The 70286-nt window shown below is 33.4% G+C and overlaps 9 protein-coding genes across 14 annotated transcripts in view; 6 read left to right on the top strand and 3 right to left on the bottom strand.

The window, feature by feature from the left end:
* The window catches only part of LOC122593449, a 3882-nt gene extending 2508 nt beyond the window's left edge, over window positions 1-1374 (top strand). For 2 of the 3 annotated variants that reach the window (XM_043765861.1, XM_043765862.1), the window contains exon 4: window positions 848-1374. In XM_043765861.1, the coding sequence (XP_043621796.1) occupies window positions 848-1171 (324 nt within the window). In that variant the 3' untranslated portion in view covers window positions 1172-1374. Of the gene's footprint in view, window positions 1-317; window positions 492-847 lie in introns of those variants that run through there. The other variant, XR_006322834.1, reaches the window with a different exon arrangement.
* An 11592-nt stretch (window positions 1375-12966) lies between these two features.
* LOC122591293 (probable receptor-like serine/threonine-protein kinase At4g34500) lies at window positions 12967-18144 on the top strand. The gene is made up of 8 exons (XM_043763535.1): window positions 12967-13274; window positions 13574-13987; window positions 15583-15687; window positions 15937-16059; window positions 16380-16550; window positions 16634-16763; window positions 17176-17385; window positions 17840-18144. Exons 1-8 carry the CDS (start codon window positions 13096-13098, stop codon window positions 17915-17917), a joined length of 1410 nt encoding a protein of 469 aa, XP_043619470.1. The 5' UTR covers window positions 12967-13095; the 3' UTR covers window positions 17918-18144.
* A 488-nt stretch (window positions 18145-18632) lies between these two features.
* LOC122593680 (cyclase-associated protein 1-like) lies at window positions 18633-22951 on the top strand. Of its 2 annotated transcripts, none has more exons than XM_043766121.1 (11): window positions 18633-18962; window positions 19355-19523; window positions 19616-19680; window positions 19771-20074; window positions 20613-20760; window positions 20849-20958; window positions 21083-21138; window positions 21578-21634; window positions 21747-21890; window positions 22256-22338; window positions 22596-22951. In XM_043766121.1, exons 1-11 carry the CDS (start codon window positions 18690-18692, stop codon window positions 22867-22869), a joined length of 1683 nt encoding a protein of 560 aa, XP_043622056.1. In that variant the 5' UTR covers window positions 18633-18689; the 3' UTR covers window positions 22870-22951. The 2 variants fall into 2 exon arrangements, with proteins under 2 accessions (XP_043622056.1, XP_043622057.1); XM_043766122.1 differs by having other exon boundaries at window positions 22256-22352; window positions 22596-22687.
* Window positions 22952-27601: 4650 nt separating this feature from the next.
* On the top strand, window positions 27602-32700 carry LOC122593306 (guanine nucleotide-binding protein subunit beta-2). The gene is made up of 6 exons (XM_043765698.1): window positions 27602-27793; window positions 28039-28133; window positions 29090-29514; window positions 31138-31501; window positions 31611-31724; window positions 32447-32700. The coding sequence occupies exons 1-6, from the start codon at window positions 27673-27675 to the stop codon at window positions 32480-32482; spliced, it is 1155 nt and encodes a 384-aa protein (XP_043621633.1). The 5' UTR covers window positions 27602-27672; the 3' UTR covers window positions 32483-32700.
* Window positions 32701-34533: 1833 nt separating this feature from the next.
* LOC122593844 (transcription termination factor MTEF1, chloroplastic) lies at window positions 34534-35478 on the top strand. Its single transcript, XM_043766292.1, has one exon. The coding sequence runs from the start codon at window positions 34568-34570 to the stop codon at window positions 35384-35386; it is 819 nt and encodes a 272-aa protein (XP_043622227.1). The 5' UTR covers window positions 34534-34567; the 3' UTR covers window positions 35387-35478.
* A 117-nt stretch (window positions 35479-35595) lies between these two features.
* Window positions 35596-44682, bottom strand: LOC122590922 (coatomer subunit gamma). Of its 2 annotated transcripts, none has more exons than XM_043763103.1 (18): window positions 44498-44682; window positions 44007-44104; window positions 43866-43916; window positions 43307-43420; window positions 43011-43211; window positions 42804-42905; window positions 42207-42314; window positions 41882-42109; window positions 39884-40134; window positions 39625-39796; window positions 38548-38703; window positions 38409-38459; window positions 37706-37846; window positions 37423-37620; window positions 36847-36978; window positions 36577-36750; window positions 36212-36451; window positions 35596-35985 (listed from the first exon to the last, which is right to left on the bottom strand). In XM_043763103.1, exons 1-18 carry the CDS (start codon window positions 44538-44540, stop codon window positions 35794-35796), a joined length of 2652 nt encoding a protein of 883 aa, XP_043619038.1. In that variant the 5' UTR covers window positions 44541-44682; the 3' UTR covers window positions 35596-35793. The 2 variants fall into 2 exon arrangements, with proteins under 2 accessions (XP_043619038.1, XP_043619039.1); XM_043763104.1 differs by having other exon boundaries at window positions 44007-44101.
* A 3434-nt stretch (window positions 44683-48116) lies between these two features.
* LOC122591876 (putative proline-rich receptor-like protein kinase PERK6) lies at window positions 48117-50499 on the bottom strand. The gene is made up of 8 exons (XM_043764105.1): window positions 50418-50499; window positions 49790-50329; window positions 49447-49533; window positions 49304-49374; window positions 49142-49218; window positions 48880-49021; window positions 48544-48705; window positions 48117-48233 (listed from the first exon to the last, which is right to left on the bottom strand). The coding sequence occupies exons 1-8, from the start codon at window positions 50497-50499 to the stop codon at window positions 48117-48119; spliced, it is 1278 nt and encodes a 425-aa protein (XP_043620040.1).
* A 3953-nt stretch (window positions 50500-54452) lies between these two features.
* LOC122593545 (ras-related protein Rab7-like) lies at window positions 54453-60897 on the top strand. The gene is made up of 8 exons (XM_043765967.1): window positions 54453-54553; window positions 54702-54778; window positions 54936-54962; window positions 55354-55453; window positions 58501-58647; window positions 59397-59477; window positions 59586-59731; window positions 60559-60897. Exons 2-8 carry the CDS (start codon window positions 54726-54728, stop codon window positions 60623-60625), a joined length of 621 nt encoding a protein of 206 aa, XP_043621902.1. The 5' UTR covers window positions 54453-54553; window positions 54702-54725; the 3' UTR covers window positions 60626-60897.
* A 453-nt stretch (window positions 60898-61350) lies between these two features.
* LOC122592419 (SWI/SNF complex subunit SWI3D) lies at window positions 61351-68667 on the bottom strand. 2 transcript variants are annotated; one of them, XR_006322710.1, is made up of 8 exons: window positions 68088-68667; window positions 66276-66799; window positions 64379-65161; window positions 63924-64183; window positions 63189-63625; window positions 62624-62814; window positions 61836-62266; window positions 61351-61754 (listed from the first exon to the last, which is right to left on the bottom strand). XR_006322710.1 is itself a non-coding variant. In XM_043764637.1 (7 exons), exons 1-7 carry the CDS (start codon window positions 68575-68577, stop codon window positions 61901-61903), a joined length of 3051 nt encoding a protein of 1016 aa, XP_043620572.1. In that variant the 5' UTR covers window positions 68578-68666; the 3' UTR covers window positions 61351-61900. The 2 variants fall into 2 exon arrangements, 1 of the variants encoding a protein (XP_043620572.1); XM_043764637.1 differs by having other exon boundaries at window positions 61351-62266; window positions 68088-68666.
* Between the last annotated feature and the right edge of the window lie 1619 nt (window positions 68668-70286).

The raw sequence follows: 70286 nt of genomic DNA, 5'->3' as shown, positions 1-70286 counted from the left end.
AAGCAGAAGGATTAGGATCCTCTCAAGTTAGAAAAACTTGAGGGGTCAAGTTAGAATAATCTCAATCCTTAGATTAAAATCAAGGGTTATGATTTAAAGTTTGATTCTTGACCCTTGAATTAGTCAATTTTGAGGAACTTGAGGGGATCCTAATCCCAATAGGAAGAATGCAATTGGTATAAAAATTTAGACCCTCATTTTACATATTCAAAAGAGGTTAAGAAGCCCTTCACGCTAAAATTTTGATTTTTATTATTTCTCTGATTCCTAAACATTTGTGGACCAAAATTATCGGTTCATGGCTTTATCTTTTGTAGGAATGCAGATGAAGTGAGGGTGAATACCTTGGTTTGTAAATGGAATCAAGACTATGTTCAATGTACTGCATACATCGTGACCTTATATCATTATCTTACAATGCAATGTACTTACTGGTGTACGTAAAACTTAGTAACTACTTCAGATAGATACACACTATTTGAGTGGCTAAATTGCATCCCTACTTCCCTATATAAATTTGTAACAGCGTGCTGATCCGAGGGGCAGACTTACATGTAAATGAGGGAATGCAATTCTAGAGTAAAGTTTTTGGTTTCGTAAGAAAATATAGTGTAATACAGAGAGTGCGTACCATATATTCGTATTAAAAAGGATATTGCATACCTTAAAAGACTTTCTAAATCCGCCACTGGCTGATCCGTATGCTATATATGTCCTAATATGAACCACCACGGCAACTTAATTACGTATTAGGCATTCATTTTGGGAGCTTTTTGATAATGAATGGAGAATTGATGTTCTAATGTTTCCTATAATTAGTAAAATAAAGTCTATTATGATATCATAGATGCAGGAGACTGTAGCACAAAGCCTCGTGGTCGAATTACAGGTTCTTCTCGAGGAAGAAAAAGCTAATGCCAAGACCAATATGTCTCAAATGGAGCGAGGGGAAGTCCTAGAGGAGAAACATTATGCAAAGATGCTTGGACAAGGGAAGTCACAAGAAGAGACACAATTACTTAAAGTGAAAAAAATGAGAGAAAAGATTGAGAGATGTTTGGAACATAAAATTAAAGAAAGGGAATCAAAGTATCGTCTCATTGTTTCAAAGTTGCAGTGGATTGAAAAGGTCATGGAAAAGCTGCCTGCATCGAAGAGGGATTTGCTTTAGATAATCTGTCGATCTGCAATGGATAATTTTGAAACATGCACAAAAATACTCAATGAGCGAGGATTTAAGTTTTCATATCAACTAAATAGAATCTCCAAAGCAAGAGATTTTGAAACATCCACAATTTAGAATTTTCATATTGTAGTAATGAAGTCTTTGTGATAGATATTTTCAATAAAAAGTGTCCGAATTTTGGTGACAAATAGCCATTCCAAAAAAAAATACCTCTGGAAACAGAGGTCATGGGTTCGATCCTCATCCCATGCAAAGGTTGGAGGGTCTTTTCTACCATTTAGATAGAAACTTGAAGCAGCCTCTCTACTTAGGTAGAGGTAAGGTCTGCCTACATCTTAACCTCCCTCATACACCGTCGAGGTATTGGGGCTCAAAACCCGCAGAAGGCGGCACTGAGCAGTTACTTACTTACTTACTTTTGCTCTCTTTGATTTACTATTAGTGGTCACTGACTCAATGACTATCGGTTGGGCCGTTGGGAACTTGGGCTTGTAGTTTTGGACTAGACAAAATAGAAGCCCGTTAAAGCTTGATGTCCAAAGTCCAAACTACTTTTTTTTTTTCCGAACCTTTGACGTCCAAACTACTACAGAGTATTATCTTCTTGTGACTAATGATTGGTAATGATTAATGAATAAACAAAATAACAATCAAAATCTTTCAAAAGAAATAATTATTAATAGTTTTGGTGAGAAAAGACCTGGGATGCTCGTATTTTTTTAATAAAGAAAATGTGCATACTTATTAGATGGTAAAATGGTAAAATGAATTAGGTCTTTCAATTCTTATTGTGGTTATTTACTGAAAACTAGTCTTTGATCTAAATACGTACATATAGTTTAAATGGAGTATTCATATGACCATTTTGAACCCTTTTCCTCGCCAAATCTATAAGAGTTTACCTAAAAATATTCGAACCTTAAACATCTCATGGAGATATCAAAATAGTGAATTTACCCATCAACTATATTACTTTGGCGAGTTTGCAACTTTGCATATATTGGTGATAATTAAGCGATAGTAAATGATATTACGTTTCTGTTTCGACCGGTTCATGGGAAAACAAGCAAGAAACTTACACTTAAAAAAAATAAAATAAAAATAGTCTTAGAACCAATTTAGTCATTATTTCTCTATTTCAAAGGGAAATAAAAAAAATAATTAATCTTCCTAATAAACCTTTTAAAATTTCTCCTAATAACTTGTAAGATTTGGCAAATTAATGGATGAGATTAGAAGATATATTAGTGGAGTGCACTTGCTATGTCGTGATAGTAGGAAGATTTTTAAGAAGATATATCATTTTCCTATTTTAAAATGAACAAATTAAACAATATAAAAAAGTAACATATACTCTCAATTCCAATTTAAATGTTTTAATTTGACATTTTAAATTTTTTTTTTTTTTTTAATTTGACTATCTATATATAACATTTGGAAGTAAAATATATATGAATGGATTGCGTTTAAAATATATTTTACATAAATATAAATTTCATCAAGTAGTATAAATTAAACACAAACAAAAATATTTATGGTTAAAATTACAAAAGAAAAAACTAAAAAAAAAAATCAAACTAAAACATCTAAATTGGGACGTGAAATCTTTTTAAGTTTCATATACCTAATATATACATGTAAAAATATTAGGACTCTTGTTAAGAGTGGGACATCAGAGTGGAGCCATGGTTGATAGAAGCCTGACCTGGCGTGGAGCGACCACCATGATTCATTCATGCGAACAATGATGCTTCATTTATTGTATTACTACTACCATCCATTATATAATATCACCATCTCACCTTGATATTTATTTATATGTATTCTCTAAAACAAACAAATACTCATCAATTCTTCATAGGACAAACGTGACAACAAAAATGAACAGGATATTACATTTACATTTTTGTAACATAGTGTTAAATGACTTAAATAACCTCATTCCCTTAAAGAGTTAAGCGAATGCCATTTGGTCATGTGATCGTCCGAATTTCGTATGAGAAATGCTAGACTTATTTAAAGATTTTGCTAAACATATATATTAAAGCTATATATGGTTAATATATAGTGAAAGATTGTAATGATAATAATTTTAGCTGTCATGTATATTGTATAATATTTTACTCCATATGACTATATAGTTAGCGAAATCTTAATATAAACTATTAAATTCGCTAGCTGCAATCTTTAGTTTAAAATTAATTGAAGTTAATAATATGAAAATTAGGAAAACTAAAAATATGTATATATTATCTACAGAACAAAACAGCATACCTCACCCACTATATATTGTTTTACTTTCACGACATTCAATTGGATTTAATGTTGTTTCCATGCCAACGTCCTTATGGTATTATGACAATATAGTAGGTGGTTGCAATTGCTTGCAAGATTGGGTGTCAAAAGATAAAAGACACGAAATTATATGTGTAGATTTGCATGTAATTCTATAGGTAGATTGTGTATTAATATAACATTATTGGTCGGTAAGGAATGAAAATTCCTCAAATTTAAAGTATATATTGACATATATGTTTAAAGGAAAAGAAATGGGATAGTACAAATATTATACGAATCGTAGTGTAACAACTTATAAAAACAACAGTTAGATCCATATCACAATCTAGATATATATCATAATAATAAATATTAGAATAATATGCATTGCTATGTTATAGCGACTATTTTCACATAATGAATTAATTAAGTCATTGTTTTTGGTCATGAACAGTGGCAATATTGTAATGTAATATATATGCGGATAAAACTTATGGCGTCATGAATATATATATATATATATATGGTACCCAAGTAAACCGCAGTAGAAAGCTTATGACAGCTTCACTTATTCACGTTATCCTTTATTCTCCTTAGATCCACAACGAAGGTTTAAACAAAAAAAAAGAAGAAGAGGAAGAAAAAGATTAAGGGCCGTTTAGTTGAAAAAAATATATTTTTTTTACCAAAAAAAAAAAAGAAAATGCGATCAAATCATATTTTTCAAAATGTTTCCAAGATATATAACAGAAAATACGGTTTTAAGTTCCATTTTTCTATGGGAAATGAGAAAAAAAATTTTCTTTTTGTTTTCATTTTACATTTTTCATTTTTAAAATACAACTTCAAAATATATCAACTCTCCCCCTACATCCCCGCCCTCATCCTCCATCACCCATTTTCATTCACCTATTTTCATATCTTTTATTGTTTCCTAGACATAGAATTGAAAACTCCGTTCATTTTTTAAGAAATTAAAAATATAAACTAGAAAACATTATCTACAACTAAGTGCACCCTACAATTTCCGTTCAATGTTTTTACATCAGAAAAATGTGAGTTATCCGTACACATATACGTACGGTTGTAGTGTTGATCACCATAATTTGTCTCTCTAATGTGGGCAGGCTTGTATGGAGAACTTACATAGTTACATATCCCTATGGGAAAAGTTTGTTGCAAGCCTTAGTCTGTTATCTATACAAATGAGTACGTATAGGTGGTACAATTGTTTTGTCTTTAACTTTACATAATTGAGTGCCCATCAGATTCTTTTACTGCCTTATATGATTAATCAGTAAGAAATTACTCATTCGATGTAAACCTTTTAACCTACCTATAGTACATAGAAAAGAGTAGATTTTACGAAGTTAGCTAGTTTTGATGAATTGCCATCCTTAAAAAGCTTATACAACAAAGGACATACCATTTTGTTTGACATGAAAGTATACATCCACGTTACATATGTCAGCTTACCCATCTTTGTATAAAAGTTAGCAGTTAGCACATTATGTTGGTTATTTTGTACGTTAAAAAAAAATTAAAAAATTAAGCACATTATGTTGGTTTTTTTTATTTACATATATATGTGATTTCAAAAATGATCTGATCTAGTGGTTAATATTCTAATTTCAAAAAAACTCTTGAAAAATATAAATAATGATAGCGGCTAAAAAAGGAAAAAAAAATTATCAATTGTTCGAATACCATAGGAGATGTTCTAATAACACTCCTCCAATCTTTTGTGCTATTTTAACTTTATTTTATGATTTTTAAAATCTTTTTAGTATAAAGTTAATTTTTTAAAATCCTGTTTCTACTTCATATATAAAGTATAAATAGTGTTCAAGCCCGTCTAATTGATGGGTAGTCTCAAAATATATTAATCAAAACTAAAAATTGGAATTCAATAATAAATAGTCGATATATTAAAATAATCATAATCTTACTCATAGTAAAATTCGCTTTTTTACCTAAAAGCTTATAGAAAGATATAATCGTAATTATTAAGTATACACCATTAATGAGCTACATTTAAAACGATATCAAAATAATCAAAGTCATATTAAAGTAATCAAAAACCTACTCATAGCAAATTTAGACTTTATATCTATAAGGTTATAGAAAGATATAATCGTAGATCCTAAGAGTTAATATAGGTTACAAATGCAAAATTTAATATATAATATTTAGATTAGTTAAGTCATATATCACAACTTAATCAATACGAAAGCTAAAGAAGAAACATACAAAAATTAACTCCACATAAATATTGATTCCAGTTTAGCTTTTTTTTTCAACTTTAGTTAAATAAAAAATTTACAGTTTCTTATATTCTAAAAGTGTAAACTATATAATTTGAAAAATACATACAATTCATCAACAAAGACCATCTCGAACTTTTAATTTTCTTCGGGTTGTTCCACTCTGAAACAGTCCATACATGCACAACACGGAGTCATAAATGATGGTTAACATGTGTTGACTTAAGATCTTCAAGATGAACTAATGTGGTCATATTTTTTGTTGTTGAAAAAAAAGCCATAACGAACCTATAATGGATAACAAACTAAATTAAAAGAAATAATAATACCAACAACATAATAATTGAATGTTAAAAAATATAATAATGATTAATTATGTGCAAAGTATATAAAGAGAAAAACCCTTTTGCAGTTGATCGTAGCTTTTTTTTGTGGTCGTACGTGAGTTATATTATAGATTACCAATAAAACCGAAAAGTGTAAATTAATAATTTTTAAATTGGGTGGAATTGTAAATTGGTGATGGAACACCAAAAAGTGTAAATTAATTATTTTTAAGTGTAAATTGGTGATGGAAAACCAAAAGGTATAATTAATTATTTTTAAATTGGGTTAAAGTATAAATTGGTGATGGAAAATCAAAAAGTGTAAGTTTATTATTTTAAATTGGGTTAAAGTGTAAATTGGTGATGAGAAAACCAAAAAGTAATTAATTGTTTTAGATTGGGGTTAAAGTGTAAATTGGTGATGGAAAATCAAAAGGTGTAAATTAATTTAGGATAATATTAGAAAATTAGAGTATTAATAAGGATGGAGGATTAGGCTAAAGGAAGTAGATTAGGGGTGCCAAGTGTACCCCCAATCCTCTATTTTAGTTATATTATAGATTAGATCTTTATACATATACAAAAAAAAAAAATTTAATTTCAAAGTGGAAAATGTACATAAAAAATAACAGTTCAATTCAAATGTCAAGAATGTTATGTAATAAAAAGCAAAATAATGTAATGAATGGATATTAGAACCATATATCCTCCGTCATCTTTTGCAAGATTTCTATATAGACTCCATTTGTCTAATTTAGGATTGTTTTCATATGATTTGATAAAAATTAAGACTCCTAATTTGAGTGACAATTTTAACTATAAACATTAATATACAAAACTAATAAATAATAAAGGAAAAAATTATACCTTTTTGATTGAAAGACATAATAAATCTTGATTAAAGTTTATATTGGTTAGGATTTATGATAAGGATATAGAGTTCAATTTGTGTTATATAATTATATAACATATTAAATATTTATATTTATAATCTATAATTATCTAATATAATATAATACTGTATATATTGTGTAAAGTGTCGATTATTAGCATTAGGATATATATTTGTAGTTATCTTTTTTTATTTTACTATTTTCTAGTAAGATAATATTTATCTTAAGGTTTTCTAATTTTTATTAACCACATATTTATCATTATGAGGTCGATGTTTATATGTATATATATTTTTATTTATATAATAAAAATAATAAGTCAATATAAGTCAAAATTAAAAATTCTAAAAAATCAAAAGATGTGATTGGTTAATAAGCTATTAGGGCCACTAACGTATAAATTTAAAATATATCCGTTGAAATAACACGAGCCATGATCATGTTTTAGCTTATCGTTGACAATCACCGGAAGTACTGCACAAAAACAATGTAATTTATGCACCAAATATGTCAACAACTCGATAAAGCTTACCAAATATTCTACCTTAACTACTTTTGGTTTTTATACTTGTAGTATCTTATTATATTTATTTATTATAGTTATACTTATATTATAATTAGAATAGATAGCTAACATTTTGGTTTATTCAAATTAATTTAATGATGGGCAGTCGGTCATTTTTTTAACAACAAATATATATAGATCAAAATAAACATCAAATGATTGATAATCAGTCAATTTCTTAACAACCTATAGATCAAAATACACATCAAAAGATAGCATCATACAACGCTAGATAATTTTTTTTTAAGTAAATAACATTTTTGGTCCCTTAACCCCCCTCCCCCATGAGGGCGTTCCAGTCATTTTCACTTTTAAGATCAAAAGTGAAAAAGTAAACTTCAGGAACGAAAAATGTAAAAAAATCTTGATCTAAATAAATGAACTCTGATAACCGATGTGTTTTTCAACTCTTATCTTCTTCTTCCTTCGTCATCCTCATTCATTTCAAAACCCAAAATTTACATTTAATCTTAATAAAATTCATTTGCAACAATTATAATCCTGCAAATTCTAACAAATATCAACTATTTTAAATATCATTTGTATGACATTTATCTCATTTAATCTTACATAACATTTTTTTAGATATAATGTGGCTTGTAGGCAAAGATTTTTATATAGATGTTTGTTTATAAGCAAAGGTTATAGTTATTTAATCTTTTTATGTCTAACATTCTAATGTGTATCCATGTTATTTTCTTTTAGACATAATGACATATATGTAAGTTTATATGCAAAGATTTATATATAAAGGAAAAATATAAATATATGCATAGGTTCATAGGCAAAATTATAAAATTTATATATATACACCAGGGTTTAAATTTCACTTCTTACATTTATAGAAGTGAATTACTTTGGGGGAAGGGGGGGAGGGTTTGAGAGTCCATATTGACCAAATTGGATGTCATTGTGGTGTCTTAAATACTAACTGCTAAATAAATACTAACTCCATGTTAAAAAAAATAAAAATAAAATGTAAGTTTAGTAATATGGAACGATTATAATATGTTTAACCTAACTCCATGTTATAAAAAAACAAAACAAAAAAAATGTAAGTTTAGTAATATGCAACGATTATAATATATTTAATCTTTTGGTATGGGTTTTTTCTTAAGATATATCTATACGGAGGTTTATAGGCAAAGAGAGATTTCGTTTATATATATATATTTTTTTATTATGTGTACTTCTTAATTATAGTTGCATTGTAATGAAAATATTTGTACTTTTATACTTTTATATAATATAAAGTTTTCGTATTAGAGACAATCTCACTTCTTCATGATTTTGGGTATTTACCTCTCTGAATGTGTGCGAGCCATGTTATTGCAACATTCGTCTCCAGGGGTGCCTTCGGTTCCAACCTCTAGCATACTACTTTTTTGGATGTTACTGCTAGGGTTTAAACCATTTACTAGCTAATACGTCGTTTTAGATAAAAATATATAAAAAAAAAAAATAGATATTGATACACTATTATTACAACAATTTTTTTTTAATATGTACATCACAACGAATTTAATCTAGTTCTCTTTAATTACATAACTTGAGTAAAAATTTAATCTATTCACCGACGTTCGATTAAAACTGATGGAATGAAAATATTTTTGAAAAAAAGTAAACAATACACAAAAATGGAAAGGAAAAAGAAACGTTACACTTTGTGTAATGACCAAAGTCTACTTAACATGATGTCATGATAGCGATTTCTTTCCTTTCGCTATCAATTTATTTCACGTTCACTTTCCATGACTTGGAGAGTTGGAGTTGGAGTTGGATCACTTCTTTTTCTTTTTTTTTTTTCTTTTTGTTTTTTCCTTTAAAAAAAATAAAATAAAATTCCATTCACAATTCACTTTATAAATAAGTAAATAACCTTTCGGATTATTTGAACTTTTGGTTATTCGGGATGGGCTATTAGTTTTTTTCAAAAATATAAATTAACTTGTGTATAAAAGTTCGGGTTATTTATATTTGGAATTTTCGACAGTCTTGGGTTTCATTCAAACAAAATTTTATTTCAAATTTAATTGGAGGTTTTATCTTAAAGGGGGCCTTAGGCACATGCCATTGTATATTCAATCCGGTATGAGGTGTAGTGTGGTAAGTTGTAGTATGAGGGGAGGTTGCTAATGAAATAATGAAATGTGATATAAAGACATCTTCATTTGTGGTTGATAGAAAAGATATTTTAAGAAAAAAAAGTTTTTACAATAGGTTGATGTCATTAGGTTGAGATTGCTCGACTTTTGACAAAAAATTTATTTCCAAAATACATATGTTTTAATCAAAAAAGGCTTTATTAAAAGTTTTTTCATTCAAAGTAATGACTTTTTAATAAGTTGGAATTAATAGATAATGATGTGTCAAAATAAAAAACTTTTAAAGAGTTTTACTCATTGTGGATACTCTAAGAAAAGTAAAAGTGAATAATTTAACATAAAAGGGTTGGTTAGAGTGACAAGGAGACATCTTTTTACACTAAATGTCATATGTTAGAGTTTTACCCTAGACATATCTGAAGTGATCACAGATATTTAATTTCCATCTATAGTGGTCTTGGGTGAGTTTTCTCTTTTAGATCTATGGGTGATAGAGGGTTTAAATTGATGAGGATTCATTCGGTGAGAGAATTCTCTTGCGTGAGTTATATTAAGTTGGGTATGTTTGGTACAAAAGCTTAGAGCTGGGACTGTGGTCAGGGGCTTTGAGCTGGAGCTTAGAAATTGGTGTAACACCCCAAAATTTTTAAGGTAAAGAAATTAACCCTTTTTTTTTATAGTTTTGACATTAAATTAATTTCCTAGTATTTTATTTTTTAGATTTGGGGTTAATTTAGTTGGAACTTTAGCGGATAGCGGATAAAATACCCACTATTTGTGAGCTTAGGGCGTGGCACTCAAGAGAAGTGTCAGCCAACTTCTTTTTTCTATGACTCATACTTCCATTTGCTTTTCACCATTTCTTCATGCATCTTCTTCTTGTTTCTTCCAAATCAAAGCTTAATTCCTTCAAATTCAAGATAGAAATTCTAATAATAATCACCACCAACAAATCTTATCAAGCAAGATTAAAAACTTAGGATTTGTGGGTTTGGGGTGGTGGTGGCCGAAATTTGGAAAGGAAGAAAGGGGAGGAATTGTGATTTGAAAACCCTAATCTATTATCTCTCATTGTTGAGGTATTGATTTTCATTACTCTAGTATTGTTTGTTATTGAGAATTAGGGTTCTTGAGACTTTCAATCTGGGGTTTTTGCAAGAAAATGAGTTTTGTATAAACTTTCCCCAAATTCTTTAGATAACCTAGTTTGTCATTGAGTAATATGCTGAGTTTGATTTAGAAATTTATATATTCACTTGAAAGTGTTGGTTTATGTGAAAAGTTGATTTTTACTAGTTGATGAAATAATGATGAAAGTGGTAGATTGAGCTACCAAGTGATTTTATTGATATTGAAAGTAACTCAATGACAAATACGTTGGGTTTGAATTTAGAAAGGCTAATGAATAATGAGTATGACTGGGTTGGGCTAGTCAAGTTGGTGAATGAAAGCTTATGCATTTTATGTTATGATCATAGGTTGAAGCTTATTGTGCATTGTCATAGTATTGTGTTATTGTTCAAGAAGCGGAGGAGGTGAGTATATTTGCATACCTTTATGTATACATTGGGTCCATTGACCACATTATGTTGAACTTTGTTTATCCATGTGTGGTAATTGATTTGGCGTAGGCCCATTTTGGGGAATAGTGTTTATGAGGCCTAAGAACCTCTGGGGCCTAAGAATCCCGATAGTTGATTTGTTATGAGGCCTAAGAACCTCCGGGGCCTAAGAATCCCGATAGTAGTTATTGTTATGATTGTTTAGCTTATATGGATCCATATATAGTGTTTAGTGAGCAAAGGTGAACATGTGAATGTGGTATGACGATGTCATAGGTTACATGTAATAGCCCTAGTACGTTGCCCTCATTCGTGTTCATAAATGTATGCAAGTATATTCACTAAGTCTTTGCTTATATTTTAGTTGTTCATATTTTCTTATAGGCGGTTCCGGAATAAGGAACTAAATTGATTGATTTAAAGCTTGAAGTTAAGGTCCCTTTTGGAAGGATTGAAGGTAGATTGTCATTTTTGTGTAGATAACTAGAAGTCCCACCTCATGTATGGCTCATGATACACTTTTGTCATCTTAGAAATGCCTTGTTTTGGCTGGTTGAACATGTTTCAGCTTGTAAATGTTTTCAAGATTGAGTCGTAAGTTTTTGAAGGATAACTTGATCATTTTAGTTGATTACCCAAGTTCGACATTTGACCCATTTGGTGGGAAATGAAGTTTGAATGTTGTTTACGTGATGAAATTGAAGGTATCAATGTTTTATAAGTTTGAAGTTTTAAGCATGGTATTGAAAGATCAGTTTTGGGGGTTGAAAATCTTGCTAGTTGAGTTTTGGTGTCAAGAATTTTCTGCAGGTCTGGAGCGATAAATTCCCACTGCGGCGCAGTGGGGGCTTTCTCTTGCGCAGGTCAGGGACTTCCCACTGCGGTGCAGTGGGAGTGTTCAATCCCACTGCAGCGCAGTAGGAATATTCTGTAAAAAAAAAAATTTGTCGTGTTTTTCAGTAATCGAGTCTAGTCCTTTCAATTGAGCTAGGAGCTGGGGTTTTTATTTCAACCCGTCTTCTACCAGCTTTTATTTTAAAGACCTTTCGGCCCTTTTTGAGGTTGGGGCTTTTAATTTAAAATATATATCCAAACATGGTTGACCGTAATAAATGAACCTTCTTTTTAAAAGTTTGGAGCTTTTAAGCTCCTAAAAGCCCCCAAAGCCCTCTACCAAACAGACAAACTGTATTTGACATATTATGATATAAATAAATAAATCATACCTATAAAGGAAATAAAAATCCTTATAACTAAATAGCCTAAGTATCCTGCTAATCATGAGATGATAACAAATGTGAGGAAAAAAAAATAAGATAATGAATGAAATCAACATATCATCATTTTATGATTTTAGCCTTTTAATAAGATTTTTAAGCTAATTTTTGGAAATATAAATCATTTACCATAGAAAAAACTAAAAAATTGATTTGGAGTGTGGAAGAAAAAAATATTAGATATGAGATACCAATACTGTTACGCTATATTTGGAGAAATAAATTGTTTAGTAAAATCGGTGCTTGGGTGTTAATTGGTGGAAATAAGATAATACCCACTTTTGCCAAAACTAATACGAGTAAATCGCAATCCAAACATATCTTTTGATTGACTTTCTAAAAAACACACCGACGCAAGTGGGCAGCATATTGAGTCAAATACTAGAAAACACACACTTGTCAGTGGCTTAACGGTAATATCCTCAATAACCCAACCCCAAATTACAAACACTCATCGCTCCTCCTCCATCATCATCATTTCTACATTTCTGTTTAAAGTCTTCCACTCTCTCTCTCTCTAAAACCACACACCAAAAAAGTGGAAAACTCACTTTCTCTCTCTAAAATAAAAGCTCAAATTTTTTTTAAAAAAATGCTCTCACAATATCAGTAATTTTTTTGATCTTCGTTGACGGAGACAATGGCGGTTTCCGGCAACTCATCGTCAACTAACGGCGGAGTTAGTCTCTCTTCTAAAACAACGATTCTAGGACAGAAGCTTTACGTCGTCATCGCCGTTACTGTCGTTATTGTTACGTTAGCTCTGTTACTGATATTTGTTTGTATCCGTCGGAATCTGAACTCTAAACGACGTCGCAGGTATAATATCATATATATGTATATGTTGACTAGTTCATTTTTGTTATTAGTAACATAAACGACGTCGTATTTGAAGTTTTACATAGTTGATCTTTAGAATTCTAAATTTTTTTGAATAATCTATTTTCTATTTTTTTTTATTTTTATGTTCATTAGATATTTTATATAAAAAAAATTTATTTATTTTTTTAATGCATGATTCAGCTTAATTATTTTTCTTCTACTCCAATATTTATAATTAATTGTTTTCTGATTTTATGAATATTAATTATGTATCATTTATTCTTAAAATTGATCAGGATGAGAGTGAAGCACAGCTCAGGATTACTGCCATTGGTTCAAAATGCCGAAAAAATAGAAAAAAAGAGTAAAATAAGTGTGTTTGAAAAAGATGAAAAAAAGGAAGAAATAAAACCAATAATTAAAGTGGTTGTTAATAATGAAGAGGGTAAATTAGGGAAAGTTGTTACAAATTCAGGTAGTAATGAATCTGCATCAGGTTCGGGTTCGGGTCCGAGTGAAGGTGGGTCGTCATCTGTTTCGGGTAGTGAAGGTATGGGATGGGGGAGATGGCATGGATTGAGTGAACTTGAAGTTGCTACTAATAATTTTGCTGTTGAGAATGTGATTGGTGAAGGTGGGTACGGGATTGTGTATAGAGGCGTGTTGCGTGATGGTTCGGTTGTTGCTGTTAAGAATCTGTTAAATAACAAGTAAGTTCGCCGATTTTTTTATACGAATTTACTTGTGTAATAAAATCTGTGTTGGTTACTTTAGGATGCATGTTTTAGATCTAGGGGTAGTCGGCCATAGCTTGGAAGATTGAATCTCGACTACGGTCACATTAGCTGTGTTAGGCTTCTGTATCTGGATTAGCTTATTTTTTTGAATTTTTGGCGTATCGGCTTTTAAAATATAATAAAACAAAAAAGCCAAAAAACTTGGTTTTACCGGCTTATGAGCTTATCGAGTGACTTATTGCTTGTTTTACAAAGGCAGAAGGTATTTTGAATACAATTGAAATAAAGTGGTTTAAAGAAATATTAATTTAAATAAAATAAAGCAAATGGTAGCTTTACAATTTCTCTTTTTCTAAAGAAGAATAGGAAGGTAAAACTTTGATTTTTGGGATTAAATCAAGTGTTGCACACCTGTGGTGTTATATAAAGTGCAATTCCATTATGTTTTATTTATTTATATATGATATGATATGATATATCTAAAGTTTAAATGTTGTATATAGTGAATGATTATAGTATCTTATTCCCCTTAATTCCTTTTAGTATTTTACAGCTTCAACATGTTCTTCTTTTCATAAAGAACAAAAAAAAAATATGTTTTTGAAGTTGATGTATAGACAATTATAGAAATAAATAACTATTATTTTTTTGGTAGGGAAGTTGATCCATCTTTGGATGGTAGTAACTTTAACCCAAAGCATATTGCTTCTTCCCTGTAAAGAAATCACAAATCTGTCTTGATCTTAACAATAAAGATACCCCATTTAACCCTGATGGTTCTTAAATAAAAATATAAAAAATATCTGGTCCAATTTAAAGTTTGAAACAGGCATTTTACGAGATTAAGATCTTATTTTTCGATTTTCTGATGTTGGACTAAGTTGCTCCCGATACAAAAGGTTGACGTAGAAATATATGAAAATGTTAATATGTAGACAAACAATGAGGATTAGAAGTTTTGTGTTTAAGATTATAGTTGCTGCAACAGATAGTGTTTTCTTTGCATATTTGCATGAGCTATCCTTTAATTGTTGTAAAAAGCCCAACACAATGGGTAGAAAATTTAATCCGTCAGTTAAAGAATAATATTTTGTCAAAACAGATCTGAGCACAATCTACATTGGAATTAGTCGCATCTAATAAATTAGAAGTTGGATCACATGGTATATGGTGTAAAGAATGTGCGTCTTTGAGAAATGTGGGTGTGTTTTCAGTAGGAAATGGAAATATAATATAGCACATCTCAAAGTTGGGGGACAGAGTGTTGCATATGTTTAGTCTCTTATTTTAAAATGTTGCTTACTTCTAGTAGTGACCTTATTTTATACCCTTAATTTTTGCACAATTCATACTTTACTTATTTAGTCATGGGGCTCGAGGTGACTTTAAATTCAGATGATCAGTTAGTGCAAATACTTGTCTTTTAATATTGTTTAGATGATTTTATGACAACTTTCGATCTTTTTAAGTATTATAATTTATATGATATCTTAAAATAAATGAAAACTTTTTTGACCAAAATAATGTGTACTTTGCAGCTAATAAATCTAATACTGTCACATGTGTAGGGGCCAGGCAGAGAAAGAATTTAAGGTGGAGGTTGAAGCCATTGGAAAAGTAAGGCATAAAAACCTTGTGGGTTTAATTGGATTTTGCGCCGACGGTGCTAAAAGGTAGTTACAGCTTCCATTTTGCATTCATTTGTCTCCTAATATGCTCATTAGGCTCCAAAATGGATGGGCCAGGCTGGTTGACTGGTCACTCAATAGCCAAACAAGTAACCTCAAAAAGAGTTGAGCAATTGGGCCAGGCTGGTTGCCTGGTCACTCAATAGCCAAACAAGTAACCTCAAAAAGAGTTGAGCAATTGAGTAACTACTGCTCGGTACTGATATACTGTGGCTACATCACATTTTCATGCAGGTTGCTCGTGTATGAGTATGTTGACAATGGAAATCTGGAACAATGGTTGCATGGGGATGTTGGACCTGTCAGTCCTTTAACTTGGGATATCCGAATGAAGATTGCTGTTGGGACTGCAAAAGGGTATGCTTCAAATGTTTTACAATTTTGCTATCTTTTCCTATTATTGGAGATGGCTATTTTGACTAGTTCATTTTTAAATGGGTTTAATTTAGACCATTTTAATATTTTTGTACTAATATTAATCCCGTAATCCTATTTAATGCATTAATTATTACTCCGTACTTCTTAAATTCTTCTATATATTGGACATAACTGTGTTTACCGACAATGCAACCCATTCTGACACGTACATATATGTGATACAAATCTTATCAACAACCAAAGGTTAGTTGTTGAAATGATGTATAATTTGTAATCCTAACAAGTGTTATCTGCATTAGGTTGGCATATTTACATGAAGGATTGGAACCAAAAGTTGTCCATCGTGATGTTAAATCAAGCAACATTCTCCTAGACCGAAAATTCAATGCGAAAGTATCTGATTTTGGACTTGCCAAGTTGTTAGGATCAGAGAAAAGCTATGTGACCACACGAGTAATGGGCACATTCGGGTTAGTAACCTCACATCGATTTCCTACGTTCTCAGTCTTTCTTGCACTTTTGTCTCATTCTAATATACACATATGATCTCCAGATATGTGTCACCTGACTATGCAAGCACAGGGATGCTAAACGAGTGCAGTGACGTTTACAGTTTTGGAGTTTTACTTATGGAAATCGTTACCGGAAGGAGCCCTGTCGATTATTCTCGAGCACCAGGAGAGGTATTAGAAATATATAAGGTTGAAGTAGACATGAGAAGACAAGTTTTAATGGGTAACGGGTCTAAACATGTTTGAATAAAGCACATACACATCATTTTCTAGTATGTGTCCAAGCATTAAATGTTTAATTTTGATTACAGAAATGTAATTATTATACTATAATAAGTAATCATTCGATGAAGTTATTTAGAAGGTTTTATGGATTAAAATTGACTATACATGACTTTCAATCCATTTGTGGTTCTGTTATAGCTTATTATCATTTTACCCAATTTAGATATAACACGATCCAAATTGACCAATTCATAGGTAAATGGGTCAACGTTACCACCTCTGGCTTGAAGTTGTCTGCTTTTCACTCTTGTATACTCATTCTGCAATAAAACTCATTTGTGTTGGATTTATTTTGTAGATGAATTTGGTTGACTGGTTTAAAGGAATGGTGGCAAGTCGTCGTGGTGAAGAGTTGCTAGACCCAAAGATCAGTGTACAGCCTCCTCCAAGATCTTTGAAGCGTGTATTGCTGGTGTGCCTTCGTTGTATAGATATGGATGCCAATAAGCGTCCCAAGATGGGGCAAATTGTACACATGCTTGAGGCGGATGATTTCCCTTACCGCACGGTTAGTCTTTCCAAAATTATTACCTTTACCACTACCAAATAACGTTACTGTATAATATTTTCACAGTTTGACAATGTCTTTATGTTCTCTACACTTGTGTCTTAATAAATAGAAAAACAGAATGTAATCTCACTTTGTAAGTTGGTCATTTTGTGAAGGACCTTCGCTCATAAATAAAGAGTATCTAGAAGTGGAAAATTGGACTGCTTGAGTAATGAAATCGAACTTGTGATAATTGGTATCTGACAAAACATGTCCATTTTTGATTTCCAAAATGATACTGACTTTTGGTGATACTCTGGTTTCTTGAGTAAATTGGTTTATAAGGTTTAATTCATTGATAGTACATATTAGGTGAAGTCGTACGTGCTCATTCCATTTGAAGTTTGTGCTGTGATAACTTTGATGTTTCGGTGAATCCTGATGGTGCATTTGCCTTGTCTTTGTTTTATAGGAACATCGCCCACCCAGAGATACAACTACACTTGGTTCCGGGTCAGATCTTTCAAGCAAAGTGCTTTCAAGGAACTAGATTTCTTGAGAGTGTGTATGTGCATCTGTTTGTGCATCCCGCTTCTGTGATTTGTTTGTTCTTTGTTGCTAATATAAAGATATATATGCAGATGCTTCAAAATGTTCCAGCATTGTAAATATAGCGAGTCAATTTGCAATTAGTACTTAAAATTTTATTTGTTATTTTTGCTACATGTAAACACTCACATTCCAATATTAAAGATATAGTAGCTTTTAGAAGATCAACTCCTGTTTTTTAATTTATTTTATTGTATTATTCAATTACTCCGTATTTGATACATCAATCATGTCCATGATAAGAGTAGATAGTGACCTAAAAGAATATGCTCAGTATTGCTCACAGAGTTTTATATGTCGAAAATGGTGAATATGATCCGAGAGGCTACAGGTATGACTGGTTTATAAACACGCCAACCGTATGAATTAGTTTGTAGAATCCGCCGTTGCTAAGATCGTGAAATAATCAAGGAATAATACGTGTTCGATCTCTACTTAAATTTTACAAACCTTTAGATTGTTCGACTTGATTAAAATTCCAGACTTTTATTAAGTTGGTATATATATATATGGAAAAGTAAAATAATAGTAAAAAAAAAGGTAATTGTTAAACAAATGACACGTGTCACCATATTGTTCCCCTGAAACGACCAGTAAACGCACTCTATCTATTTTATCGTTACAAAACCAAAAAACTCGTCACCTTCACACCCAAAACAAAAACACACACAAATTAAACACAAACAGAACACAGATCTGTTTGATGTTTTCCAATGGAAGAAAAACTAATACAAAGATTAGAGGCAGCTGTCGTGCGGCTGGAATCACTGTCTGGCGGTCCTTCTCAGCCACATTCTGTGGCAGGATCATCAGGCTCATCATCTGATCCATCCATTCTCGCATTTGATGATCTGATGACAGAATACGTGGGAAAGGTTTCCGCTTCAGCCGAGAAGATCGGTGGACAAGTTAAGGATGTTACGAATGTTCTTGCTGTGGCTTTTGCCTCTCAGAAAGATCTTCTTGTTAAGATCAAACAAACTCAGGTGAATCTTGATCACACATTCTACATGTGTTATATAATTAATATTGTGTATATCGGTATAAATTTATCATTTTCTAATATAAGAACGCTTAAGATTTTAAAATTCAATCATATAAATCGATAAATTCATATGATTCATAAACATACATATATGCTGGTGTATATCATGTTGATTTTCTGTCCTGGTATCATGACATGTAAACGAAATCTTTTCATTTGAACAAACAGACTCTCATGAATAGAAATATTCAACTAAGATGCAAAATGAAATGAGATATGTTATATACCATGTTAAGTATATATAGCAATGCCTAATTAGGTTTTATTGTTGCTTGTTAATGAGTTTTATAGTTGGTGTTATGATATTTAATCTCTAAATCATTTATTATGCAGAAACCTGATGCAGGTGGATTGGCGGAATTTCTGAGGCCTTTAAACGATAAGTTAACCGAAGCAAATAGCATGAGTGAAGGACGGCGTTCTGATTTCTTCAACCACTTAAAAGCTGCTGCTGAGAGTCTAACAGCTTTAGCATGGATTGCATATACAGGAAAAGACTGCGGTGAGGATAAATTATTTGTCATGTATTGTACTTTTGTATATGAACTTTTACTGTCTTACATTTATAGCTGTTTTTCGGGTCTATCTTTTCAGGAATGAGCATGCCTATTGGACATGTTGAAGAATGTTGGCAGTCAGCTGAATTTTACAGCAACAAGGTACTTCTGATCGATTTAGTAAACAAAGTCGTATACTTAATTTTCTTGCTTTGTGTTTTTTAGTTATGACTTATTGTTGCTATATTGTAGGTTCTTGTAGAATACAAAAATAAAGAGCAAGATCATATAGAATGGGCCAAAGCTCTCAAGGAGCTATATGTACCAGGGTTGAGGGATTACGTAAAGACTCACTATCCTTTGGGACCTGTATGGAGTGCTACTGGAGCTACTGTATTGGCTCCAGTCAAGTCTTCTAATCCAGGTGCTCCTGCTGCCCCAAATCCTCCACCAGCCTCACTTTCAAACTCAGGGGCTTCTTCATCTTCTTCTTCCGGCTCAAAGCAAGGAATGGCTGCTGTTTTTCAGGAAATTAGCTCAAAGCCCGTGACTGCTGGTAGCATTTCTTTCAATTTTTTGCTAGTTTCATACTCTTTTTATTGCATCTTGGTGCTTGTATAGTAATCATTTTTCGGATTACGAATTAGCTCCTAATGGTGGAATTGGTAAAACATAAAGTTTAGTTAAAAACGAAATGGGTCAAATGGGTTGAAAGTTGTTCAATTATACTTCTATTGCTTATAACCTACTAAATTCTTTAACTAAGAAAATAAAGAACATCAATGTAATATCTATGTTTTTTAAACCTCGATTTTATTAAAAACACATATAAGTCAAGTTTTAATTTTTTATCCCAGCAAGAAGTGGTTCAGTTGCGTTTCAAAATTACTCAAATTTAACCCAGTACCCAACTAGCCCATTTTTTCAAAGATTATTTCATGTATCTGTGTATCCCAAATTCCCAATACATTATACTGGAAATAGGGTAATACACTAAAACACTAGTCTCAAATGGGGACTAAGCCAGGCTGCCAACACTATCAAATATATCCATTAATATTTATAACCTCTAAATGTCAGTTTCATGTCTACAGGATTGAAAAAAGTTACAGACGATATGAAGACCAAAAACAGAAAAGATAGGGCAGGGTTTGTCAGTTCTGGTGAAAAAGAAGTCCACAAGAGCGTGCCAAACGTTGCAAAAGTTGGCTCTCCAAAGTTTGAGCTTGCTATGGGTCGGAAGTGAGTATATTCAAAATGAATGCTTTGTACTAGAAACTAACATTCAGAACATTAATAATTGATGTGTCTACTTTTACATTATATATAGATGGGTCGTTGAGTATCAGATTGGCGTTAAAGATTTGACTATTGATGAGTGTGACCCGAGGCAGACAGTTTATATTTTTGGCTGCAAAGATTCAGTCCTGCAGATCAAAGGTAGTACATTCTATTTTACTTTCTCTTCTGGCAGATGTTATTTGTTCATTCTGCTTAGAATTGTTTCCATCAATATTATTCTTGCCTATGTTTTCTGCCTAAAAGATCTATTTATTTCACGCAGGAAAAGTTAACAACATAACTGTTGACAAATGCACAAAAATGGGTGTTGTATTCACGGTTAGTGGCTATATTGTGATTCCCATTTGTAGCATGTTGGTAGCAGAGGTTAAAATTTTAACCCACTGGGTGGCGTCGGGTTATGATTTGCATCTAATACACCAGTTAAAATTTTTATCTTAAACGTAAATGTTTTATATGGGTCGATGGGTCAAACATCACGCATAGTGTAGTTTGAAGGCATAAAAGCTCCAAGATCCTATATTTAGAATTCAGATTAACTATTGTAATCATATAGTTGAGTAATGGAATATGATAAACTAAATCTTCTTTAATACTTGGATTCTTGGAACTTTTGAACAAAAGTGTTTCAGGTCAACCCTGTCCGTTTGAGATGCACCAAAATTACTAAGGTTGTTGACCCGTTACAGTCCTTCCCAATGTCACTACTTTTACGAGGAAGTGGTATATGATAACCACTTTTAAAACTCTGAAACAGGATGTTGTTGCTGCTTTTGAGGTTGTTAATTGCAACAGTGTTGAGGTGCAATGCCAGGTATGATCCAACTTGCCTGTAACCTTTCTCAGATTCTATGTTTGAACTTACTATTCCGTTGTGTTCAGGAAATGTTTTTAAGCTAACTGGTTAACCACAACCAAATTTACAGGGTGCAGCCCCTACCATTTCAATTGACAATACATCAGGTTGCCAGTTATTTTTAAGCAAAGATTCTCTAGATTCTTCGATAACAACTGCCAAGGCCAGTGAAGTCAATGTAATGGTGCCTGCCAAAGATCCTAATGGTGATCTGGTAAGTTTTTGTTTGTTTTCAATAGCTAAGTATTAGAGATAGCAAAATTTATGAGCCGGGTGGGTTGGGTAGGATGTCAAACCGGGTAGTTTTCACAAGGATTAAAAAAGTACATTGCTACTATGATTTTGATTTGTTGAAATAAAGCGATTAGGAAGCTTTTTTGTATTGTGAAATACATTTTCGGTGATTTTGATTTCTTGGATCCGTTCAACCTCTTTTCATTCTTGCTATGTTTGTTTTCTCACCATTTTGGCCCGTTAGAGGCAAAGTATCCCATTCGACCCATTTAATCTTAAATGAGTCAAAGTTATCACGATCACCAAGTCTGCGTTAATCAATGTTGCATGATACGTTTGATGCAGGAGGAGCATGCTTTGCCACAGCAATATATTCACACTTATCAGGATGGGAACTTTGTTACAAACCCGGTCTCCCACTCTGGAGGGTAATAATCGTGAAGTATGCATACAAGTCTCAGCCCTTTTCATTTCCTATTTTCTTGGCGCTTTCTATCTTCAAAATCCCGAATGTTCTTCCCATTTTATTTATTTGTTGACATTCATTTCAAAATCCTGTTTCTTACCTTTTCAGAGGAAGTTCAACTTCTTTGCTGAATGAGTGTCTGAAGTTTTTAAATTTGACTCCAGTTTCTTATTTGTATTGAAAACTATTTCTTTCTGAGACATTTTTCTATGAATACAGGTTGACTGCACCTAAAAGTTTGAGGGATTCGGAGAGTAATGCTAATTCCGTTAATGAAAGTAATGCCAACTACATAAATGAGCATAATGCCAACAACGTTGATATCCATAATGCCAACAACGTTGATAGGCATAATGGCAACAACGCTAATGTGCGTAATGCCAACAACATTAATGATCATCAATGGTTGTATTATATGTTTGTAGTTTTACCTGTAGTGATTGCTTTGATAGTGGCCCTATCACTATCATCGTCATCATCATCTTCATCTTGACCCATTGGGTTATAATAAGTGCTAATTTATGTGGTTGGAACTTTGGATGATGGATTTGCCTAAATAAAACTTTACATCTGAATCTTGGAGACACATATAGCTTTCTGAATCTTGACCCGGGTTCGATTCCCGGCAATGAAATACTTTTTTGATTTTTCAAAATTGTTAAACACAAAACTTAAGTCATTGTATGTTGTTGTCGTTATCATGATTATTGTTCTGTTTCTTATTAACATTTGATGATGAAAAATGTTCTGTTCCTGGAGTAGTAGAAAGTTAGAAACTAACTTAAAAATGAATTTTAATTTGCATTCAATCAAATGATTGTACATAACATATTAATTTCAAAGTATAACTATTATCATTAAAAAAAAAAACAGAACCAACAATATAAAAGAAACAAAAGAACCATTCAAAATTGCAAGTACAAGGGTAATCAAGAACATATAACGAGACGTGTGACTTCAATGTTGTAGCAAGTTCTTGAACGTGCCCACCACCACTTCATTCTCATCACATCGGGTCTTCACCATTAACAATGGAAGCCTCTGCATACAGACTAGCTAAACTTGGTTGAATCAAAGCCTTCTTTGATGCAGGCAGCTTTTCCAGGACCTTTTCAATCTGCCGCAACTTTAAAAGTATGGGATTATCCTTTGATTTCCTTTTCTCAATTTTCAAGCTTGGGCTTTCCCTATAGCTCTTGTTGTTCACTTTCTTGGTGTCAGCTTTTCTTCCTTGAGTAGAACCTGTAATTCGACCACGAGGCTTCGTGCTACAATCTCCTGCATATATGATATCATAATAGATTTTATTTAATTATAAGAAACATTAGAACATTAATTCTTCATTCATTATCAAAAGCTCCCAAATTAGATGCTTAATACATAGGTTGTCATGGTGGTTCATATTCTATAGACTCTGCAAGTAACATATAGTCACAATGACCGTACCTCGAGTGTGGCACCTGGGGAACAATCAAGAAGCTTGATTCCAAGAGAATGAACTTTTTGGGCACCAAATAGTTAACCCTTTAAGTTAGTGAACATAAATGGTTGAGATAAGATTTTTTCCACGTGCAACGAAAGAACCTGTAGAAAAATCAATAAAAGAATATTATGCATGCAACGATCAATTAACAAGATAAGCCGAAGTAAATTTATATGAAGAAGCTGTAATAAGATACATATGATAAAAGACGGATCAATAAGCAATACCTCGACAATTTCCAAGTTAAGTACAAGAAATTTGACGTTGTGGAGATGTTGAAGTAGACTAAGAATACGGATAAGATCATCATTATATTCTGCCGAATCTTCCCTGATTACACATACATCCGCCTTTTTCAAAGAATTAATACCATCCGTGGAGAGGCACAAAGAAGTGGAATAAAAACCCTTATAAACAAAGGAGGTCAGATGAGGTGCATCAATCTTAATGACATATTTCTTATTGCTCGTATTTTTAATAGCGAGATTCTCCAATTTAGGTGTATCCACGTTAACAGACTTTATATCCACATAGCTATAATAGCTAAGTGTGAGATTAGATAGTCGAGGATGGCAGATGCTAGACTTTTTCAAATCACAACCGTCTAGAGTGAGATTCTTCAAATTTGCACACCTGGAGAGAAGACTATCATTGAACTCGTAGGACAAAACAGCATATTTGAGATATAATGTTGTTAAGGCAGGGAGCTCCCAAGTTAATTTGCCTTTCATGATATCTTTGACAATCCACTGGCTGGTGTCTGTGCCAAAAATGAGCTTGACGGAAGACACTTCTATTTCACTATTTCGAAGAGACAGGGCATGTCTAGCAAATTTGGAGAACGCCGGTGTTTCGAAATCTTCACTTGATATATTGAGGTAAGGAATTGAAGTCCATATAAATCTCTATCTAGATGATAAAACACTTGTCTGTACAGCAAGTTTTGTGCTGATAGTAGAAAATATTTTATGAATCAGATCATCTGGTAAGTTGCTTAATTCGTCTGTCATTGTATCTTGACAAAAAACATATACATCCAATTATTCCTAATACATAATTTAACTTCTTTGAGGTTAGAGTCCTAGGGTTCGAATGTTTCTAGGCTTATAAGAAAATTTTATTAAGTAAATTTGCCGTTAAAAAAAAATGGCTTTAGGTATAAGTCTATGGGCTTTAATGACAAATAAATAAATAAATAAATAAGTTTATTGGTTATTAAAAATCCAAAACCTATAAGCCCATGAAAGCCTGGTTAAAGACCCCCGATGATTGATCTATGAGTTGTAGAAACCAACTCATAGACCAAACTAAAAAATAAATTTTAATTAAGTTGATTGAATCCTATGAATGAACATAACATTTTACCAAATCAGAAGTTCAACATGAACGACCAGCGATAAGCAATCACTAGAATTTTCCATATCTTGATATGTTATAATGTCATCAACGATGTACGTAAATGGCTAACTATCTCAACTTGTAGAATGTGACTTCTGTGTATCCTAAGAAAACACTCTGCCTTTTTTAAGTAGATCGAAGAGCTGATACGTTTTACAAAGCAGTTAATTAACAACACGTAGCTATTTATCATATTGTTGAGCATGCATTGCAGGCATGTAGTATAGTAGTACTGTAAAACTTGTTATCTTAAGGAATTCGTTACGAAAACTCCTAGAATGTTTGGGTATAATTATCAGAGAAAAGGACTTGAGTAGTAAAAAAGCCTTTAAAATGTTTGGATTAATTCAGTGAGGTTGTCAGTTTTGTTTATAGGTTTAGTCTACTTTTAGATGTCCAAAGACACTTGTTATAATGATGTTTAGGGGTTTTTTAGGCTGTTTTGAAGAAGATCGATTTGATTGTGTTAGGCTGCTTAAAGTATAACTAATTAATAAAAAACAGAACAGACAATGTAATCAAACAAATGAACAAAAGAACTATTCAATATAATAATTATCGCATGCAATTAAGTACAAGGGTAATCATGAACATAAGATTTGCTAACAAGACAACTTCAATGTCGTATTCATAAAATGTGTTATTCCACCCATCACGACGTCGTCAACCTCTGCACACAGACTAGCAAAACATGGTTGAATTAAAGCCCTCCTTGCTGCAGGCAATTTTGCCAGTAACACTTCAATCCGCTTCAATTTTGATATATTGCTTTTCCTTTTTGCAATTTGCAAGCTCTGGCTTTCCCTATAGCCCTTGTTCTTCACTGCAATGCATTTCCCATTTTGCAGTCTCATCACTTGTGAATAACATCATCTGATAAGCTGCTTAATCTATCAACATCACCATCCACATTCATTCTATTTTGATGATTGCGGCGAGACAGAACATGTCTAACAAATTCGGAGAACTTAGGCAATATCTTATGAATAAACCTCCATCTGGATGATAAAAGACTTGTTTGTACAACATCTTTGGTGCAAAATATTTTATGAATAAGATCATGCTTATTCTATCACCATCTTCATTCGTTCCCTTTTGATTATTGTAATAATGTTGAGAACCCATTCCGTCTGTCATTGTATCTTGACTAATTAAAAAACATTATGTTGAGTCCTAGCTAGGGCTCGAATGTTTGTTGTAAGATATGGCTTAATGATAAGCGGATACGTTTAACTATCTAATTTGCCCCTGTCACATAAATAACCATTAATATTTGGATTTAACAACTTAAACTATCATCATAAGCCCATAAAAGCCTAGTTTAACTATTATGAATTTGGATTTAACAACTTAAACTATCTAATTTGCCCCTATCACATAAATAACCATTAATATTTGGATAAAAGTTTTTTGGATAGTTAGAAAATCCAAAAGGATAAAAATATACAATAAACTAATAAATAACCCGAAAAAAAAACCTCCGAGATGCAATGTGGTAAAATCTAAATACATAAATAAAGTGCGCAAGAAACCAAAAAGTATATCGTAGTGAAACTTGTTGTTTTGCATGGATACTATAGTAGTTTGTTGAAAACATAATTTTCTTTCTCCTGAATTAACCAAAATATACTTAAAAATTGTTCTAAGATTAACTTTGTATTTATATTTATAAAATAAATTTATCCATGACAAATATAGTTTATTAACTAACCATAAATAATATCATCGCACACTCTAATGTAGTTTATTGAATTATCCTCTTATGACATGTGAGTCAGGTTGGGATTTTTTTCCGGTCTATTGTCATCTCTACTTTATTAAACCTTTTTTTAACAAAAATGTGTTTTTCAGAATGAAAGTCCATTATCACTTAAGTTTGGTGCTATATTGTTGGGCCCTCGACTTGAAACGTTTTTAATGTAACGGGAAGAGCATTAGTTTGTCTGTGTTTCTTTATTTAAATGTATTTTTTAATTAAAAATATATGAAGATAGTAAGATATTATGTAAAAGTTAAATCATTAACTAATCTAATAAACTTTTGGTATAAAATTAACCATAAAAAAGGAAGATTTTTGTTTTTTTATTTTTTTTTTAATTCACGAGATTAAATTGAGACATCAATGCTTAATTACTAATATGATAATTTATCCTTTAGTAAGACATGAGTTATGTGATATGGAAATGGAGACGGAGATGGAGATGTTCCCTCCTTTGACCACTAAAACTTGTCACTACCTATTTTTATCCATCCGAACATGTGCGCCACATCACACACCAATGACCCCACTCCCACTTTTATTTTATTTTATTTTCATTTTTCCCACATGAAAAACCCCCATTTTTCAAAATAAAACCCTAAAACTTCATAATCTCTCACATTTCACTCCAAATTTCAATCACACCGCTAAAAATCATGTCATCGTCGTCTTCGTCTGTGAGTGAGCTTAAAGAACGTCACATAGCTGCAACACAAACTGTTAATTCACTCCGTGAGCGGTTAAAACAAAAACGCCTTCAACTTCTTGATACTGACAGTAATAATTATTTATTTTATTACTCTTTTTTTTTTTTACTGTTAATTTACTTCTTGTTTTGATGCTGTAAAAATGTTGAAGTAAATTGTTAGTTATTGAACATATTTATGTAATTATTCATGTAAAGTTTATTACTTTTTAGTACTATTGTAACTAATATTTTCTCTTTTTTTGAAAATAATAAAATTAATATGATATTTTTTTTGTGGCATTGTTGTAATAATATGATTTTTTTTTTTGTATAGTTGCTGGATATGCGAAATCGCAAGGGAGGACACCGGTCGTATTCGGTCCGACTGATTTGGTCTGCTGCAGGACTTTACAAGGACACACTGGCAAAGTAAACTTTTTTTTTTGAAAATTTGTAGTGTAAAATAAGTTGCTGTAGTAGTAGTGTTGAATGTTGGTGAAAATGTAGGTGTAAGTTTAGGTTTACGAAGATATAATCTTTGAAACGAGACTGCATTGATTGGTATAAGTTGGAGAATGAAGTTACTCAAAGTCGGTTCCTTTTTTTATTTTTAATGGGGTTTAATGAATTAGAATTACGAGATCGTATATGCATGTAAAACATGAAAATATGATGTTGTTATAGAGTGTGTTTAATCGAACATAAGGAATATGATCGTAAAGGTTTTGGCTGTTAAAAAGGAATATGAACTATATTGCTTAGCGTCTTTATTAAGTTTTGTTTATGTTGTGGAAATAATGTGGAGATTTGGTATCGAGCTGGTGAAGTATGTTATAGGTTGTCGTCTGTTTTAAATTATTAGATATGTATGTTGACCTTTTCTGACTTGACTTCTACTAGTAAAACTAGCATACACTGATGAAGAGGATAATGCAGAAAGTCTAGGTTTGTGCATGTCTTGTTAGGGCATCGGTTTATAGGTGGAGCCTAGTTGGTTCAGGAGATAGGGGCCTTTGGGAGTATGCCAGGTTTAAATCCCATCTGAGCCAAGGAGACACCTTACTTATTGGAATTTTATTTTTTTTGCTGATGCCGGCTCAATTGGTTCGGCCACCATGGAGGGTGCCACTGACTTAGCTGATTTACCTCTAATGTGATTGGCCTGGAGTTCGGTTGGGATTGCTGGGAAATCAAACTTTTGTGAATCTGGTGTTTAGTTCTAAAGATTAGGTGCTAATAAACAGTATATGCACATTGCCTGTTGTTTGTGTATCAATGTAACCAATTTCCCCAGTTTTCATTCTCTTCCTGTACTTTTGCTTTCAATTCAAGTATTTATTTTACCTCTATAGACATTTTTTTTATAACTTATAGAAAACGTGCAGGTGTATTCAATGGATTGGACTCCTGAAAAGAATCGGATTGTCAGTGCATCACCAGATGGAAGATTAATCGTTTGGAACGCTCTGACAAGTCAGAAAACCCATGCCATTAAGCTACCATGTGCATGGGTAATGACATGTGCTTTCTCTCCAAGTGGGCAGTCCGTTGCATGTGGAGGACTTGATAGTGCATGCTCAATCTTTAATCTTAGTTCTCCAACTGAAAAAGATGGGAATATACCAGTGTCACGAACGCTTAGTGGACACAAGGGTTACGTATCGTCTTGTCAGTATGTTCCCGATGAAGATAATCATTTGATAACAAGCTCTGGTGATCAGACTTGTGTCTTGTGGGATATAACTACGGGACTCAGAACTTCGGTGTTTGGAGGAGAGTTTCAATCTGGACACACTGCTGATGTTTTGAGGTAACTTGTTATTCCAAATAGATTTTTAAGCCTCTAATACTTGCTATCAATGGAAGTGATTTTATATTATTCTTGTTTGGTACTGTTACCACTTTGGAGGGTTTTTGACCTTTAAGTCTTACAGCAAAGTAGCAAACGTCCCAAAATGGGGTGGTTGGGTAATGGGTCAAAAGCGGTTAATCTTTGCACAATGCAGCTCAGTTAACTTGGAAGGCCAGAACACTATTTTCTCAAACATATACATGTCTGAGATATATGGTTTATGCCGGAAAGGTACGAAGTTGGACTATGATGCAGTTTCACACGCATTCAAATGGCTCAATGCTAAAAGATTAATCAAAGACCGATAAAACCTTCATGGTTTACTATTTCATTCAAAACTCAAAACTGATCATAAACATTCACCACTCTAATACTTATACTAATCCTAACACCAATACAATAGGAAACGAATCAAGTCATAGTTATCCTAATAAATAAAAAGATAACTTATTAAAATAAAAGATTATTTATTTAAAATAAAAGATAACTTGAATTAAACCCTACTGCGGGTCGGGTCAGGCGCGTTACGGGTCTCCTGCATCATTCTCTCCCTCTTCGAAAAAACTTGACCTCAAGTTTTGCCTCCGACTCAAAACCACCCGAGCCAAAACACCACCGGTATCAAATGGAAGGTTGGGTTGTTTCTTGTTCTTCTTAATCAACCTCACGATATTCCAGCTTTCAAAAGTGGTGCACACTGAATAACTATCAAACATTAAACTCAATATTTTTAATTTGTAGTGCATGCTTATCCCAATATTTAATAGCCTTAATAAACAATCCAATAACTTATGGGACTTCTTGAAACTTACAGAATTTATCTCATGCTTGTTATTAAAACAAGCAATGTCAAGAATTTCATCTTTATAAACGTCTTTTGATTGGATCACCATGCTAGGAAATCTCCAACGAAATTCCAGTTTAGTTCCTACATCACTATCATCATCATTGGTAGAGAAATCGATAAGTGGTACTTTGAAATCTCTCCTCATGTACGATCTAGTTTCCTCGTCCTTTAACACAAGATTTAAAGCGGGAGTCGATTTTGCCACCCAATCACAGCTCTTTCCATTCATCACGAAATCATTTAAAATACAAACGCATACCTTCGCACATTCAAGACTACCTCCAGCAATCTTTTCTTGAACAGAACTGCCCTCTTCAACACATTGGGCAATTTACTTTATACCTACTATTCCGTCTGGTTTTTGGTTCCTAATCTGATTTTATTAGTAGCCATGATTGGGGCTTTCTTTTTTTTATAAATAGACTTCTCAAGTGTGACTGCAAAGATTTTACTGTAGCATTAATAATCTAAAGATTTAATGTAATGATTTAGGATTTCATACAAGTATAGTCTAGGGTTTGAATGAACTGGTTTAGGAAAAGTATACTTTTGCAAGTATTGACGTGTTTGCTTTTAATTTATTTTTTATGTGACCTGTTTAAGGTAAAACATCGCCTCAATCGACATGTCCATAAGTAAATAGGTTGAGTTGCCACCTCTATAAAAACTGTGTTATGCACTTAATCTACTGTTTCTAACTACTAGATGTTGTATGCAACTCTTGATTATTCCAGTGTTTCAATCTGTGCTTCAAACTCAAGAATGTTTGTATCTGGGTCTTGTGATGCAACTGCACGTCTTTGGGACACTCGTGTTGCAAGTAGAGCTGTAAGGACATTCCATGGTCATGAGGGGGATGTTAATTCTGTAAAGTTCTTCCCAGATGGAAATAGATTTGGAACGGGATCAGATGATGGAACTTGCAGACTATATGATATTCGAACTGGACACCAGTTACAAGTTTACCCCCAACAGCAGCAGCAGGGTGGTGCTGATGTCCCTCTTGTGACTTCTATTGCATTTTCTGTATCAGGACGACTTCTCTTTGCTGGTTATTCCAATGGTGATTGCTTTGTATGGGATACTTTATTGGCAAAGGTAGACCATTTTATAAATTTTAAACTTGACCCATTTTAAGCTTGATTTGCAGTGGATAGTTCAAAGCTTGAAAGGTAATTTGGTTATGGTTGTGGTTCTTGTATGATAGGTGGTTTTGAACTTGGGATCTCTTCAAAACTCGCATGAGGCTCGTGTTAGCTGTTTGGGTTTGTCGGCAGATGGTAGTGCACTCTGCACAGGAAGTTGGGATACAAATCTCAAGGTTAGCTCAAACTTATTGCATCACTGTTTTTCTGATGCACGACAAAATGGGCGGGTTGGGTAGCAGGGTCGGGCTAATATGGGTAACTCTTTTTGCGGGTGGAAAAAACTTGGTCTGGTAGGGATGGCATACAAACACTTTCTTACTTTCAAAAAATATTATTTTATTTCATCTTCATTTTTTAATTTGTTCATTTGAATAAATTAATTTAGGAGGATTTATGCCTTACTTATTTGAGGTCACTTAAAATCTTTTGGGAAGTTTTATGCCTTACCTTAGGAGATTTTAGCTGTATCTCTTTTTACCCGTTCAAAATACAGCATAACCCGAATGAACCCATTCCTGTGTAACTGGGTCAGCTTTCACTACTTTCTGTTTAAATGGCCGCGTCAAACCTTTGAATTATGACCTCTTAGTTTTATATGAAACCTAAAGTCTATTAAACCGTTCTAACCATGGTAAAATCCTTTTACTCAAAAAAATTTTTTATTAAACCACAAGAAGTTTGATTTATCATATCTCATATCCTCAAGATATAGGACACATTCAAGAACCGCTATTCATTTCAACCGAAAACCAACATTGCCACATTCATTCTAGGCTTCTAGCTCCTTAAATGTATCCACATGTCATAACCCATTTATATCTCTTTTGTGGGTCTTGGAAGCTGAGATGTGAGTGATTATGGATTCTTTTATAATGCTTTTGCCTTTGGGTTACAGATTTGGGCTTTTGGAGGGCACAGAAGAGTGATTTAAATGTCAAAATGTAATGATGTTGGTGTTTGTTGTGTAACCTCTGTAGATCTATAACATTAACAGTTTGAGTACTAGTACAGAGTAGTAGATAGAGTATTAATCTAATTTCGCTAATGCGTTAGAAACTTATTTATTTATTTATTTATTTATTTATTTTGCTAATGCGTCAGAAACTTATCTATTAATGCATTTAAACTTGTACTATGTGTTTCCACCAATTCTACAAAAACTAAATGACTTGCTATACTTTTGATAGTTTGTAGAACAGAAATGATCGATATTGTGGCAAAATCACTAACTTGATGTTCAAAAAGACTAAAATTTGGATGATATATTGTATAACCCAGATAAGTTGGAGATCTTTGAGTTTTGTGAAATTGTTGTATCGGAGTTCGGAGATCTTTGAGTTGTGTGAATAGTTGTACCTCATCACTTATTTGGAGCTTTGAAGTTTACCTTCAAAGGGAAAGGGCTTTTTCAGATGAACATTGACCGGTTGGGGTCCTACTGATTTTACACCCCAACAGTACCTGGGGTTGGGGGTATTCTGTCCCTAGACAAAAAAACTTGAAATGTATAATCCAAATTGTTGTTATTCTTTACAAGAAAAGACATGAAACAATAGTATTACGATAAAATAAAGCTTTACCATATTTGGGATGAAATAATGGTAAAGCGACTACCGAGACCAAAAAATGGTTAGATTATTTCATCTTAACCTTTCTATAATGTATAACTAGCTTAATAACCCGTGTATTACGCGGGCAAATCAAGAAAAATTTTGTTTTAATTTATTGAAAAATGTTTAAAAATTATTTATGATGTACTACGTATTATAGTTAACAATTGTGATTAATGCATATACTAATTAGCTATATCTAATTTCTTGTGTTTTAATAAAAGAATTAAAAAATTTTAAAAATTAACTAATAAATAATGTCATAAATCATTTAAGTAAAAAAGAAAAAAATTATAAGAAATTTTCTAACAATACCAAGTAAATTTGTCTTTATAAATAATGATGTAACAAAAATCTTCTTTTATTATATATATAGATGAAAGATCTGTAATTTTTTAGAAAGTTAAAAACTACCTAAAATATGTTTCATGTGACATGTGTCAATACATTTTAGCCATATATAATGTCATTCATAACTGAATCTAATGATACATTCCACTAAAATACTTAGATCTATCACTTATATCCATTCAATCTAATTAAAACCAATCTTTTATTAACACACACATAAAACAAACTTAATTCCACTCAAACTGTTAAAGTATCGGATGAGGATTCCCTCAAGTTGAAACTCTAACTTGAGTCAAGTTGAGGGGATCTTGACCATTGAATGAAAATCAAGGGTCAAGATTAAAATATCATCTTTGCATCTTAACCCCTTAAATTTCATCTAACGACTAAAAAACTCTTAACTTGACCCCTCAAGTTGAAAGTAACTTGAGGGGATCTCCATCCATATCGACCAATCAGTGGGTGAATTGAATGAACAAGTCGAGAGAATCTTAGTAGGCCCAACCCACTTTTAACCAACCGACCAAGTTTTTTAAATTCCAATGGATATGATCTAAGAATTCGAACAAAGTGTTGAGGGTTTTTGCTAACAGTAGTCCACGTACTTAATACGTAATTAAATATTACACATGAAAGTAACCATTTTTTAAAAATATTGATCAAAATTCATTAATTATATATCTTTTTGCGTCATGATTCTAATATCTATTGTTAGGAAAGAAAGTTACTACTAGTGAAATACTAGGAATGAACCATACAGCAAAAGCTATAGATATTGAAAGTACATGAATCTTATTATTGCCAGTGGGGCACAAGTACTAAGGTAGACATTAGACACACACAAACTCTATCATACACTTAAGTTGCCTCATCACTTAATATTGTTGCTCTCCGAAAACAGTCGGGAAATAAAGCATTGAAATACATAATACAAAGACATGATATTTTCTTGTGATTTTTAAAAGGAAATCAATTTACATATATGTCCTTTATCTTCATAACGACCACAGTGTGACTACAACCTCAAATCCCAAACTAAGTTTCAAAACTTAACCATGCATCTTCTTCTTCTACACAATCCTATACTCTGCTCCTCCAACTCCCCCTCCTTCTCCCCTCCACACCACTACCTCCGGTTCCAAACGTCTCACCGGCAAAACCTCCGCTACCTCAAATCCCTCGGTATCGTCCAACCAGGTTTTGCAACAACCCCATCTCCTGAAACACTCTCTCGTATCCTCTTAACCATAGACTACTTTAAATCCAAAGGCTTTTCAGAACCCGATTTTCCAAGAATCGCCTTTCTTTCCCCCCATCTCTTTACCCCAAACTTTGACCCCATTGTCATTGAGCCCGTCTTCGATTTCTTGATAGAAGATGTAGCTGCTTCGCCAGAGGAGGCCCGTGGGTTGATTCTCAAATGCCCTCACATTCTCGAATCAAACCCCGAATTTTGTTTAAAGCCAACACTGGAATACCTCAAAAACCTGGGAATTAGAAAGTTGAATTCTCCTACAACTTTGAATGCTCATTTACTAGATACAAGAGTGGATAAACTCGAAGAGAAAATGAGGTTTTTAAGAAGTGTTGGGTTTTCAGGTGAGGAATCAAGAAGACTCTGTGGGAGGTTTCCTGCGATATTCGGGTATGGGATTAATGGTAATTTGAAGCCAAAATTTGAGTATTTGGTTAGGGTGATGAAGAGGAATGGTAGAGAGGAAGTGAACAAGTTTCCACAGTATTTTGGGTTTAGTTTGGAGAAGAGAATAAAGCCCAGATATTTGCATTTGAAACAGAGGAATGTTGAAAGTGAGGTACCACTGAATAGGATGTTGTTGTGGAGTGATCAAAGATTTTTCAAGAAATGGAAGTGAAAATAACACTATAAATTGACTTTTTGAAGTAACCATAACCATATGTAATACCACATATCCAAGTACATAATGAATTTTATTTTACGTTCTGATGATGGGTAGTATTTGCTTCATCTTTACATGAGTGATTCAGTATCCACACAATTTGACAACCAAACAAAAATTAGACGCATGGTCGAACCTCAACATCAATAATAACAAAGTTATAGTTCAGGATGCAAATAACTTGTTATTTTTAATACCAGAAGAAACCACTCTCCAAAAATGTGTTTACATGACACAAAAAACACTTTTAGATCTCCTCAATAAGCAACTTCTAAGTTGTGTCGTCATATAAATGCAAAAGCAAATAGATGAACAAAATAAAAAGAAAAATTAGAACACTGTAAAATGGTATATAAATTGGACTAGTTGGCTACTATCTCATGAATTGCATCGCTCACAGACTCATCTTCAGATCTAACAGCGAGTTTCATTGCCACTTCTTTGGAACTATCAACTCCAAATGATAGGCGGACCAGCACCTTTGTGTTGCCTATGTATACTCCTGACAATAAGCATGTGTGTGATCTTGAGTTGGCTGCAACCACCTCAGTGCCCTGCATAATATGAGAAAGCAATAAGCAAACTTTAAACAAAAACAAGAACCAAACCTGTGCAATTGCATTAAGTTTCATTTTTTGAGTTATATAGTTAGTGTTTAGTTAAATAGAGCAGTTTTTTGGGAGTACCTATAACTCTACAAGCATCTTATGCAGTAAACGTGACAAATAGTTAATACATATGCTATATAGGCTTGTTTGAGATTTCAAGATAATAAAGTACCTCACAAGGTTGCATGCCAAGAAGATTGATAACAGCATTAACAGCTTCATTTAAACTTTCTCTTGGACCAAGCCCATACTCATCAACTCGCTCAAATTCCGGGCCCAAGCTTTCCCATGCATTTTTGAAATTGGACACACCAACCTTAAGCATATAATCAGCTGCGACTATCTCAGAGTCCTCCAGTTGATACTCATCTTCCACACCATCTTCCTCGGCCTCACCAGTAGAAGGATCAACCTGTAACGTTTTGTTCATACAAAAAACAGATATATATATATATATTATATATATATATACAAAATACAAGAGAAAAGAACATCACAGATTGTTTAAAATAACAGCTAATGAGAAATTATCACTACCTCTTTAACAAGGAACTTCAAAACATTAGAGAATCTGCCAATAGCTGGGACCCCTTCCGGTTTCTCAAATGCCACAAATGTTTGACCGGGTGTGTCATATGGTAGGGCATTCAATGGCTTCGTTGCCACCTCAGCAAACTCTTCTGCCTCTGAAGCATCCACAACAACCACCACCTAAAACCAACCAACCAAAATTAAGATGAGATATTTTCTTTTTGAAACGTAATAACTAAATTATTTGCTGAGTGACTTCTATATTTCAAAGCTTACATTCTCTAGTAACTGCTCAGGAATCGTATTTGTACAGTTGTACTGGAAGACAACGTGCTTGTCAAATATGTGCTTCACAACATTAACTGCATATTCTGTTTCAGCTTCAGTGAGCTCTACTGGTACAGAGGACTGGTTACAGAATCCAACCATATATAAGAATGTTACAGTCAGCCAATATGGAAGAAAAATAGGTAACAAATTTGTAGAGATCGCAATATGGGTGGGTGGTCCACGGGTCAAATCAAAGGCAAGTTGGATTAACAGGCCAACACTTCCATTTTTTGAAACTTACGTAGATAATTAATGTGTAAGAGTTTAAGTTATGTAAGAAACGCAATATTACCACAATAATGATTTAAAACTTTGAATAAAACGACTAAAAAGGTTGTATGCTTTAGAAATGCACTTTGGAGGATTTGCAACTAGAACCGGTTCAGGCAGTTCCCTTTTTAAAATAAACTTGTTTGATTTGACCCATCTGAGATAAAACACACCCTAAACTACCCATTAATAACTAGGTTCGAATCACGATCTGCAAGCTTCTATTCTAAAGAGAATGATACACAAAAGAACCTTGAAAAGCTGTCCAAACGTAGAAAACTCTGGAATAGATGATAGGAGCCTCTCATATGCATCAACTGTGGAAGTGGGTGCGGCTGGAGGTGCGCTGAGAGCAGTGGGCTTTTTACCAGCAGTTTTTTTCTCTGCAAGTGGCTGAGACTTGACTTCTCTAGGTACATTATTAATATTAAATGGTTCTTCTGTAGGTTCCTGCATTGATGTCAGATAGAGAATAAAATTTGGTATTTATGGAAAATAAAGTTACAACAAGATCAGATTGTGTGCAAACACTTACATAGTTCTTCAGGCTAGTCTCTAGATTGACCAATGGGATATCCAGGGATCCAAATAGAAAGTCTTTCACAGCTTTATCAGTTTCAACAACTGAACCATCTCCTCCAAGAGTGTTTAAATACAGAGTAGCCCTATCACGAACCTGCGAAGATTTGTGTGAAGACTAAAGACTTGCATACTTAGTCTAGTATCAAGGTCTACTTGCTTGGATGGAATGAAATGGACAGGGTAATGGAATAGGTTAGGAAATAGAACGAGCTATTAAATTTCATTCTCATGTTTGACTGGAATGTAGGCATATGAACAGAATGCGTTCACATGAGTTTTTGTATTATATGAATATACAATGTATAACTTCATAATAAAAAGATAACCAGCCTCAAATACGATCATGATTTGACTATATATTCCATAGTTATGAATGTAACTTTGAAAGATTTATGCCATTTGAATCCTCGTATAAAAATGGGTTAAATTGTAAATTCTCATTCCACCCCAAGAACGATTGAAAAAATTATCCTTTGACCATGGAATGAGAAACAACATTTATCTTGAAATGGCCCTACCATCATCATTCCAATGAATAGACCATTCCATTCAATTAATTCCCTGATACCAAACACTAAATTACAGTGTCTGATAGCCAAACATGTTACTAGGCATAGACGTCAAAATGTACGGTTACAAATGTGCAACTAACTGACCTCATCGTCATTATCATACAGGCACCGCCTCAAAAGAACGAATATACGGGGCTGCAATACCACATATAAATACAGATCAAGTCCATATTAATAATGAACCTTGGAGTAATGTCCATAAAAGATATGAAGACTAAATTACCTTTAAAGAATCAACCATGGCACCAAACTTTGCCAATGTGCTTACTGCACTGGCTCGAACAGTTGCATTCTCAAGGATGACCCGGTTATATATATACCTTATGTATTTGCTCGGATCAGAGGTCTTTGGACCCTCAACACCAAGAAAATGGAGAATCTGATATTTGTTTAATGAGACAAGCTTCATCAATTAGCAGAAGGGAAAACAAACAATGCTATTATGCTAGCGATGATCGACAAAATGATGGAATCAAACTCATACAGGTGACAACGTCAACCCAGCAGTGTTGTCAAAGGCGAGCGCCTCTTGCGCCTAGGCGCAAAAGGCGGGCGAGGCACACCTCCAGCGCCTGAAACCCTAGGCCCAAGTCGACCATGAAAAAGGCGGTCAACAACGGTGAACTGTGGTTGTCAACGGCGGTCAAAATGGTCAAATGGGTCAAGGTTCGACCAAATCTTAGATCTAATGTTTTCCGGCCAAAATGAGTGACCATAGTCGTTTAAGAAGATAAAAGAAGAGAGTGAAAATACAAAATGGGGGGAAGAAAATTTATGATATTTTTTGTATATGTTTATAATAATTTGAAGTTTTTGGTTGAAAAGTTTATATTTTTTGAATGATATTTGGTTTATAACTGACATCTGATTTTTTTTACTATTATTTTTCACTATATATAGATATTTTATATTTACTTACTTAGTGCGCTTTTTTTTCCAGGCATGCGCTTTTTTTGCGCCTCTCGCCTTCGCCCTATTTGGGGTCTTTGCGCTTTGAGGTCGCCTTCGCTTTTGACAACTATGCAACCCAGTTATGAATAGTTGATTCGTGTTTATTTTATCGCCAACAGGTCAACTAAAAAAACATTAAATACGAAGATGCCCACAAAGCAATTTTGTTGTATCAAACCTCTTAGATTATATTATTATTGGTTATTAATGTTTGTAACCATATGTAGCACAAAAAAATTGAAAAATGTCGGAAATTTGTACAAAAAAGTTCCGTGTCTGACCCAATCTGTTTTGGCCAGTTACCCAGCCTGCTTATTTTGTCACATATCATAATTTATAACAAGCTCACCTGTGTTGAAAGATATGTAAATTCACAATCCTCAATAAATTCACACAAGTGAAGAAGCCCGCTCTCTTTTGCGTCCGGAATATCGCGTATGAGAATCACAATTGAATCAACAATTGCTTTTTTGTACTCAAATCCACCTTCTTCCCTTAGAATATTGCTTAAGAAGTTCATCCTTGATTAAAAAAAGAAAATAAAGTTACTTGAGAGACAGTCTTGCTAAATTTCATCCTCAATGAAAATAACGAATAAACACACTTACAATGTTCTGTACTTGAGTGGGAACTTCAAACATAAGGATCTGATAGCATCTACCACAACAATTTTGAACTCATCTGCTATGTCAGACATGAAGTTGGTAATTTGCTTCATTAAACGATCAACCCCTGATTCATTGCCTGTTTTCAGCAGTGTAGTAATGGCAAGGGTAGCAATGCTTCTATTTTGATCTGAAATCAAGCTCTCCATATCAATATTACAGTTAGTTACAGCCATTGGATGGGTCATTGCCACCTGCATAATATAAACATAAAAAGAATTACAATATATTTATTAAGAAATCTTATTAGTTAAAAAAGTTGTGCACCTAACATAGGAAATAATTCAACAGATAAAACATCTCCAACACATGAACTTCAACTTACCTACACGCGCATACACTTAAAGGATTTTATAATAATAACATACACCATTACAGTTGACCAATTAGACAATTACACAGTTAGCACACAGAAACATAAGAAAACTAGAAAAGAAACTAAAATTACAATAGTAGAAGTGACAGTTTAATGCTTAGCACAATCGAACTATCGAAGTGATGCCATAAGTCTATGTGTTGGAAGAAAAACACTTATTCATATATTCTGTTTCTTCCTGTACGCAACTTTGCTGATTTGTGAACTGGTCATGACATATCCTGTTGGAAAGAAATGCAAAAAAAATCGGTTTTCCCTACTCAATGTTTCTCAGCAGATAATATTCGCTAAATTGTGATTGGGATCGAAAAACAGCATATCCTGTCCATAGCTTATCTATATGTTTTAACTATCCGCTCATATGCACATCTAACCGCCAGTGATCTTATAAAAGGATACAATCTATTACAACAAAAGCTTGTAAACTTGAAACATTCAACTCAATGACATTAAAGTTTCTTGAGTATAAAAATGATGAACAGAAAATCAGAAATACTAATGATTCTGTTTTGGACCCTCACAAAAGTAGTTATTCACAAGAGATTGAACATTCAGTAACTGATGTAGAACACATTAGAAATTGTAACACATTCGTATGTTCTATTTCGATGGCCTATTTATTTATATGGAACCAAAATCAAAAAATCAGAGCCTTCACAGCATTGATGATGAGCATGATGCCTGAAGTCGTTCATATTATAAGAAGATGTGCGTAAAGTTATTCATATTTCAACATGATGAGTGATGACTAAAGTTGTTTATGCTCGCATTCTCTTTTGTTCAAGTTTTAGTTTTTTTAAGTACACTGACGTTTGTGTCACACTGTCACAATAATCATAGAGCAACTACTTAAGTAGATTATTTTGCTACCGATTTGAATCCCACAAACATAGCCCTTGGTATGCTTTTAGTTTCTATTTTCCAAATTTCCAAATCCACCCAATATGTATTGCACCTGATCGATAAACCTGATCCTACTTCTCACATCAAGAGTACATTATTTAATAGCAAGGAATCCTATGTAAATTAATCTTTGGTTCTCATTCTTAATCTAACTTAATAGGGGACACCTACATGTTCCAACAATATTTGTGTTGAAGGTGAAATTAGTAACCATAAGAACTCCTGAAGTACAAGCAATAAAAGAACAGCAACCGCAAACCATAAGTATTATCTCTTCCTATGATGATGGGTTCCTTGATCATAGACAACTATAATGTTTCTATAAACTAAAATTTAATGGTCATATACTGCAGAGAAAGAAAAACTATAGTTCCCTAAAAATAAACTATCTACTAATTCTAATAGCATTATAGCAATAGGGCCTTAACAACAGAACTGTGTGGTGTTCTTATATCTAACATCTTTGATCAATACTATGGATTTTGCTACTTGCTTAAACTGGTAAGAGTAACAATTACTGGAATCAATAGAGACAAAAAGACCAATAATACACATAGCTTAAACTTCTTCACAAAAGAGAAGTTAAGCAGGTGACCAAAAAATAATGCCATGCAAAATTAACACAGCAACATACAATTCTTAAAAAAGTTAAGAATAATGACCTTGTTTAATGTGCGGACAGCAGCAAACCGAAGTACTGGCTTAGATGAACTTAGAAAGAGTTGTAGAACGGTAATCGCAGGAGTCAGTTCTCGGCCAGAAACATCATTCAACTCTGTTATGGCTCTAGCTGCTTCCAATATAACCATTTCTGCTTTGTGGCGAAGGCAACCCTCCAAAAAGTCATAAAATGGGCGCTCCCCACTGTTCGCGCTGGACTCTCTAATAACCTAAGGGCAATAGTTTTGTGCAAGTATTGATAATTTAGAACTTAACTCCATTTCCACGATAAAGAGAAGTACCTGACCTTATTAAGATAAATCATACCTGACTGGTGTAACGAATCAACAGGCATTGAGCCAAAGGTGAACGAACTGTGCCCCTTGTCAAGCTGGTAACTAATTTGCTGACAGCCAATCTATCATTTTGACGTATCTGCAAATACGTTAAATTTGTTACGTCAATAGAATCAATGTTGAAGATTGAAGGTTCTGTCATACATATCAAGTTGGAACCAACTGTTTACAGTGCATAAGAATCAAATTCTACACCGGGGATCGATCTTTAAAACTTAGTTGTACTAATGGACTACACAGATGTAAACTGTGATTATGATTATGAGATGTACATGACATTTCTGTAAACAAATATCTGGAAATAGTACCATCACACTGTTTGAGTCATTAAAAGAGGCCGACAGCTACAAGCTTAAGGAATACTGACATGACATGGTAAATTACAACCCTAGTCTTTTTAAATCCTACAAAAGTAAACCGCAACCGCACACCGGTTGTCTAGTCTAATCGTATATCCTAGAAGAAAACTGCTCAACAAGTGATTGGTACTTTGTTCGTATAGACAGTAAATAGATGACATGATGAAAGTATGGGGAGCATGAAACCAATGCTTATCACTTTATCATACCTGGTGGAGCAGCGCAAGTGCATGAAACTGCACGAGTGCAGCTCTTGACTGAACAGCTTCTTGTACTTCATTGCTCCATCTTCTCACGATCTCCGGATTTGTCTAAGATTAATATATAAAAGATAATTATTAAATTGTGTTGAAGATATCATCAAAGACAAGTAAACACTAAAAACAGACTGCAACTTCTGAAACACATGGTAATACCTGGAGCAAGTGGATACCACTAACAAGAGCTGCACTGGCAACTACAGGATTTTTGTCGACAATAGCTTGTTTCAAGTACCTCTCTATTTGAGTAAGGAGTGTTCCATCTGTTATGCGGCAGAGAACACGTATTGCATTTGCTCTATAGACGTCTGTCTTGCTATTCATGTCTTTCATGAGAGAGCTTGTGACAATAATAACCTATTGCAAAAGGAAAAACATACATAATAAATTAATATGTCAATCAAACAACAACATAGATATTTTAAAGAGCATAAAGAATTATTCTATATAACCTCGTCCGATGAGGGAGAAAGCTCCTTTATAATCAAATAAACCATTCTCCTTAAACCAATATCTTTAGACTGAAATAGTTTTGTCACGGAAAAGAAAACTTCTGTGGCTTCGACCTACAAATGAGGAACAACAATAGAGAGTTCAAGTATCAAATCAAGATCAACCTACACACATGTTCTCGCCGTTAACTAGACATACCACATATGACAAAAGAAGAAGGGTAAGGCAAAGTAACCTGGGTTAATTGCATAATAGGAACTAATTCCATATTACAGCTAATAAGTGCACATTTTCAGCCACTCCCAGAATGGTTGACAAACGTACAAATGAACTTACCATCTAGTCATAATGCTTTTGCTAACAGCCAAAAACAGTTTTTATGCGTGTTTGAGCACACTTTGTTCGGATACTCATTTTAATATTTTACTAGAACAAAACCTCTACATCTATGAGAGCAAGTGTGTGGCGTAACATAATAACTAATAAAATCTCAAGATACAAACGATAAACCCGCATGCTCGGTTTTAAGTTTTTACAGCTTTCAGAATGAAAAGTTACCTTGGTAAAAGTTTCTCCTTGATTTAGAAGATAAAGCAGCTTTGTAATAACCTAACAAGTTAAAAAAAACCGAGCGATAAGAATCAAAACGGAAAAATTTTAAATTAAATAACGAATCAAAACGGAAACTAAAAGGCACACCTGGGAACACCTCCTTGAATCCAACTGAGGAACGTTAAACACCCGAGCTTCTTGAAGTACAGCTCCTTTCTCGATTCCGAGAAAGGGCGAGTACTCTGCTGCACACATTTAACAACAAAAGACAAAAATTATACATATAAAATCGACATCGCGATGCACGCGCATTAACACATATCTATATAACAAAACATCGATAACCGAAAACCAGTCCCTACGCAGTAATGACAATACGTTCGTACTCCGGAACGAATAGATTAATGTATATACATACAATTTCTATATATATTTTTTTGGACTTATCTAATAATATTAACTGAAATTGAGTGATGTAAGCTAATAAGAAAAATTTACATAACAAGGGCATAATTAACATGAAACGGCGTCGTTTTGATGAAATTGAATGAATAATATACACTAACAATAGTAATTGAACAATTAATTGAAGTAATTAAAAAAAAAAAAATAAGATGTGGAAATTGAGAGATGCGTACCGTCTTCGTCGCGATCATCGTCTTTTTTAACGTATTGTGACATGATTCAGATTCAGATTCAGATATAGGATGGAAATAAGTAGCAGTAGCAGATCTGATCTGATCTGGTTTGATCTGATCAGAGAGAGAGAGAGTGTGTGTGCGTAGAAGATGTTTGCGGGCTTGTTTTGTTAGAAGAGCTATGAAGTAAAATTAATTAGATGAAATAAAAGAAAACCCGGATATAGGAAGGTTGTTACTTGTTTGGGTGAAAATGGATCTTCCATGGGTTATGAAGGTTGCTTAGGTGAAAACTAGAAAAAGGCTCGGCGCTTCGCTGCGGACTGCGTCCCTTAACATTAATTACTTTTATATTTATCACCATTAATGTCCTCAGCACCTGTCGACACATGCAACCGTCGCAGCCACTTCCGTCACTACCACCCTGAGCAACTACTAACATCACCACCAAATTACGCAAACATATGACTCATGTTTTATAATCGATTAACAACATTTATATTTTATTTATAATCGATATAAAATATGTTTATTTTGCGTATAAATAAACACATAATTATAAGTTGGTAATTTGCTGTATACCATACATAAATAATGTATAAATAAATTATACAAAACCATTGGTTTTGTTTTGGAAAGGTCAAAACCACTCATGCTGGTTGAAACAACGTGCTCCTCCTTGGTATTATCAATGTTACCTTCTTTTGTAATAAACCATTCTCATTTTTGTATAGATATATTATTGCACCGCTTTTTCCTCTGTTACAGATCAAATCATGAAATCAACACCACCATTGCAATCAAGATAATTTTTTTTATCACCATCTATAAAGAACATCACTTTAAAGCAATCACTATTTCCATCACCACATCCATCCCGCAGTCTCTTTACCGTCGCTGCCGACGTCTACCCATCTCAATTCCAACGCCGCCTGAATATTTGACCGGAAAGTTTCGAGTTTTACAACTGATTGTAAATGTTGATCTATTTCCACCACCATCTGACTACAACAGTTTCTTTGTGCTTTAAGGCATACTGTATCATTGATCTATTGATTCGGGGCTCTATCTTCACTTAGACATTGGTCGATATATATCCATCTCTTGAAGATTTTTGCAACAAAATGACGATTAAAAAAAGATGATGCAACCGGGAGACCACATGGCATCACCGGCCACCGCGCACTACCCCCACCCCAAACACAACAACCTTTCCTACCCGTCAGTGCCATGTCTTTTTTTATTTTCTAAACATGTAGTCTAGAAACGGTGGCCGTCGGAGTTTGGAACCAGTGGTCGTACTTTGGTGGCGGCGCCGGTCGGAGTTGTATGTCAGTTTCTTCTGGAGTTACTTTAGCCAGTGAAGGACATACACGGATGCTCACGAATCACGATAATGATGTTATAAACGTGTTTCATTAGATCCACCGTGTTAAGCAGATATTATTAAGTACGGTGGGTGTTAGGTGGTGATTACTGAAGAATTGTTTATGTATGTTGGATATATATGTTAATGAGTCAGATCTTGTACTTTGTGCATCAGATATTGTATTTTCTAGCCAAGCAAAGCAGTTATTATAACTGAGTCGATTACTCTGTCAATTGAGCCGACACTATAGCTGGAATGATTTGTATTAGAATATGTAATTTAAGCCGGCACTGTAGCAGACTAAGCCAACCACAAGCCGACCGAGCCGCTACTGTAGTAGTTTAAATTGGGATTGTTATATATATAATGGATCTACCATATGTTATTGTGTAAATACGTTAATACAGCATTTTACCCGCGTAACACGACCGATGAGGGTGGTTAGTAGTGGCGGTGACGTGACGGGTGGTGACGGTATAGTTATTATTGTAAAAATAATTAATATAAAAAAGGTAGTGTGGTTGTTTTAGGAGTTGATGAGTTTTTGTTGTAAATTATTTTATTAAGGGTATTATAAGTATTTTAAGTGGAGATGTTTAAATTAAGGAATAAAAAAGAGAGAATTAATTAATTCATTAAGGGTAGAATGACTATTTCGCATGGGGGCATTTTTATGAGAGAAAGTGTTGAGGATAGAGAGTGTGATAATTTTTATAGAGTTGTAAAATATATAGACGATCTTAGCTTGCCTCAAATGATACTTTTGATGGAAAAAATGGATCTACATAGGCGGCTTAACAATAGACTTGGGTTAGGCAGTCGTTTAAGGCCCCCACATGTTAAGGGCCTCACGTTTTTTAAGTTTTTAGGTATAAGTATATTCAGTTTTAAGTTTTTGGTTACGTTTTGGGTTAGGACTTATAAATTTGCTTTTATAAAAATTACTTTAAACTTTTTTAGCATATAAAAAAAGTGGACATTATTTAAACTCCTTCACTTATATTATTTTTAATTTTTCTATTGTGCAATCAGTGTTAACTATTGTTAGAGACTTTAAATTAAGGCCCTTAAAATTTTTTCCTCTTAAGGTCACCAAAAAAGTTAAGCCGGCACTATGGATCTATATTGGCCTAATACACGATCCAGGCTCAGAACTATAAGCGTTTATTAGGGTGAAAACGGATGTACTCTTAGTTTTTTTTCTTAATATCGTCATGGTATAGATGAGGGTTGACATATAGACAGTTTTATCATGTTTGGGCAAAAAGAAAACAAACTTTGGCATAGGAGTTGATTAATCCAGACCGAATAAAGATCAAAGTCTAAACAAGCTTGTGTTGGCGTAATCCACAATCCATGTTTTTCATGCAATTTGGGTTTCAGATTTTACCTGGTCAGGTTTGTCCAGTGAATTTTTAAACCGACCACATGCCTAATGAGGATGCATAGTATTTGTGTAAAGAAATCATTGTTTGTGCATTCTAGCATATGAGTTCGTTTTGTATATGTATTTGTATTAGTGGCATGCATTATGGTGGCAGCGGTGTAATGGTGGTCGGGATTAGTGGTGGTGATGGTCGAGTAGTAGTAATAATGTATGTAATGATAGCCGATGTAAAGAGGATAGTGTGTATAATTTATAAAATAAGATATTTATAACGTAAATAGATAAGTAGAAGTAAAATGAGTATTTTTCAAATCCCATTTTATAACCTTTTAATAAGGGTTATGGAATTATTACATAGTTGTATAGATGTGTATAGACTTTTTCCATGTTAAGCAATCTTGTATTAGGTTGTTTTTGTCATCGGATTTGTTATCTTACCACGGTTGTATACCTATGTTTTAGGGTTTATATATCTAGATTGGTTGGAATTATGTTCATTGTACTTGAACCAATTTCATTTAAACTCTATATAATAAGATTGTGATAAACATAATTCAAACTAACTTAAGAACTATACAAAAAGTATTCATCTAAATTCTTTCATTTCTATTTAATGATGTAATCTATGAAAAATCTTTACTACCTTCTGACAAATTTTACTATACAAACACACTACACTTCAATATATACGATATAGTTGCTCAATTTTTTTGTAAGCACGTCTTTTGTTTGTTCATATTCTATCATTTATCCATGTTGTCATTTGATCGTTGTAGGTCCATGATTGTGTCTCCTCAGATTTGTTTGTCATGTTGTGCTCGTTACTTAAGAATTCATCACTTTGACATACTTTTCACCAATTGTCAGCTATTGTCTTCGTTAAATGAATGGGAATCCTGCTCTACATTTTCTTTACGCATGGTTTTTCCTACCTCATTTAAATTATCTAAGGAAACATCACCTTCTAACATATGTACAATCTGTTTAACAATCATAAACCACATAAGTTTAGAATATGAAACAATTAATAGTAGAAATGCATTTTCACTTTTATATCTAACAATTCTCTTTTAATACATAAATTGAAACTTAGATCGATATATAAGTAAAAACTTTGATTATTATCTTATATATCTATTAATGGTTAGCGTCTATTGTCTAATGTAAATCATATATCGATTTCTAACTAAAACTTTTTATAGTATCTTTTTTTATGATTCATCTATTTTATTTTGTTAGAATACGGTTATAAGTGTGATTTGTGGCTTAACACATGCTTGTTTGTAGTACCTGTCTCATTTTAGGACGCATCCTTGCAGAATGCCTAATGGTAGAAGCAGCACATGCTACCATGCGATGCATCTCATCCCGATCGTAATTGTCTCCTAAACGCGGATCAACCAGCTCTTCAAAACTCCCTCCATTTGATGCATGCATTAATATAGGCCTAGCCTGCAAGAACGTGTGAAATTTGTACATATAATAAACTTTATGTTTATGTCAATATGCCATAGAGACCATCTCCAATTTGTTTACTAACTGATTGGAAGTGTTGGTAAATGTATTCTTTCTAATCATGTGAATCGATTGAACATGTTATGGAGTTGTATGGGAAATGAATCATACCCAATCAATCAAGTTCTCGTCGTCATTATGTCTGTTTATGGGTCTTTTTCCAGTAATCAGTTCCAAAAGTACAACTCCATATGAAAAGACATCAGATTTCTCTGTAAGTTTACCCGTAGATGCATACTCGGGTGCAAGGTACCTGGAATTTAATATATGCAACCATTTTATGCATATATTATATGAACAAGTTTAAATTTTACATGACAAATACTATGATACTTGAAATGTTCCATTATAGTGTAACATTCTTATCACACACCCGAATGTCCCCATAACGCGTGTGGATACATGAGTGATAGTTTCTGATGATAGTTTCGCCAATCCAAAATCCGCCACCTAACAATAAGGAGATCTTTTATTAAAATTTCAAAATGTTAATTTGAACATAATGTTTTATCATTATTGGAAAATAGTATGACACCTTGGCCTCAAAGTGTTCATCAAGCAGTATATTCGCAGCCTTAATATCTCTGTGGATAATGCGAGGATTACCTGAATATCTTCATGTTTGAATTATATTGATATGCAGACATATATGAAAATGTTTTTAAAATCAATACTTACAATCTTCATGAAGGTAAGCAAAACCTTTAGCTGCCCCTAGAGCGATTTGTAATCTAGTTGAGCAGTCCATAACACGAGAGTTTTTACCTATAGAACGGATCAAGACAATAATGAACTAATGATGTTAAAATAGACTAAAAATATACACTACAACATATTATTTTCATATGCGTGCATTATGTTACTATAGATTTTTTTTCTTAAAGTTCATACTAAAATACATGTAAACTAAGCTTACATTTAAAAGTATTGCGGTAAAAATATAAAGTATCAAAACAATTTACATATGCAAATCACAAGCTTCTAATACGTATTTATGTACGAGTTTGATTATAAGACTCACCATGAATGTGATACTCTAGGGTTTGATTCGAAATAAACTCATAGACCAGTATTCTTTGTTGTCCCGTGATACAATATCCAACAAGAGATACAAGATGACGGTGATGTACACGGCTAATGATTTCAACCTCAGCTTGAAATTCACGCTCTCCTTGACCACTATCAAGCTTAAGGCTTTTCACAGCGACTTCTTTTCCATTAGGTAATACTCCTTTGTGAACGTACCCGAATCCACCTTGCCCTAAAAGTAGAGATTGATCAAACCCTTTTGTGGCTGTTGCTAATTCTACATAGGTAAACACGTTTGTGTTAAGACTCACGGCGATGCCCGGATGTGGTGGTGGCAATGGGGCTGAGTAAGTAGACGAGCTCAAGTCACTACTTATCATTCCTGGTGGTGGTGGAGGTGGTGGTACAGCTACCCATCCTTGCTCGGAGCTTGGCGGACCGCTACTAGGTGGTGGTGGCATCTTTAAGTGAATATCATTGCTTTGATGGTGTTGGTTCCAATCATATTGTTGTTTGTTATAGTAGCCATTATCTAAGACAACAAAAAAAATGTAAAGTTCATTTACAATGTTATTGTAATATAAAACACAGATAAAAGACAATCAATCTTATTACAATACCTTTAGGTCTACCATGATTCTTGCTAGGGTAACTTTTGTCAAGTTTTTGTTGTTTCTTTTTTCTTTTGCAACAACACACCATGCATATAATCATGAAAAAAAAGAACAACACAGCCCCTATAGTTGCTCCAATTATAATAACAGTGTTCTTATTGTCACCACCTTTACGTGGAGGAGCTAACGCTTGCCGTGCACCGGAAGGCAACCATGAAAATGGTAACGATGCAGACTTGTCATCATTTTTCTTTTTATCACCAGCTTTCTTCTTTTTCTTTGTAATGTTCCCTTTATTTGAAGATTTCTTTTTCTTTTTGTTGTTTTTTTTGTTTGATGATGGTGATTTGGAGGAATCTTCGGAATCACGAGAAGGCATATTGAAGATGATCAAAGCTTATTGATATTATTGGTCATTAACGGCAACCCATGTCGTTCTTTTATAAATCAACCTTAATAATGAAAAACGAAAAATCAAAAATCATAACAAATATGAAACTTCAATCTTTGATTTATAAAAATGCGTAGTGTGTCATTAGATTTGTGAACCTAATAATACATGAATATTTGATATTGATAATTTGTTGATTTTTTTAGTAAACGAATGAGAGGATTATATAGATATAGAATTATAAAGAAAGATATAGGAACATGCAAAATATGAACAAGGTGATATATGAAAGAAAGTAAAGATGAGGATATTTGATTGTAGGATAATTGTTAAAGAAATGAAATGATGATCTTTTGTTTATGACAAACTTTATTTAATGTCTGAATAAAATGTTAATAAAAAGCTATAATCAAAACTTGTTGACTTGTAAACTATTTAAATAAATATATGTTGATGTTTATTAAATTGTTAATGTTTTGAAATTATGTATGAATAAAGTGTTAGTTAAAAGCTATGATCAAAACTTATTGACTTGTAAACTACTTAGATAAAAATATGTTGATGTTTATTACATTGTAATGTTTTGAGATTTTGTAATAATTCATAAATATTTTATACGTGAAATATTTTCTTTGATAATATAAATTATATAATCTATCAAGCACATTTTAAAAAAAAAAAATGTTTTTTTAACTTCAACAAGGTAACTGATTTCAGACTACAATTAAGAATGTTTTTGAATTCTTAGATATCCATGTCTTGCATTGTCTCCCTCTCATTGACTATCATCTTTATTTACTATTTTATAAACATTTTGATTTGATATACCTATAATCTCTTATCAAATTATTTATTAATTTTTCTGTTCGTTTAGTCAAATTTTCCTTCTTAAACAATTACCCTATTTAATTATGAATTCAATTTATAATAACTTAATTTGTAATTTATAATTATGAAAAATAATAATGAACTTCTTTTAATTTATCAAAATTATTTTTTATACTTTGCTCAAATACTATGTCATCATTTCGTTACACAAGTTTTTAGTTTTAAAACTAAAATTACACGATACCTTGCACGTTGTTATTATTGTAATTGCTTCGTGCGGACATTTATCTAATACTTAATGTCAAGGGTAATTCTGGTAGTTCAAAGGAAAATTACATAAAGTAAAAAGATAAAAGTTTAGAGTGTAAATTGTAATTCATTAAGGGCAAAACATAAAAAGTCAAGAGTAATTCCGGCAATTCAAAAGTAGAATTACCTAAAATAAAAAGAGGTTATTTTCTTTATAAGGGGTAAAGATTAAAATTGTAATGCACTGCCATTCATCAAATAATAAAATATTATTATCATCAGATAGTTTATAGTTTATAACTATGAATATATCTAACAACAACAATGTAATGAAATTAAACTATAATTTTTAAAAAAAAGTAAAATCATGTGATTAAAACATAAGTAATATAAGGAAGAGCGTTGTGTACAAAACTTATATTTCAAATTTTGAATAACGAACATCAGATAACATTTAGATTGCATAAAAGATAATTCGTGTTAGTTGTTTCTTTCATAATGATAATTAACAAAAGTTAAGGACAATTTTACCAAATATTGGTTTGTATCTACAATGTTCAATTTTCACACACGAACAAATCTCTTGAGCTAAATTGATAAAAAGTCTCAAAGTGCTTATGTCTAACAAAAATGTCAAGTAAAAAAATACTATAACATATGTCATCTATGAGGAAATATTACACAAAATAAAAGAGGATATACTTTTAATGTTTGAGTATTACATTCTTTTAGTTTCATTTTATTTTAAATTTGAATTTACCAATTTGCATATTCACAAATTTTTATATTTTATAAGTTTTTTTTGTTTGTATATACTTAATCTAAAATATGTCATAAACATTTTGTGAATTTAACACCAGTCTAAATTTAATACTATCTTTTTTGTTATGAATAACAAACTCTATATTTACATACACCAAATTAAATAATTCTAAGCTACTTAATTGTTAACGCTTAAACTTAGTCTTTACAAGTGACAAAATCTTTATCAAGTGAGCTAAATTTCTAATTGGAGTATTGTCTATTCAAATTTTTTGATAGAGTTAATTTCACAAATCGTCCTTGTGGTTTTACCAAAAAATCACGTTTCATCCTTTAAATTTCAAAATGACACTGGTAGTCCTTTATACGCAGATAATAGTCATGTTTCGTCCTTTAATCTAACGGATGATGGTCACATTTCGTCCTTTAATCTAACGGATGATGTTCATGTTTCGTCCTTTATACGATCGACTAAATGACGAAATGTGACCATTATCCGCGTATAAAGGACTACCAGTGTCATTTCGAAGTTTAAAGGATAAAAAGTGATTTTTGGTAAAACCACAAGGACGATTTTTGAAATTAACTCTTTTTGATATTAAATGTGTTAGGGAACCACCATTGATTTAGTTAAATGGAAGTTTTAATTATTTACAAGAGGTCTTTGAATTAATTTCTGTTCTGTCCTAAGGGCAACTTTACAGCTAAATTCACACTACTTTATTACTAAGGTTTGAACTTGGTCTTTACTTATAGAAGTAAAACTTTTCTCAAGTTACTTAAATGTCTAAGTCGAATAACATCTATTCAAATTTTATGAAAATCAAATGATGCAGGAAACCATCATCTAATGTTCTAGTAGCAAGAAGGTCTTTTTCCTCCTAATACCAATAGGTCTTAGGTTCGAGGCTTGCTCTAGACATATTATGGGAGTAAGCACAAATATTTAAATTTTATCTATGGTCGACGTAAATAAGTTTTTTTTCAAAATTCTTAAGTTATAAGAATTTTTCATCGACGAATTTAAGTCGAGGATCTAATGAGAACTTTGTCAAACACAAATTTGATTAAAACAAACTTATGGTACGATCATTTAACCTTTTAGAAAAAACTAGTATTTCTACCCGGGTGTTGCCCCGGGAGAAAAACATAACTCTGGTGATAAAAATTACAAAAACATTAAGCCGAAAAATAAAATTTGCGTGACAAAAGTTAAGAAAATAAAAGTTGTGGTTCAAAGTAAAGAATATGAAACTTTGGTAATAAAATTTAGAAATCAAAAGTTATATCATAAAATAAAATAAAAGAAAACTTTCAGAGCAAAGTTTAAAAACAAAGTTATATGAAAAAAAGTACAAAAGTTAATAAACTTTATACCTAAAAACAAAGTTTGTATGTTAAAAGTTTAAAAAGCAAGAGCTATGTGACGAAAGGTAAAAGAGGAAATGTAAAAAAAAATAAATTTGTGGAAAGTTTAAAAAGTAAAAGTTATGTAGTAAAAAAAAAAGAAAATAAGGGTCGTTAAGTCCGTCACCTAACAGTCGTTAGGTCTGTTACCTAACCGTCGTTAAGTCCGTTAATTATGTTGGATGCTTTTAAGGCTTGTACCTTATGCTAAAGGGAAGTACTTTTAGCTACAGTAAAAAAAGAAAATAAGGGTCATTAAGTCCGTCATTTAACAGTCATTAAGTCTGTCACCTGATGGTCGTTAAGTTAGTTAATTTTATTGGATACTTTAAAGGGTTATACCTTATGCCAAAGAAGAGTACTTTTAGCTACAGTAACTTCCCTCACAAAGCAAAGTTGCTTTTTAGTAGTATTATATAATTGTTTCTAAGGAAGAGGGGTGGATATAGATTGAGCAAAATAATTGTGCGACAAGTAACTACCCCAAAAAGACCTGAATTTTGACGTAACAAGACTCTCTCTCAATCTCTCTCACTTGACTGCTTCAATTTCAATTTCGATTCAAATCACATCTACTTTCTTCTTTTTTATCTGTATCTAACTATCTATATCTATATATCTATACATATATCTATAAATATCTGTCTGTGTAGATCGATCGAGATCCGATTGGAGCGATGCCTTCAAGAAGAAGAACACTTCTCAAAGTCATCATCCTCGGTGACAGCGGGTCTGTCTCTACTCTTATCCTAAGTTTATATATATATATTGTGGCTTCAGTTAGATGCAGTATAAGTCAATAAATTTAAACATAATTATTATAACTGTTTGTGTGTTTCACTGTTGTTATATATATATATTGATCGATATATGTTATTGATATGCAGGGTTGGAAAGACATCTTTGATGAACCAGTATCCTAATTTATTTATTAAAAAATCATTTTTTATTATTTATTATTTATAAAGTTACCTGCTTGGCCAAAGCCCAGAATCCCAGATGGCCCAACTCAATTTTTATAATGTAACAAATTTTATTGTTTCTTTTTTCAAAACTAACGAAACTGCGGCGTTCTTTGGTCAGAGTCGCAATGCTATTGCCATTCGGTTTTTGGTGTGTGGGGTTTTGTTCTGTAGATACTAATTGATATATCTAGATGCATAGTTTTTACAAAATGAGCTTTGTTTAAGTGGTTACCATTTTTGTTGATTTCACAATGCATATTTGTTTTTGTTTATTTTAAAACTACTTTGATATCGTTATTATTGGCAAGAGTTCTTGTTAACCTTTGACATTGAACTAAAGATATGTGAACAAGAAGTTTAGTAATCAATACAAGGCAACTATTGGAGCTGATTTCCTGACAAAGGAAGTTCAGTTTGAAGACAGGCTTTTTACTCTACAGGTCAGCTTTACTAATACCGTTACAGGTTTATAAGGTCAATCGGATTGTAGTCAACTTGCCATGCTAGTTTTGTTTGTATCCTCTCAAGTAGTTACGATTGTTGTGTATGTATCTTGTTTGCATGTGAAATATGTTTCACATGCTCAAGTGCATGCGAAAATGAGATTTTTATCGGGTAAGTGAATTTTCCTTATAGCCCTTCATTTCAGGTTTTACCTTTGGGATTTGCCGGAAGGTTTCTTCTGTAAAATTATTTCTGATTTTATATGGGAACTTATTCTGATCTATGTTGGATTCCACCTTTTAATCTGTCTTGCTCTTAATTGGTTTAGTATTTAAAAGCGAAAATTTGCTACAAACTTTAACTCATACTTTATGTCCAGCCTCCCAACTCAACTCTTAGGCACCTTAATCCTCCTAAATTATGACTCTCATACAACATTTAGAATTGCATGACATCTGTAAACTTAATCGTTACTAACGTACACAGTCTTACAATTGTCAACTAAGAAGAATATTTCCGTTTTCTTTATCACTATTTGCTTAGTCCTCTAAACTCTGGTAGGTAAAATGTAAGGGGTGAGTGTCATGATAAATATATAACTACCAGCAAATGCAAATAAATATACCAAATGAATAGTTAGTAACACAGAAGAATGACCAATGAAATGAGAGTTGGCCCTAGAAATAAGTGGTTCATGCTCACACAAACACACTTAGTTATGGATAACTGACCCATCATCGGTCTCTCACTGACCGGTCCCATCAACATGAGGGAGATAAATTGTGTAACATTATGGTGCACACTTAATTATGAATATTATCACAGATTCGGATTGAACTATCAAAGTATGTATCAAACCCCACATAGGCTGTTACTTTTTTAAACACAAGCTACTAGTAGAAACCATCATCATGAAGTACTTGTGAATTCACAAAGTGTGGCGACTATAGTATTGAAAACAGAACAAGGGCGACAATGAAGAAAGTCGTTATAAGTGTTTAGCATGTTAACATTAGAGATGAGCACTAAAAACCATATGGAAGTTACAACTGTTGGGCATCTAATGTAGAATCAGGCGCTTATGATTTTGTATTCTGGGACCAAATTCCCTAGTACTCAAAAGGAGCATGATGTTCCCTAGGTTATAGTCGACCACTTTGCTTGGTTGACCCATTTCTTGCTCTTTAAGAAGACCTTAGTAGACTACTAGCATTATTCTATTTCATGGAGATTGTAGTTTGTCATAATGTACCAGATCAATCATTTCATCACAGCCGATCCGCATCTTAGTTCTGAAGGCGCTTTTAAGAGGGGTGCTAACGTCAACATGAGCATGGTTTGTGATCCTTAAATAGGAGAGGAGATATAACTAGGTGCTGAGTTAATGAAGAGGCTGTGATGCAAGTAGTGCAAATAATAAACTGAGTTTGAACTATGTGGTCATGTGCTACCAAGGGTTTCGTTTCTCATCAGAAAAAATATTATCAGGAACCAATGAAAGTTGAGTCCCAACTTCATTGGACCAATTATGGAGCAAATATGAAATTTAACCTACCATTGGAATATATAAATGTAGAGCTGGTCACAAAAAAATCTAAGGGCGCGTTTAGTTGGGGAAAACACCCTATGTTTTCCATTTTTGTTTTCCAAGAACATGGAAAACAGAATACGCGATCAAATCATAGTTTTTCAAAAATGTTTTCCAAGAAAACAAAAATACTGTTTTCCACTTTTCTATGGGAAATTAGAAAACACTTTTTTATTGTTTTCCACTTTTCATTTTCCATTTTCTAAGTTTTAAAAATCTCAAAATGATATTTACACTCCCTTTACGCCCCCGTCCATGCCCCCCGTCACCCTTCGCCAGTGCCCCTGTCAAACCCCGGCCCCACCCAAGCCCCAATCTCCCACTTTACCAAGTGTATCAGAAAATGTCTTTTTAATATAGAAAATGAAAATAGCAAATTCTAGTTTTGAACGTGTTTTCAAAATTTTCTTTTGTTTTCAAGAGATGGAAAACTCCTTCCATGTTCTAGAAAATTAGAAATGGAAAACTAGAAAACATTTTCCACAACTAAACGCGCCCTAAATGTTTATCCATTGACAACAAATCTCTTAGGAAACATAAATCTTTCAGGATTAAACAGTGGAACAAGTACCGTGTTATTGGGCAGTGGAACAATAACTTGGAATCCCCCGAAGTGTATATGATGAAACAGTGGAACAAGTGTAGCTCTTACATGTATTAAACATCAATAAATAGAAGTTTTTTTTTATCAGCCACTGTTCTTGAGTGTCTCTGATATATATTATTGGGTTGAAGTACCACCTTTCCCTACAAAGAATTATATTTTCTCAAGAAAGTCTATATTAGTTATACTCTGTTAGTATAGGTTGAGGTACCTGGGTTTCAAACATCGGAATACAAGTACAATGCCATAACTGCTGTCTCTTAATAAGTTAATGCGATCCAAATAGCTATTACATGCATTAGGGACTCTTCACGTATAAAATCAAGTTATATAGTATAAAATCAAGTCTTTTAATGAGATTACCGAAGAGATTGAAGTCCAAAATCATCTGGTGAGCAACTAGATCATGGATTTCCTCCTACAACGTATATTCAACCTGATTCATATTCATATAGGCATCAATATGTAATATAACGTGACCTTTGAACAAGAGTCAAAAATAAACTTTGTTTTCAGCAAGTTGATCTTGATCGAAATCTATAGCCCCTCTCTATGAGTATCACAAGAATCAATTGCATAACCATCGGATGTTAATTCAGTAAATTAGCTTCATCTTGATTATTAATCCATCTTGTAATCTATAGAAGGAAGTTCTTATCTTCAATAGATTAATTCTCAGCTGTAGAAGCTGTATCTGTATGCCTAATGTTGATCATTTTATTTTTTCTAAAAAAGTCTGATTTTATAGTAAACTTGTATAGGCATTACAAAAAAAAGGTAATGAATTTTTATTTCTTGCAGAGTTTTTAAACGTCTTGTAGCCCAATAACATGGTGGTTTTTTATTTGCAGATCTGGGATACAGCAGGACAAGAAAGATTTCAGAGCCTTGGTGTTGCCTTCTACCGTGGTGCAGATTGTTGTGTGCTTGTATATGATGTGAACGTGCAGAAATCATTTGATAGCCTCAATAATTGGAGGGAGGAATTCCTTATTCAGGTGCTTTTTACGTAAACCAAAACCTAATTCTTTTCCAGGAAATACACTCCTTTGAATTTTGTATTTGTTTGGTATTGTCACTGAATTAATGGGGGGGCCATTTCAACCCATTAGTGTGCACATGGGTTGGTATCGGATAAGTTTAGTCTCCACCTGGTCAAATCAGTTAATCTAATATGTTTTAAGTTAAAAGGGAAAGGATCAAATGGGTTGAGCCTTTAAGAGGGTTGATAGTCATCCTGAATGTATTCAAATGCATAAATGGTAAAACTCTCAAACTTTCTTAATTAAGAAGCAGCGAATATTGGTAAAATTTAAGCATCTCTAAGATGCCTGAGTGGTAAGGCATCATGAGTCTCAGAAAGATCCGTGTTTCAACCTTGTTATGTTAAGGGAAAAAGTCTAGAAAATGGGTACTAACCAGTTAGGCCACGTATATCATAACCAAAGGTTCGACTTTCCTGGGGTAGTCTGAAGTGGGATCCCTCTTTGTTTATCGTGTCTCTTGTATTTGTAAGGATTTTGTTTTGTAATCATACTTATTTTTGGAACCGTTATGTCTGTAATCTTATTATAACACATCAAGTAGTAAATTACAATTTAAACAGAAGTTTTACGCGTTGGCCACTGGACATGATCTTTTTGATCCGTACTAAATATTACTCGTTCCGATACGTCACCCACCCAGCCACTGCTTGAATGTTGTGTGTAAGAAAGGTCAACAACTAATGACTAAGAACATCTTGCAGGCAAGTCCTTCAGATCCAGAAAACTTCCCATTTGTGGTTCTTGGGAACAAGGTCGATGTAGACGGTGGCAATAGCAGAGTGGTACGCCTTCGGTTTGAGTTTTTACTTCGGATATTTATGAGTATGCATAAAAAATATTTCTTCTTTTTATCTCCCCTAGTCCCCTTAACATTAAAGGCGTACTAACAGGTATCTGAGAAAAAGGCACGAGCTTGGTGTGCCTCAAAAGGCAACATACCATATTTTGAGACCTCCGCAAAGGAGGGGATCAATGTTGAAGAAGCTTTTCAGGTCATTGCAAAGAATGCGTTGAACACCGGAGATGAGGAAGAAATGTAAGATTAAACTCAACTCCTTTTAATTTGAACTGCAAACTCACACAAGCTACACTCTTGTCTTTTAAACCCACAGCCACTTGGTTGATGGGGCACCTTATATACCCCCTAGATGCCTTTAGGCCTAAGGCCTTCTATGAACTTTTTTTAAACAATTACTCTGTTTATGCACGTGCAAATGTGAAATTTAGAGGTTTCTGTTTATGCTCTTTACAAATGTATAGTTTGATTGATTTGAGTTATGTTTATTTTCAAAGGGTCAAATTTGTAATATATGGAACAAAGGTTGAAATGTTGAATGTCAAATAGGTTGAATGTCACAGTGTCACCCAACGATAATATCTAATGTATGTACCCCTAAAAACTTACATTAATTATCGTAAGGATATATTTTTGCGAAAATGATAGGTGCAATTTGTTGCATCTATCCCTATGTGACAAATATTCAAGAGGATAGGAGAGTGTCCTGTTTGTGTTAACACATTAAATATTTACACAAAAATCACGAAAACAGATTTATCATTAACCCAGCCCTGTTTTCAGCTGCTAGGAATTAACCTTTTGACTTTTGACCCATTACGAAACCCCCATTTTCCACCTCTAGTGAAAATCACGTATGAGAGGTGACAACTTATTGATCAGACATTACATGAAAATATACCCCATCATTCCTTGATCATCACATGTTAACTCTCATCAATCATCATGCACATTTTAAGTTCAAAATATTCATTTAATTATCTTTGTATGAAATTATTGAATATTAGATTTTTGTTGCTGAACATTGTCAATTAACCATGTGTTATTGTTTGCTTGAATTTGTGAAGATACCTGCCTGATACCATTGATGTCGGAAGCAACAGTCAACAAAGGTCCTCTGGATGTGAGTGCTAGAGGCCAATGTGAAATTCTTTTGCTCACTTTGTTCAATTGGCTATAACTGTAAAGTCATCATAAACGATGCGTGATACTGCCGTAAATACTTTTTAAATCTATTTGGATGTTTCTATTTTGTAAGTTGATACCCATTTATGGATATTTCGTACTTGGTAGCTGTTGTGTGCTGATATGTTTTGGAATGCTATGAGGCTGTCAAACCGAATCAACCTTATATATTTTTTTCATTACCAGTAATGAAGCTTTTGGAATTATGGGTGTTGGTTTCATTTGTCTGTGTTAGTTGCCCAATTACCCAAATTTATGAGGTGATTTATTTTACATCTCCTATGCATTTTCTTCCTTCAACAACTAATGAGAAGTTAAGACTTAAGAAGACAATGTAAAGCAACTAATTTTCAACAGCTCCAACGACCTCTTCTTTTTTCCTTTTAGGGTCAATCCTATCACCATGGGTCCATAATTTCTCTGACTTGTTCTCCTTCCCCTCATGCATGGCGGAAAAGATTTGCCTTTGAGTTTGAAGAGAAGTTAGCCAGTTAGGAGACAAAAACATAGCAACCATATTTTTAACAGTTCCAAGAGTCTCCAACAGCCTTTTCTTTCCTTTTATAGTATATCCTTTAGACTATAGGTCTATGGCCATGTTTGGCAGCAAAATTTTGAAGTAAATAAAATGAATTTTCTTTTTTCTCTGCATTTACTTATAATAGCTATCAGAATGACTTAGAAAAATGGCTAGGTATTAAATTACACTAAATACAACATAAAATTCAAGTATCTGTAGCCATAGAACATACAAATATCTAGCCACACCTTATAAAGATAACTAAAAGATGTAAGCCTGGGATGACCTTTTAATGCAAGTCTACACCAGTTGACAATGATACACCATTTCAAATCCTGGTTATATCTACATAACTTGAAACATAAAGATGTAACTCTAACTCGTTAACATAGCAATTCCATCAATACTGCCTTAATCTCTACCTTTTAGCTCGCCAATAGTCTCAAACATCATCAAGTCAAAGGGCATAACGTCTTTTGTTGCCTGGTCAATTATCACTGTAGCAATCTCTTTCAATCCAGACCCTCGATTTCAAAGCTTACCAAGATGCAATCTCGTCTGCCAAGCCGAAATTCAAGAATTATAGCTTACTATTGTGGTGCTAAAGATGATGCTTAGGATATTTAGTGGATGACTCACTTGGTAAAAATTGGTAGAGGTTCTTGTGGTTTACTACTAACGTGAAATTACATTTTGGGGGACTATTATTTCATTGCCTGGTTGGTTGAAATCTGAGCAGAGTTTCCTACAAGTGTGCTGGGTCCCACCGGGTTCGAAAAAGGCGGTGTTGGTCCCATCATAGGTCTTGAAAGTGGTGGTCTTTGAGGAGTCATGTTCATCGGATTTGGAGGCCTTTGTCCAGCATTTGGAAATGCCGCACCTGGTCTGTTTGGTAACGATTGTGCCATAGGCCTGGTAGAATTAGCAGACGACATGCCCAATCTGGCAGCAATTATTTGGGCCCGTTCTTGGTAGAGTCTCTGCTTTGACCTTTCCAATTGTTCCCGAGCCCTTGATACGACACCATCCATTTCAGTAAAGAAAGCCAACTTAGCCTCCAATTTGTACAGCTGCAGTATGAAGTAACCAATTATTTGTCACTAAAGAATCTAAGCAAAACACGGTTTATCATTGTTAGATATCAAAAGTGGCAAATGGACAGGTTAGGTAAGAGGTCAGACAGGTTAAGGTCAAAACAGGCAAGTTCTGGAAACGTTGATATGCTGGGTTGGACTGGCTTTTTATTATTTTTACTAGCAGTAACTAAATAAGGCAATTTAGGAGAATGTATGCTTTAAAATACGCTTTGAGAGACTATCGAGTTTTGACTCATTTGAAATGTTTCCTCTTTGGCCAAATTGTCAACTTTAACCCGTCTGATCCATTTAGAGTTAAAGCACTACCAGAATCAGTCGCTAACCAATTACCTGCTTCTCTACCAATGCTGTGGCAAGCTGTCGAATATGGTCCTCTTCTTGGTCTGCCAGTAGTTTTGCCTTAACAGCTGCAGCAGAAATGGCAGTAACAGCTGCACGTGTCAGCTTATGCATACTTGAGTTGTCTTTACTGTCTAGAAGACGTTTGTCCACAGTATTAGTGTCTTTTGCTGCAACATCCTCTACATCATTGAACATAAATAGATTGTATCAGAATTAGAATAAGCAGAAATAAATATCAGTTGACCCCTAATACATCATCAGCCTTTAGAATGTTGTTTGCCTCTTTGATGTCAAAAAAATAAACAGCAGATGCAAACACATTTACAAGTTGTAAACAAAGCTGATTTATAAGTACACGAGTTGAAATTACCACTTGTATTGAGAGCTTTTTAGTGTACAAGAACTGCCCCTTCTAAAAGTTACTAGACTTTAGCCGAATTAATTACTATAATACTATCTGTATTAATATTTTCTTAAACGTTTATGAGAAGCATCATTATAACTTTGTCACTTTTCAAAAAAGTAAATATTTTAGTGCTGAATTTGAGGAAACCTGAATTTTCAGTCTTTTCAGCCAATGTAGATTGGGAAGGTTCTGCCTTTTCTGTCATCTCCTCATCCTTTGGAGCCTCGGTAGACTGGGAAACCACTAACGGTGGAGCACCATTAAAAGAATCAGCAGACTCCTTTTTAGAATTTGAAGGAGCATCATCTTGATGAGCTTGTTTATTAGTTTCTTCAGTAACAACTGATTTCTCAGTAACTGGAACCCTGTCTTTCTTTGAAGAACCCTTTCTCCGTGAGCCAGCATTCTTGCCCTTCTTCGTAGCTACTACTTCTGCTAGAACTGGCTCTTCCTTTTTTTCGGAGGAAGCCAACACATTGTCTTTCTCTTTTCGAGTTACATTGGCACCCTCTTTGTCCTTGAGATCATTTACCAAATCATTCTTCTTTTTCATGACTTCTTCCTCCACCACTTCTGGCACATCTCTGCATGCACATCAAATGTCTATTATTTTAGGGGTGCAAAAATGGTTTTACGAAAAGGGCCCTAGGGGGGTTTAAATGGGTTTGCATATCAATCTAATAAATCAATCAGATTAGCACGTTAAAAACACTTGGAGCGACTTTCAATCCACGTGACCCAACTCATTATAGGAGTAACATAATTTCCCCACTTAACGCGTTGAAGTTAACAATATAACCCAACTCAGCCCAATTTCAAGTAAATGGGTAGATATTGATGCTTGTAGTTATAGGAGTAATAGCTTAGTTAAGACAAATTTACATGTCCATTGATCTCTCTGTGTCATCTGTTTTCTTCTCTGCGCCATCTGGTTTCCTCTCCATGTCATCTGGTTTCTTCTCTGTGTCATTTGCTTTGCTCTCCGTGTCATCTGGTTTCTTTTCATCAGCTGGATCTTCCAGAACAAAGGAATGTCTTGCTGACAGCTGCAATCCCGTGCCGCCTTTAGACACAGATTTCAGAGAGGTACGGGCAGAAGCAGTCACTAAATTAGGTTCCACCAACCGAGTCAGGAATGCTGCCTGAAAAACAGAAAGCCAGCATACAAAATAAGCAGAGAGGCTGAACACAAGAAAATACATATGAATGCTTTTTCAAGCCTATAACTCTGACTTCTTTCTGGGGATAAATACTTGTGATTTGTTCCCATTTCATGCAGTAAATTAATCAAAATTCTTTGGAAATTTCATGAACTTATTTTCAAGGGTTTAACTTACCATTGCCATAACAGGGTTACCGGCATCAGCAAAAGAAAGTTTCTCATCAAGTGAAGAAAGAGACCCCACAGCATCAAATGCTTCTCTGAGTGCTTTCACTGCAATATTGTTCACACCATTTTCCCGATCATCTTTCAATTTATTAGTATCCGCCGGTTCTGAAATCTCCATTGGAGAAGATTCAGGCTGATTGTTATTTGATGGAGCGCCATCAACGGCCTTTGGTTCCTCGGTTTCTTTTGCATCTTTGGAATCATCATTTTTCTCATCAACTTCTTTTTTGTCAGCATTTTCCTGATCAACTTCTTTTTTGCCAGTATTTTCCTGGTCAACTTCTTTTTTATCAGTATTTTCCTGATCAACTTCTTTCTTCCCAGCATTTTCCTGATCAACTTCTTTTTTGTCAGTATTTTCCTTGTTACTCTCAGCGATTTCTTTCTTTTTGTCGCTTTCATCTGCATTTGTTTCTACCTTCTCAGTTTTTTCTTTGTCATTTGTATCATCTTCATCATCACAATCCCTAAAAGTATCTTCAATTGGCATTTGAACAAAGTGTAAGATACACTGAGCTTTTGTTTTTGTGGCAACATGTTCAGCGATCTCGTTCCAGTTCTCTTTGAAGAGTTCCAGGGCTTCGAGGAGGAGCAATGTCTCTTGATCTGTCCACTTCCCACTATTTGCACCAGCAGCATCACCAGGCTCCATAATAATAAAATCAGATGGGGCCATATCAGAGTCAAACTTGCCGTCATTGAAGCATTCACTACATAAGTCAAAATCTGCCTGCCTAACACAAAATGAATCAACATAAGCAGAGAAATGTGATGCATGCATTTACTACAACTGTTTTCGCAATTGAATACTTTCTTAAAATCTTTTCCAGTTATCTCATGGATAAAACTAGTTACTAGTCTGCCAAGTTACACTTCGTTAGCAGCTTGTAAATTTCCTATACTGACTAGTGACTTAAACGGGTGGTTCCACATTTAATAGAAACCATCCTAAATTAGTTCTACAAGTAACTTTGCTTTTAGATATCCATTCTACTCATGTTGACATTATATTCAAGATTAGCCCTTAATATGCGTACATGATCATCTTTCATTTGATATCTTCACAGACTGGTAGATTTATCTGTTAACCCACTCTTCTTTTTACAATGATGAAACCTAAGGTGAAGTCACTTTAATTTGTGTTGCTCTTTATAATATTAACAAATAGAAGATGCATTAATGCTGACCACAACTGCTTGGGATTGGATCTGCTAATATATATGTCCAAAGAAGAGGCTCTCTTCAGGTCTATAACTTGTTTCAATAGGTGTGATTTTCCACTCACTATTTTTTTAGTTTTCCCAGATCTACTACTATGCTTAATCATCCTAAGTATAGTGTAGTTTTATAAAACATTACTGATCACTGGTAGTTCATTAGAACCTACAGAATATGTTGGGTTATTTAAATGGAATACAGCTGAACACTTCACTCATTCTTAAGCAAGAATTGACTTCTATATGTGTCAGTCAGATTTATAACATATCTGTTGGTAACGAGCTGAAGACAACATGGGATATTTTACATCGAAAACGTGGTATCATGGATAGCAAAAAAATACACATAAGAAACTGAAAAATCTGGCATTATCTAGTACTTCGTTTTCTTTCCAACAATTTTGTCATTATCTAGTATTCATGATTCTTTAGCTTTATAAGGATATCATTGTCCCCATCACTTTTAGCTTGCAAATCAGAAACACAAGTTTAAGGCATATTGGTAGCTAGCTACCTTTCAAAGGAATCATATCATATTACTACTAATAGGGAACAAGTCTAATAGTCCAGATAGAATTATCATTAATACGTAAAAACACTAATAAAAACCTTTAAGAAACAACAGACCTGCTTCTGACAGTGATAGCGCTTACGAGAGCAATCAGCTGAACATGAATTGCAGTGATACTCAACAGATGGTCCCTCAGGCTGCACCGATTCATCAGTTATCATGGACTCAGGCAACCGCGATGGAAGTGCAGGAATTGCAAAATTACTCCTGGGAGCAGCTGGCAAACTCAACTGTTCCACCTCAAACTCGTACAATTTCTGGACCAATGATTTTACTTTTCCAGTTTCTTCAGGATCACCAACCGAGCTGGTGACATCTGTCTCGGGAAACGGATGGTAATTAATCAGCCCCCAATAGTCTAAAAACTCCATCACCTCTTTCCTAGCATCCAATTCCCCAACTGATATCTCCAAAAGATCCTTTTCTTCTATTTGGGTAGTGGGGTTTGCATGAAATCTTTTCACAATGGCATTCCGTATTTCCATGTACATTTCAGAAGTCCGATTCTCCAGTTTTCCGTTGAAGAAAGAAGATAATGCTTTCTCCTCCAATGGATGAACCTTTGTCCATGAAAACCAACCTATAAAACCCATCATGCATCAGTTCACATTAGGTCATTTCCATGTGAATCATAAGAAAGCTAAAGAACTTTAGTCAGTCTCGGTAGCAAGCATAAAAAAAAAAGATTCGGTCAGAATAGCAAACACCCATAATTACATTTCACTACGTACAAAAAAAGTAGGAATAATTCCATTCCAAACAAACAACAAAAATGCAAATTAGAATAGCTACACAAATTAAGTATATAACAGTTCACAAAATACCAGTTCCCATAACACATATTAATGCATCATTCCAACTATAAGAAGACCCAGAAGACCTACATTTCACCATGTACTTAAAACAGAAAACGCGAAGTTCGCATATCCTCATTATTAGCGTTTCAAACTGAACACTCTTCACATTGTCAAAAATATGCATTCAATACTATTAACCCATATTAAAGTATCTCCGCCTGTTGATATGCACCGAAAAATACACTTTTTTTTCTCAATTTTCACCTTATAATCTAAATCCTGTAAAATAACTTATCTTTTAAACTCTGCGAACCCTCAGTTCTTCCTGCAACAGAAAACCTAAGAAGTCCCAAATTACATTTCACCAATTGCTATAAATGAATATTCATAGTTCATATAACATGTATATTATGTTATACTAAACACAATTTCAAAAGCCTAATACTTAAGCCACAAATTTCAAGCATACACACAAAAAAAACATACACAAATGCATAGATGTAATTACATCTTAAATAAAAAGCTCCTGAATTTCATAACATCTTAATCATAACCCTGTATAAATCTAGGAAAAGGTCATTGGAATACAAGTTAGGCCTCGTACTGTCGTACATCATCACCAAATGCTCGACTTTCCTCAGATAGTCTTTGCACTGATCCCTGTCCAAATTTTTTTAATAATAACCCAACATATACACCATATCTTTTAGCTCTACAAAACCCCATACTTCAACACTTAAAATTCCAAACATGCAGACCAAAATGCATACACACATGTATCTATATCTATACATATATATTACAACAAGAAACTAAGTAAAGTTTCTAACTTTTTTACATAACTTGTATCCTTAACAGCTCTACAAAAACCCCAACTAACAAATTCAAAAAATGCAAGCATGAATACATACATAATCTATATCTATACATATATATTACAACTAAAGTTCCCAACTTTATTACACAATTTGTATCTTTAACAGCTTTACAAAAACCCCAACTAACCAATTCAAAAAATGCAAGCATAAATACATACAAAATCTATATCTATATATATCTAAAAAAACTCACCACAAGAAACCGGAACAAAATGAGAAGTGTTGACATCTTTTAACTTAAATTCATCAAATTGACTTTCAATTTTAGCTTCCAAAGCATCCCAAGCTTCTTTTCTCTTAATCAATTCCTCTTCTTGAATTTTCAAATCCACCCCTCCAACATTATTGTTATTACTATTCCCACCACTATTGTTTTCCACTACAACTGCATCCCAAAACGACGCCGTTACATTTGAGTCAACGTAATTAGGCTGTAACCTTGCTCTGGTCAACGGCCCATTATGGATCGGACCATATAACACTGGTGACTGTTGTTGGTTTTGTTGTTGATGATGTTTTTCTCTTGCTTGTCGTTTTGGTGTCGGGTTGTTGTTGGAATTGTTATTGTTATTGGAAGTTGAGGCTTTTCGTTTTAGACGACGGCGTGATGATGATGGTGGGTCCGCCGTTGATGGTGGTGGTGGGTCGGTGGGTTTCGCCGGTGAGTTGTGTTTTTCTTCCATTTTGCTTTTTAGGGCTAGTTGTCACAGTGAAGACTAGAAGATCTGTTTTTTTTTTTCTTCTGTATTTTGTATGTGTTTTGTGTGTCGCGTCACACCGTGGTTGTGATGTTTCGCGTAATTTAATGTGATCCGACGGTTGATAGTATTTCTGTTAAACATTTTGTATGAACATTTTCTTCTTCATTTGATATCGTCTCTCTTAAAAAATAATATTATTTGTTAATGACAGAATTAAAAACTAAGGCTGGATTAAAATTTATACCTTATTAGAAAATTCAAAATACGGTTTTTAATATATAATATATAGTGCATAAGTTTTTAAGCGTGTAATAAATCGTTAGTGAGAACCCTTAAAGCTATTATTATCATTTTTTTATAACATCAATTTCTTTATTTTTTATTTTTTTTTATCATCCGATGACCCCTACTTAAGTTTTCAAAAAGTTACTTGATCATCCATTTGAGCTTAGTCTTAAACGTATATTAATTTCTAACTTCTTTAATTTCCAAAACCTTCATATTCATTATTAGTATTCCTCTATCGACAAGAATCACCCATAAGTCGTATTTTTCAATCCTTTTTAGTTTTTACACCATTCTTCGTGTCAAGGCAATAATAGACCCATATCAAATATACGGGTTTACTTCGTCAAAAAAGTTAGATATTTTTCAAAGCTTAAAAATATACAAGCCAAAAGGACTTATTAATTCAAAAGATAAATAGCCAAAAAACAATCCTGAAAAAATCTTTAAAAAAAAATCCTTGAATATGTTAAGAACGTAATTAAATATAAAGACATTCGACAGTTTAAACATTATAAGCATTTATCTTCCTTCATCTTTTGTCACACTTCTTTGTAGACGACATTCGTTTTAGCGTTTTTGTCTCCCCATCTTTATCGCATATCAACACCTTAATGTGTATTTGATTTCCTAAACTAATAACAACATGATAATAATCGTAATAAAAAACCACTTGGTCTTAGATCAAGTGGCCACCTAAGGCCCTCTTTGGGGTAACTAGCGGAGGGATGTTGGTTGGGAGATGTATAATAATAATAATAATAAAAAACCATAATAAAAATTATTAGATCGGAATATTTACCTCAAGGAATAGTCGATGATATGAATATGTATAATAAGAAGCTTTAATCGATGATAGGTTTGAAGAATTGTGGGAAGATGAATTTAATTTATTTATTATTTTCAGTATTTATGTAACATCCGTGACTTTTGGCCGTTTGACTTTTCGTGTGATTTAACCAACGACTTTAATTAACGACACAACTGGGTTCATTTTGAGACATAATAATGTACGATACGCTTAATGGGTCGATTGACCACTTATAAGGTGATACAATATTAGATGATTCGAGGTAACTTTCGATTTACTAGTAGTGGTGTAGATGGGTCAACCCGTGGGTCAAACTCACAACCCATGACCCAACCACAACCCATGACCCAACCTTATCCTATCCATCCCCCAATCCCTTCCACCCATTCTTTCACCACTCACTTTCTATCTCTCCCTTTCTTTCTCTAACCTTGCAAGAAACACACACACAAACACAAATCTCTCTCTCTCTCTAAATTCTTGCTTCATTTAATGTTGTTTGAGTTGAATTCAAGTTAAAAATATCATCTTCATCATCATAATAACATCATATCAAAAAGTTGGGTCTCAAGTGCAAGAAATTCTTCTTATTCGG

This window comes from Erigeron canadensis, chromosome 3 (genome assembly GCF_010389155.1).
Source record: "Erigeron canadensis isolate Cc75 chromosome 3, C_canadensis_v1, whole genome shotgun sequence".
Classification (NCBI taxonomy): Eukaryota; Viridiplantae; Streptophyta; class Magnoliopsida; order Asterales; family Asteraceae; genus Erigeron; species Erigeron canadensis.
The sequence above is the reverse complement of the archived record's forward strand: the minus strand, read 5'-3'. Positions and strand labels throughout refer to the sequence as shown.

Bases quoted from the DNA above. Each gene is read 5' to 3' on its own strand.
- LOC122593545 (XM_043765967.1), top strand. From the start codon at position 54,726: ATGCCTTCAAGAAGAAGAACACTTCTCAAAGTCATCATCCTCGGTGAC. The intron at 54,963-55,353 runs GTATCCTAATTT...ATTGAACTAAAG, and splicing joins AAGACATCTTTGATGAACCA to ATATGTGAACAAGAAGTTTA. The intron at 59,478-59,585 runs GTACGCCTTCGG...GCGTACTAACAG, and splicing joins ACGGTGGCAATAGCAGAGTG to GTATCTGAGAAAAAGGCACG.
- LOC122591293 (XM_043763535.1), top strand. From the start codon at position 13,096: ATGGCGGTTTCCGGCAACTCATCGTCAACTAACGGCGGAGTTAGTCTC. The intron at 13,988-15,582 runs GTAAGTTCGCCG...TCACATGTGTAG, and splicing joins AAGAATCTGTTAAATAACAA to GGGCCAGGCAGAGAAAGAAT. The intron at 16,551-16,633 runs GTTAGTAACCTC...TATGATCTCCAG, and splicing joins CGAGTAATGGGCACATTCGG to ATATGTGTCACCTGACTATG.
- LOC122593680 (XM_043766121.1), top strand. From the start codon at position 18,690: ATGGAAGAAAAACTAATACAAAGATTAGAGGCAGCTGTCGTGCGGCTG. The intron at 20,075-20,612 runs GTAGCATTTCTT...TCATGTCTACAG, and splicing joins CTCAAAGCCCGTGACTGCTG to GATTGAAAAAAGTTACAGAC. The intron at 20,959-21,082 runs GTAGTACATTCT...TATTTCACGCAG, and splicing joins TTCAGTCCTGCAGATCAAAG to GAAAAGTTAACAACATAACT.
- LOC122593306 (XM_043765698.1), top strand. From the start codon at position 27,673: ATGTCATCGTCGTCTTCGTCTGTGAGTGAGCTTAAAGAACGTCACATA. The intron at 29,515-31,137 runs GTAACTTGTTAT...TGATTATTCCAG, and splicing joins CACACTGCTGATGTTTTGAG to TGTTTCAATCTGTGCTTCAA. The intron at 31,502-31,610 runs GTAGACCATTTT...CTTGTATGATAG, and splicing joins GGGATACTTTATTGGCAAAG to GTGGTTTTGAACTTGGGATC.
- LOC122593844 (XM_043766292.1), top strand. From the start codon at position 34,568: ATGCATCTTCTTCTTCTACACAATCCTATACTCTGCTCCTCCAACTCC.
- LOC122592419 (XM_043764637.1), bottom strand. From the start codon at position 68,577: ATGGAAGAAAAACACAACTCACCGGCGAAACCCACCGACCCACCACCA. The intron at 65,162-66,275 runs GTCTGTTGTTTC...TGTGTTAGGCAG, and splicing joins GCTATCACTGTCAGAAGCAG to GCAGATTTTGACTTATGTAG. The intron at 64,184-64,378 runs GTAAGTTAAACC...TCTGTTTTTCAG, and splicing joins GTAACCCTGTTATGGCAATG to GCAGCATTCCTGACTCGGTT.
- LOC122591876 (XM_043764105.1), bottom strand. From the start codon at position 50,499: ATGGTGTGTTGTTGCAAAAGAAAAAAGAAACAACAAAAACTTGACAAA. The intron at 49,375-49,446 runs GTAAGTATTGAT...GAAGATATTCAG, and splicing joins TGCTTACCTTCATGAAGATT to GTAATCCTCGCATTATCCAC. The intron at 49,219-49,303 runs GTGTCATACTAT...CCTTATTGTTAG, and splicing joins ATGAACACTTTGAGGCCAAG to GTGGCGGATTTTGGATTGGC.
- LOC122590922 (XM_043763103.1), bottom strand. From the start codon at position 44,540: ATGTCACAATACGTTAAAAAAGACGATGATCGCGACGAAGACG. The intron at 40,135-41,881 runs GTCATTATTCTT...TATATTATGCAG, and splicing joins CTGTCCGCACATTAAACAAG to GTGGCAATGACCCATCCAAT. The intron at 37,847-38,408 runs GTCAGTTAGTTG...AAATCTTCGCAG, and splicing joins TGTATGATAATGACGATGAG to GTTCGTGATAGGGCTACTCT.